The sequence below is a fragment of the Stegodyphus dumicola genome, chromosome 4 (genome assembly GCF_044657685.1).
Source record: "Stegodyphus dumicola isolate Sdum_Otavi_A_Nest chromosome 4, ASM4465768v1".
Taxonomy (NCBI): Eukaryota; Metazoa; Arthropoda; class Arachnida; order Araneae; family Eresidae; genus Stegodyphus; species Stegodyphus dumicola.
In genome coordinates this window covers 118,934,773-118,996,461 of record NC_140771.1, presented here as the reverse complement: position 1 = coordinate 118,996,461, position 61,689 = coordinate 118,934,773, and the positions used below count along the sequence as shown (strand labels likewise).

At 33.8% G+C, this 61,689-nt stretch overlaps 1 protein-coding gene and 1 long non-coding RNA gene across 2 annotated transcripts; one reads left to right on the top strand and one right to left on the bottom strand.

The window, feature by feature from the left end:
* The first annotated feature begins 14,856 nt into the window (after positions 1 to 14,856).
* Positions 14,857 to 22,452, top strand: LOC146997664 (general transcription factor II-I repeat domain-containing protein 2-like). The gene is made up of 2 exons (XM_085814374.1): positions 14,857 to 15,904; positions 22,427 to 22,452. Exons 1-2 carry the CDS (start codon positions 14,857 to 14,859, stop codon positions 22,450 to 22,452), a joined length of 1,074 nt encoding a protein of 357 aa, XP_085670500.1.
* A 15,653-nt stretch (positions 22,453 to 38,105) lies between these two features.
* Positions 38,106 to 60,213, bottom strand: LOC146997663 (uncharacterized). The gene is made up of 3 exons (XR_015040757.1): positions 60,079 to 60,213; positions 49,567 to 49,796; positions 38,106 to 38,703 (listed from the first exon to the last, which is right to left on the bottom strand). It is a non-coding gene; the product is annotated as an uncharacterized LOC146997663 (long non-coding RNA).
* Positions 60,214 to 61,689: the final 1,476 nt, after the last annotated feature.

The window sequence follows — 61,689 nt, the reverse complement described above, 5'->3', positions numbered from 1 at the left end:
TTTTTTTGGATTGTATAAAACACTTAAGAACTGTTAACTCTTTCAAAGTACTTCTATTATGTAGGCAATTTTGTCTGATTTATCCGGAGATAAATAAGAGACAATTGTATGCATTATAGTTTTTGTGATTTTCATTCATTCAATGATTGCTTTCAATGAATTTCATTGATTGTAAATTAAATAAAATAAATTTATCTTAGGATGAGATCTGCCCAAAAAGTATTTAAATATCAATAAAGCTCACGTTACTTCTAAATTGAATCAAAACATCGGTTACATTGTATAAAATTTCGGCCAGTTTTATTTGCTGAAATTCTTATGCTCCTCAAGAGATAAAGGGAATTCAGACAAGTTAATAAAAAAATATCTTTAAAAAAAGGTTGTTATTTTGTCTGTAATAAGGTGTATGTCAACTTACTATTAAATGTATGAGAATTAGGATTGGATTACGGAAAAGCACGCGAAGGCTATTTGCTTAAGGGAATGAATGCTTTCGTGTAAACTTTTTTAAGAGAAAATTCCTCACATTTACGTATCTGGTGGAAAACTCCACATGTAATCAACCCGTTCTTCGGGTTTGATTGGATTAATTTTGTTCGCTTACTGAATTACATCAAAGCACACAACAATTACCCATATAAGGGGAAGGATGGAGGACTTTCTAAGGGAAGCTGGCTTGCATTTACTTTACACAAAAACCATGAATCCAACTCTTTAGCCTGGATTCAAACCCGAGCGAGCTACAAGTGTTCAGCCACCTTTACCGCTCTACTGAAGGGCCCGTAAAAAATTGATAAAGAAAAAGTATTGAAATAACTGGTTTAATTTACTAATCTATATTTCTCAATCAACAGTACATAAATTACGCATATAAGGGGATTATTTGTGAATGAATAAACTGTATTGCATTTTTCTCCACTATTTCATATTACAATGGAATTATTGCATTTTAAAGTTATTTCTCATGAATTAATTTTGCTCCATTTATGATTTTTTATATTTTCAAAGGAAAATTTCACACTTTAAATAAAAAAATACACGAGAAGATACTTTATGCAAAATTTGGTGTAAACGGTTTTCTTAATTTTGCTTTGAAAATATTCCAGGGTAATTGTTTTCATTACTGGAAGAAATATGAAAAACAGATTTACTACATTGTAAGTGTCAACACCCAGTATGTCCTTATTCTTTTGAAAACATGAAAGATTACTCTTTCTAAAATAATTAGAAAATATTATATTATGCACAAATAGAATATTCGCTGAAAAATACTTTTGATGATTGCATGTATAGGTCACAGATTTTTTTTTTTCTCTGCTAATATAAACAAAAGTAAATTTTACAAAGAAAAATTCTCGTTAAAGATATACCTCCTTTGTCTGATAGTCCAATGTAATATTTGTTAAGTTAAATGATGAAACGCAACCAATGTATCTCGGATTTTCTTTTTTATATTATAATAACAAAATTAACAAAAAAAGCAGGTTTAAAGCTCTGTTATTGTTATGTAGAGCTTTATTATTACTGTAAGTTCATCTCAAAATCTAATTGTATTGAATCTCATTCTAATCATCTAATGGTAATAAATATTATTATTATTTTTTATTAAATTAGTCATTACCATTATTTTGTTAATGAAAATATGTTATTAAAAATCGCATTCCAGCCTGCAGACTTGCAAAGCTAGTTCGTATTTATTATATTTTGTAAAATTTTGTTCTCGTTTTCTAATTTCTAATATGAAAATACGCGGATATAAATGAAGAGTGAAAACAAAGTTAAAAAATTCACAAATTATTTACGAAATTGATCAGAAAGAGTGAGTGAAATATAAACATTGCATACATTTTGTTCTAAATAAATAGTGCACTGGCTATGCATCCAGTACTGCATATTTATTTATGCACTATTTATTTAGAGCTTCATTTATGAAAGCAAAATAATCATCGAAAAATTCGCAAATCTAGCAACCCGTCTACTATGGGACGTAAGCTTCTGACAAACGTGTAAATTTTACTGCATCCATGAAGGGGGACTAATGACTTTTCTCATTAGGAATTTGTCAAAGAGGGGGCAAAACTGTTTCAGATTGCACCTGCCTGAAGGCTATATTATGAGAATTTTGGTCCGGTTTTAGGTTAATAGAATTAATATAAAAACTTTTATATTCCTATTTATCACTTATTTTGTATGTTTTTATGTAGGGCGATCAAATATGAATGAACCTTCACTGACTGAGAATCAGGATGGGTATTTGTATGTGTTTGGGCAGGTGAAGTCGGTAGGTGGGGTTGCTTAGAGTAAGGGAACCATACAAGCCGGCTTGTCCTGTGCTTTATTTAGTAGTCCTTACGATGAGTGAGAGGAGTGTGTCTGTCCCTATTGAGCAACACATCATTATGAAGTTTTCTCATCTGTGAAAACATGAAACCAGCCGAAGTTTACCAAAGACTGTATGCCCACTTTGGGAAAGTTACCCTTTCATAGTCAAGAGTGAAGGTTTGGTACAACAAATTCAAACAAGGCTGTGAACGTGTTGCAAATCAAGGTTATCCCCATTGTCCTCACACTTATACGATTGATGAAAACATTGCACATGTTTATGAGGATATCGAACGGGATCTATGCTCAACAGTGCTTCAAATTTTGGAAGAACTTGGTGTTAGCTATTAAAGTGGCCAATCAGAAAGCAGTTGGGCTTTAGAAAAATCTCAGCTTGTTGGTTTCCAAAGCTGCTGAATGATGATCAGAAAGCTGCATGAGTTTGCATTACTCAGTTGCTTCAACTTCGTTTTGAAAAAGAAGGGGAAGCTCTTTGCATAAAATTGTCATTTGTGACAAGATGTAGGTGCATCATTACACTCCTCAATCAAAGCATGTAATCATGGATTGGAGAACAAAAAGTGTAAGAAAGCCCAAACTCGGTTGTCTGTAGGGAAAGTGTTGGCCATGGTTTTTTGGGACTGAAGGGAGGTCTTAATGGTGGATTTCTTACATGGCATCAGACCATTTACGCAACATACTACTGCAGTTTCTTGGATCAAGTTACACTTCAGTATTGACGCAAAAGATGAGATTGTCCCTTCCACGAAGTTTTGATCCTTCATGACAACTCCAGGCCCCACACAGAAGGTGCAGTGCAACAGAAACTGATGGAAATGCACTGGAAAAGGCTTGATCATCTACCTTACAGCCTAGACTTATCCCAGTGCGATTTTCACATGTTTGAACACGTCAAAAAGGCACTTGGATTTAAGCGATTTGAATCGAAAGATCAAATGGAAACATCCGTGTGCTACTGATTAGATACCAATCAAACTTCACTCTATGAGAACAGAATGAAAAATTTGCCAAAACATTGGGGAAAATGTATCATGAAAGGGGGAGATTATTTAGAAAAATAATTTAGAGAAATGTAGATTTTTCCTATGAAATAAATTTTGTTTAAACAAAAGACTCATTTATATTTGTTTCACCATAGAATAAGATGTAATCTGATTTTCATTAATAAGAGTAAGAATTTAACGAGCTTAATTTCTTTTAATATTGCAGTTGACAATTATTTTAATTTTATTATCAGTTAGTGGTAAAACTACTATGTATTACAAACGTATTCTATTATGCATGAGATGTTTCTTTCATCTGAAATATTTTAACAGTTGGTTTCTAAATATAACATTAAGTTATTATTTAAAAGTAATTTATTCTAGTCATTTTAACAGCATTTTATATGAGAGCTATTTTATTCTGTTAATATCATAAAATAGATTTCTAGTAGTCTAAAACTAATAAATTGTGCAATTTCTAAACTCCATTTCTTATGTGCACTATTTTCTGCATTCAAAATAATTTGTAGTTAAGGATAAAACTGTTAAAAAATTTTATCAACTTTGCACTATTAAAATTTTTTGATCATTAAATAAGTGAAAGTTCACTTACCTTCTAAATAGGGCTTCCCTGAACTGCCTGCTTTTCCTTCTCGGTATCTGTCTCTATGATGAACTTCGATTTACTGCGCAACACAGCTATAAACTTTTTAAGAAATTTTAATTCATATGAAAGATATCTACAAAATATTTACAAGTTATAATGATTACAAGCATAATTTATACGGAGACGGTCTATCGTTATACATCTGTTAGACGCATCAGCCGTTCAACTGACTACTTTTAGTCTCTTTCGCCAGAGGGCGTTCGTGGAAGTAAAGTTCTAGTAAGCAAACGCGACACTCCCACCTTGAGGTCCAGTATCAACAGAGGATGGACCTCAATTGACCTGTAGTTCAAGTCTTTTGAGTTTTCGTCATACGTCGAGTTCTGTACCTCACTAGCATATCCGACTCAGGTGTAAAGTTGAGTTCAAGAGGTATGAGGTTCTTAGTAGGTCTTATAATCTCCCCTTGTGCAGTTTTCAGTTTCACTAATCTAATGTGTCCGTCGTGGGATGGAAAAATTTCCACGATTCTAGCTAAGGGCCAGTTTATCCTTTTTTCGTTGTTGGACACAATTACAAGATCACCAACTTTCACAGAAGATGGTTCGCGGATGAATTTTGAGCTTTGTTTTAGTTGCCCTAAAAATTCTGATCGAAATCTTTTTCGTAAATCTTTTCTTAATTTGGCTCTGTAAAGGTATCTTTTATTGATGGATTTAGAATCCAAAAGATCTAATTCAGGAACTCCAGTCTCTTGAATTTCTGTTAGAAACATTGCTGGGGTGAGAGCTCTTAAATCCTTTATGTCTTCTGACAAATACGTGAGAGGACGGTTGTTCATAATGCTCTCGCAGTCACAAATGATTGTCAACAATTCTTCGTAGTTCAGAGAAGATTTTCCTAGTACCTTTCGAGGAATTCTCTTTAGTACTCCAATTAATCTTTCCCACCACCCTCCCCACCATGGCGAGGAAGGGGGAATAAATTTCCATTCAATTTTCTTAACTGTTGCCTTTTCTAAGATAGAATTCCAATCTATGGTCTTAAACAAATTATTTGATCCAACATTATTTGGTTCCATTGTCGGAGTATACAGTGATAGGTCTACCCCTTCGAGCGATGAATCGCATGAACGCGTGCAGGAAACTTTCAGTTGATAGAGATGAGACTAGCTCTAAGTGAACTGCTCTATATATTGCGCAAGTAAAAATGACGATCCATGTTTTTTTGCCTCCTTTTAAAATTAAGGGACCCGTCAGATCAACACCAATAATCTCAAAAATTAAAGCATCTCTTATTCTGTCTTCAGGTAGTGGCGCTTGAGGAATCTTATATGAATCAGAGTCGAACCTTCGACATCGTACACAGTTTTGGATAACCTTGCGTACGGTCTTCCTACTCTTTATGATCCAATATTTTTCACGCAAAGCGCACATAACGAATTGTACTCCAGCGTGACTTAGCCTTTCATGTTGAGATTTGATCAGTTTTAAGACTAATGGATTTCTGAGGGAAGTAAAACTGGGTAACGAAAGTCAGCATCATCGTCTCTCTGAAAGATACGTGTTTTCACTTTTATAAGGCCATTGGAGTCCATGATAGGTTCTAGAGCACGTATTCTTTTATCTTTCAATCCTTCGAAAGATTCTCGTTGGATGAGTCGGAAAACCACTGTTTCAGCTCCTTTTAGTTCTTCGACTGAAATTCTCCCATGAGTTCTTTCAGATGGTGGTGTTGTAGCAATTTTAATAAATCTAAAGATCCAAGATACGACCTTTATGATCTTTTCGAATTTTGAAATATTGTCAAAAAGGTTAAATTTATCTGTATTCGTGTTATTGCTGGCTGAAACCACAGTTCGTTTTCTCTCTCCATTTACTATATCGAAGTCAGGATGTTCTCCATCTGCAATAGGCCACTCTTCTGGAGGTCGATAAATCCAATCTGGTCCTTTCCACCATTCGGATTTCCTCAATTCTTTTGCAGAGCAACCGCGTGATGGCAAATCCGAAGGATTAAACTTTCCGGGAATGTGATGCCAGTGATCTGAGTTACTCAATTTTCGAATCTCATTTACTCGATTGGCTACAAAAGTGGACCAATTTTCTTTCTGTTTTATCCAAAAGAGGGTATTTTTGGAATCCGCACAGTAAAAAACTGGAACCTCTTTTAGTTTCAAGTCTTCTCTTATTGTATGAGAGAGCCTGGCTCCAATAGCGCAAGCGAGTACCTCTAGTCGAGGTATGGTGTGTGCTTTTAGCGGAGCAACTCTTGCTTTAAATTGTATCAATTGACAAGTGACTTCACTCTCACCGCTGTGTCTAAGGAAAATGCAGGTCGCATACGCGTCCTTGCTTGCGTCCGAAAATACATGCAGAGTGGTACTTTCGTCTATTTTGGGAAGCAATCTAGGAATTTTGATGTGTTTCAAATATTTTAACTGAGATGACCATGTGAAAAATTTCCTTGCTAGATCATTCGGCAGATTAGTATCCCAGTTAATTTTCTGTTTCCAGCACTCTTGCAGAATCAGTTTAGGCATGAGAGTAACTGGACTAGTAAACCCAATTGGGTCAAAGATTTTACTCAATTCGGAAAGAACAGATCTTTTGCTCAATACAGGGTTTTCTTCATATTTTACGTGACAAGACAAAGTATCGTCAAACAAGTCCCATTTCAATCCCAATACTGACACAACATCTTCATAATCTTTATCAGAAAGGTTTAGAATTGAAGTTTCATTTTTAAGTCTGTTATGTTTCCAACCTCTTAGGTCAAATTTTGCAGTAGCCATGATTTCTCTAGATCCTTTGATAAATGAGTTTAATTCTTCAATTGATTCCACGCTCGCTACGCAGTTATCCACATACATGGCTTTCTTTAGCTTTGAAGCTATTTCCTGATGATGTTTTGGTACATTTTCCAAATGGTAGTTAATTGTGGCAGCGAGTAAAAAGGGGCTGGCGTTTACGCCAAATACAACCCTTCGGTGCCGATATATAGTCAGTTTTTCAGGCTGTCCTTTCTCCCACCATAGGAACCGGAGAAAATCTCGATCCGCTGGGTTCACACCTATCTGAAGAAATGCTCTTTTTATATCCGAAATTACTCCATACTTCCCCTCTCGAAATTTTATCAAAATTTTGGGGATCAATTCAAGATAATTAGGACCCTTTTCCAGACAGTCGTTCAGAGATACCGAACTTTTCTCCTTTGCAGATGCGTCGAACACTGGTCGAATTTTGGTAGTCGAATTTTCCCGAAACACGGGTCTATGTGGCAGATAATGCCCTTTGTTCTTTTCTGCCTCCGAAATATCGATAGGTTCAATTATTCCCTCTTCTACCCAATCCTTTAAAACAGTTTCGTAGGCTTCTAAGGAATTCTTTGTCTGAAGGGTTTTCACGCAAGACTTCAGACGCTTTTCTGCAAGGATTCTATTATCTGGCAACTCAGGATGAATTTGAAGCCATGGCAGTGATACTTGATACCTTCCAGTGTCATCTCTTTCTAAAGTACGGATGAAATAATTTTCTGTAGCCTTTTCTATTTCTTGTTTTGTTTGAGAAGGAGCTGGTTCAGTTATTCCGATAGAATCAAGAGACCACAAGTCACAAATTTTTCTGTCACTAATGTGTAGTGATAAAAGAATTTCATTAAAATTCTTTCCCTTTACCTTCGTTCTCCCTAATATAGTCCAACCAAGGTGTGTATTCATCGCTACTAAACTCTCCGTTACGTGTTTTGTTTCCCCTGTAAAGAGTTTTCCGGCATAATCTGCTGCTACAAGCATGTGTATTTCGTTAGGGTGTTTTTCAAATAAACAAGAATTCTCATTAGTTACATCACTGGGAAAAATTTTGTAACCTCTTAGTTTCTTTAAGCATTCCCTATCCTCCAATTTTGGAATATGTGAGCATATGGTTTTTTGGCTCAAAACTTCCATTTCGCATGTGAATCCTGTTTCTGGATTATTCAACTTAATCAGATACTTGTTGTGATTTTCCCTTTTTTCTATTCCTCCAAAAAGCCCATGAGTCACACTTTCCTGACCTAAAGATTTTAGTTTTAATTTCTCCGCAAGAAATGTGCCGATATATGATCTGCTACTTCCGGTATCCAGAATTATTCGTATAAAATTGCTTTTACCATCTCCGTAAACATTGACAATTAAAGTTTGCAAGATTACGCTTTCATAGGATGAATTATTCGTTAAGGCCTTATTTTCAATTTGTTCTTCCTTAATTTCTCTGTTTTCGGTTTTAAAACACATTATAGTGGCATGTCGTTGTTTACATAATTCACACCTTATTCTAGAAGTGCAAATAAAACTAAGATGCCGTGGGCGTAAACAGCGATAACAGATCCCTTTCGCTTTGCATTTCTCCCTTTTTTTCTCAGTAGACCATAAAGATGCTTGTTTACACGTTATAGACTCGTGATCAGAAGAGTCGCAGAAAACACATGGTGTTTGTCCCCCCCGCAAACTTGCGTTCGTTAACTCCGAAGCTGTGTGTTTCGCAATAGGTCTGGGTTCACTCAGTTTGTTATGCTTTTGCGGCGCCGCCTTTGGCTGGACCGTCTGGAATGTACGTTCCCGCGCAACTAACTGTTCAGAAAGAAATTCCACTAGGTGATTCAAATCGTAATTTGATTTCCGAACTGTTTTATTATACTCCAAAACCAAATCTGCGGGCAATGTTTTAAGCAAAATAGGTGTTAATAAAGCTCCATATGTTTCTGAGGTCATATTTAATGATTCAAGACATCGAATATGTTTCTGTATATAATTGAATAACTTACGGAAATTTTGAATGTCATTAGAATCCTTTAGAGGTCTTATTTTCAGTAATTTATCTATATGGGCGTTGATCAGTACATCTTTATTTCCAAATCTTTCTGTGAGGAGTTTAACTGAAGTTTCGTAATTTTCTTCGGTTAAATCGAAACCGTCAATGGTGTTATAAGCAGTGCCTCCCAAAAAGGATTTCAAATAATTAAATTTGCTTATAGCGTCAAGCGTTTTATTTTGGTGTATGGCTGATGAAAAAGTGTTCCAAAATGTCAGCCATTCGCAGCTCTCGCCATAAAACTTCGGAATCGTAAGTTTAGGAAGCTTCACATTATGACTTTCGATTTTAACGTTTTCTATAATACTTTCACTTAACTGTTCAGTGCTTCGTAACACATTAAATTTTTGTTGTTCTATATTAATTTCTTTCAATTTTTTGTTAGCTTTGTATTTAAATGTAGTTATTCTTTCACGATATTCGTCAACACCGTTTAATTCCTGGTCTAGATCCTTTATGTTTATTAATTTTTCTATATCGGCATCTATTTGTTTTAACTCGTTCGATTACTGAAATTACCTTGAGTCTGAATTAGCTAATGCTAAGCTTGAGCCGTGGAGAAATTTTCTCTCAACTATTACTGTTCACAATGTCTGGAAATCTATATATAAGTATGCGGTTAAGACCAATTTTGCGAAAAGGATTGAGATTTCGGGAATTAAACTTCCGGATGGCAGTGTTACTTCGAGTTTGAGTGATACAATTGTTGCTATAATGACAAAGAATTTCCCAAGAGATAATGCGCGTGATGATAGAAATTCTCATAGAACTATGCGCACTGAGTCTGATGGACCTTATATTTCTTTTATGGACTGTCCGTTCTCTACTTCAGAAGTTAACAGTGTTATTAAAAATCTCAAGAAGAACAAATCACCTGGGCTTGACTCTCTTTCTAATGAAATGGTACAGCACTTTCATGCAGTGGATAGCACATTTCTACACATACTTTTCAACCTTTGTTTACAATTAGCAGTTTTTCCAGCACAATGGAAGAGAGCTCGGGTTGTTTTGATTCCTAAAACGTTTGATACAAGAACCCCTTATCTTGATAATATTAGATGCATTAGTCTTTTGCCTACTTTGGGAAAATGTCTTGAAACTCTCTTCATCAACAGAATAAATTGGTATTTAAGACAAAAATGCTTTTATAATGATTCTCAGTTCGGATTTACTCCTCGGAAGTCCGCTGAAGACGCCATTATTCGCCTTTGTAATATCTTGCAGTGTGCAAAGAAAATGAAGTATACTACACTTCTTATTTTCCTGGATTTCAAAGGAGCTTTTGATAATGCTTGGTGGCCATCTATCTTAAAAATTTTAAAAGATGCTGGTATACCACATAATATCTATAACCTTCTTAAAATCTTCTTGAACGAGAGGACTGCTGAGCTTCAGCTTGGGAATGAAGCTAAGGTTTATTCTCTAGTAAAAGGCTGTCCTCAAGGCTCTGTATCGGGACCTACTCTTTGGAACATAATCATAAATGATCTTTTAAGTCATCTCGACAGTTGTTTAAAAATTGCGTTTGCAGACGACTTACTATTAATTTTCCAAGGAAGGATTTTGAATAACATTCTTTTGAGAGCACAAGAAGTTCTAGATTTTGTCTCCAGTTGGGCGATTTCTCATAAACTCACTTTCAATCCTTCAAAAAGTAAAGCTATGCTTGTTACCAGTACGTTTGATGAACAAAGTATTGCTTCTTTGATGCTCGATAATTCTCCGTTGGAATTTGTAGAAAATGTTAAATATTTTGGTGTCATTCTTGACCAAAAATTAACATGGAAAAAGCACATTGAATTCCTTTCTGCTAAATGTGAAAAAATTATTAATGGCTTTCACCGAATTGCCAAAAATACTTTTGGAGTAAGCTACGATGTTAAGAAACTCATGTATAAGCAGTGTATTGTACCTTTAATTTCATACGGCTGTCGTGCTTGGGGACATGTTCTTGCCAAAAAGGTTAACAAAAGAAATTTAAGAAAGATTCAATGGAGAATTCTTCTTCGTATTATTAGTGGTTATAGAACTTTAAGCTATGAGGCTACTTTTGTTCTTGCAGGATTTCCGCCTATTGATTTTGAAATTGTATATAAGAATAATATTTTTGAGTCATTGGCAACTCATGCTTCGGAAGACTGTATTAATGGAATTGTCCCCTTCACTGATCTTCCTCATCCCGCTTCTTTAGAACCCATAAATTTCTGCGATTATAAAGAGACTGCTGAAATAAGTTTTCATATGGTTTTCTTTACAGATGGCAGCAAGATGAACAACAAGGTTGGCCTTGCATTTGTTCTTTTTGAAGGCCATTCCGAGATTTGTTTTCTTAGACACCGTATACGGAATGAATGTACAGTTTTTCAAGCAGAACTTCTGTGCATTTATCTTGCCGTCAAATGTATTCAGGATCATGGGACAACATCCTCAAAATACCTTATTTGTTCTGATTCTCTTTCTTCTCTTCAACTTTTGAACAGTATTACCAGCTGCGATAAATTAGTTATCGAAACCCTAGTAACTGTTAGTTCACTTAGAATTAGAGGTATTGATATCTGCTTTGCTTATGTGCGTGCTCATCATGGTTTCTACGGAAATGAAAGAGCTGATTTCTTAGCTAAAGATGCCTTAAATTTACCCATTGATATCAACATTAGCATTCCAAAGAGTTATTGGAAGTCCTTTCATTATAAAAAGCTTTTAGCTATGTGGAATGAGGAATACATTTCATCTTGTAATGCTGAAGTCACCAAAAAGTTCCTTCCTTCTATTTACCATAGACTGAATTCCGAGTCTTTCCTCTCGTTAAATTTTAAAGTGTCTCAGTTTTTATCTGGTCACGGTAAATTTGCAAGTTATCTGTTTCGTTTTAATCTACGATCAAACAATTTATGTGAATGTTCAAAAAGAGTTCCTCAGGATGTGGAACATTTGATTTTCTCGTGCCCTACATTTGATGGCCCTAGATTATGCTTACAGAACGATTTGAAAATGTTCGGAGTGACTTCGCGAGTGAACTTATCTGTTTTCGTGAAGTCCAGACTGCTGTTCTCTGCTTTTGTTCGCTTTATTTATGTATGTAATTTTTAATTTTAATTTTATTTATACATACATTTAATTTTTAATTTAATTTTATTTATACATGTAACCTTTAATGTTCTAGTTAACTTACTTCTGTAAGCCCCGTGTTGTACATATGGGAGTCTGTCTGTATGTTCTCAAAGGGGAAAAAAAAAAAAAAAAAAAAGCTTATTTAGGTTTTAGATGTATTTTTTTAAAAATTTTTCATCGTAACGTAATCAAAACTGTTATTTAAGATCGAGATTTCCATTTAAGTCTGGTTCTCAGCCTTTTTGCCCATGCACCCCTTTTACCGTTAGCAGACGATCTAGTTACCAAAACATGAAAAATACATATACACCTCTTTGAATTTAGATTATATTTGAATGTGTTTTATACAAGAAAAAGTGTAGAGTATATTGATAAAAGTCCAAACATGAATAAAAGTAGTTTTTATATTTATAAACTAAAACTGGGGACTTAACAGGCAAGCAAAAGGCTTTCTGCATTTCCCCTCCCTCCTGGAGCCATGAAATTCCCCTCCAAGAGGAATACTCTGGTTGAGAATATCTTATTTAAGCGGACAGCAACTGGATACATTATATCATGCATATGCAGGTTTTCTTCGGTAGATAGCATTTTAAATTTAGAAAAAATGAATTATTCTGCATGGAAATTCTTTGTTGATGTTGTAGGCAACTGAGGGCAGTTTTGTGTGGGTTTGAAGAACGGTTTTTCTCGAATTCGAGAAGTCGTACAAATATGAAGGGATTTTAAGTTTCAAAGTCAGTAAAGTTCTTCTTTCGATTCGAGATACGATTACTTACTTTGAAGTGTATTTTTTGTCTAAATTTCAGCTGCAGGTAATATTAATGTTAATCCAACATAAAAGTCCAAGAAGCTCGAAGTTAAATGGAGGCAGGGAAAAGGAAAAATTTGATATTCCCCCCTTAATATACTCGCTATTTTCGGAAAAAAGCGAAATCTCAGAAATTCCAAAATTCGCTCAAACGGTCAAGTTACTATCGTAAGTAACTTTAACCATAGACTGAACTCTATGGTTAAAGTATTCTATGGTTAAAGACTATTCTATGGTTAAAGACTGAATTCTATGGCATTACATTATTGTTAAACGTAATGTTTAAGGTTAAAGTTGTAAATTAGGAGGGAGAGGTTCTGTTGCAACAATAATGTCGTTCTCAGTTTTTGAAGACATCCTTGAGTGATATTTAAAGGTTAATATTTACTGAAAGTTAATAATAATACCGAATATTGATTAAATGAATGTAATATTGCAGTTGAAATGTGTGTTTTAAGGAAGTAATTGAATTTATTACTACAAAGGGGCTTTGTCCCTGAAGGATTATTGTTTTCGTTTTGCGATTTTGCGTTGGTTCGCTATAAATGTCCGTTTCACTTGTCAAACTATTGCCACCAAATGTTAGAGTCCTGCATTGTATTTGAAGAAATTAAATAATGAAAAATCTGCATAACTGTATGTATATTTCTCGCATTGTGATAAAACAACGGTACATAGAGGCATCGAAATTTTGAATGATGTAATACTACTGCGAATATGGGCATGTGGAAGCCCAAATTTGAAATTTGGACTTTGTTTTATTATCGATTTTATATTTTGTAAAACTTTAATGAATTTTTGATCAACAAACTCGAGGATTTCAAAGTGAGCAATGGCAATGTTGTACAGAAAAAAACATTTTTATCCCCAGCGCGTGAGATAGATCTAAAGATATGCTCAATTTAAAACTATTTTACGATATTGCTCTTGAACTGAATTTTCTGGCTTAATTGCGAAGAACGTGATATTTAATAAATAAAGGTAACAGACAAAATGTTTAAAAAAAGCCCTTTTGGACATAATTTAAAATCTGAAACATTTCATGTTTTCTTTATTTCTCTCTCTCTTTTTTTTTTTTTTATTTTTATTTTTTTATTTACCGTCAATAAATTGTCAGTTGCTCTCTTTTGACATTGGTAATAGAAGTGAAATTTTTAATGTTGGGGTGACACCCATTTTATTGTACTATATTATTGGCGGAATCGTTTTTCAAGATGTTAGGAATTTCCTTTTTGCGGAGTGATATGTAAGGGATTAATCGAAATCTTTTAAGATTCATTTAAAGCATCTTATTAATGAGATCTGAATTCAGCTGATATAATTTACAGTGGATATTTATTGCACCTTAAAAAGCTTTTTATTTATTTAAAAGGTTGATAATTAACAGGGTTTTCATTTTATTTGTACTCCTCATACTTTCAAACTGCATTTTCCCATTTTATCCTAGAACAGGGGTCTCCAAACTTTCCAGCCTTAGGGCCATACTGATTACTCCAGTAAGTTCCGAGGGCCAAAACCATATTATCATTGTTGCCGGTGGTAAAAAGTGAAATAGTCCACTGATGAATAAAAAAGTCCGAAAAAGTACGCAACGTTTAAAAAAGGCTGCAAATCGGACTAAAGTCCGCAAAACGGCAGCACTGCATATTATTAATTTTCCTGTCATTATCTGTAATTTCTAGATTAGTCGTAGAGTACGAGCCATGAGGAGTAACGTGACACGACATCTGGAGGCCACAAGCGGAAATAGGTAGTACCTTCCATCACTAACAGATGGCGCTAATAGCACGTACAGAAGTCAGTTCCTATGACACTGTTGTGGAATAAAATAGTGCATACCTCCTTAAAACGTGTTTGTGCGTGTTTAAGTTTAAGACATCTTTGTAACAGTATTTTGATTTGAATTGTTGCTTTTGTGTGTGATTTAGTAGTATGGAAAAGAAGCGAAAAATTGATAGTGAATGCAGAAAATTCAAAGATCAGTGGAACATTCAGTATTTCGTAATTGAGTCCAGTAACAAGGCGCTATGTTTGATTTGCAATGAAAGCATAGCCGTTCTCAAAGAATATAACATTAAACGTCATTATGAAACAAAACATTTTCGAAATTACTCAAAATATACAGGGAGTTTGCGGACAGAAAAATTCGAAGCTATGAAACGCGGATTGAAATCGCAGCAATCTTCATTTACAAAACTCAAAACTGAACAAGAGGCTGCAACTTGTGCCAGCTTTCGTGTGGCTCTTGAAATTGCAAAACGTGGAAAACCATTCACCGATGGAGAAATGATCAAAGAATGCATAATTGCAGTAGCCGAAGAAATATGCCCTGAAAAGGTAAATTTATTAAAAACTGTCAGTATGTCAGCAAACACTGTGGCTCGAAGGGTAGAAAACATTGCTGAAAATATATCCTCTCAACTGTTCGACAAAAATGGACATGTTGAGTGGTTTTCTTTGGCCTTGGATGAGTCAACGGATGTGTCAGATACTGCTCAGGTGTTGATTTATATTCGAGGAGTAGATAAAAGCTATGAAGTGCATGAAGAACTTCTTGATATGTATAGTATTCATGGCACAACTACTGGTACAGATATTTTTAAAGGAGTTGAAATGGCCATTAATCAAAAGAACCTTCGATGGAAAAACTTGAAATGTATTACAACTGATGGAGGCAAAAACATGAGTGGGAAAGATAAAGGAGTGGTCGCTCTTGTGTCAAAGGCTGTAGAAAATGACGGTGGTTCAAAACCATTAGTCTTACATTGTATCATTCATCAACAGTCCTTGTGCGGAAAATGTTTGGATATGTCTGAAGTTCTGAAACCAGTCATATCAACTGTTAATTTTGTTAGATCTTTTGGGTTGAATCACCGACAATTCCGACAATTTATTGAAGAGATTGGAGAAAATGACTTACCTTATCATACTGCCGTACGTTGGCTTAGTTGTGGGAAAGTCCTTCAGCGCTTTTTTGAACTTCGAGCAGTGATCGAAATTTTTTTGAATGAAAAGCATCGCCCTCTTACTGAATTACAAAACAACGCATGGCTGTGGAAGTTAGCATTCTATGCTGATTTGACAAAACATGTGAACGAACTGAATTTGAGATTGCAAGGAGAAAACCAGCATCTTCCTGATTTATACACTAATATCAAATCATTCCGGAAGAAACTGATACTGTTTCAATCACAACTACGAAGTAAATGTTTTTCACATTTTAAAACATGTGAAATATTCAGCCACACCACTGAGACTGAGTTTCCTATCGATTTTGCAATCGAAACTTTGAGTGCTTTGAAAGTAAATTTTGATACTCGTTTCTCGGACTTTGATGCCATTGCGAATCAAATTAAGATTTTTCAGAATCCTTTTGATACTGACATTTAAACCCTAGCCCCGGAACTTCAAATGGAAATGATTGATCTACAGTGCATTGATATAATTAAGAACAAATATCAAAACTCATCTTTGTTGGAATTTTATAAGAGTCTTCCACTGACACAATTTGATAATTTGCATAAATTTGCTCGTGGGCTGTTTTCTGTTTTTGGTACTACTTATTTGTGTGAGAAGACCTTCTCCAAAATGAAGTACACAAAAAATGTTTACAGATCTAAATCAACTGATGAGCATCTTAAATCTATTTTAATAATTGGTACAAGTAAAATTAGTCCACAGCTACAAACTATTGTCAGTGGAAAATCTCAATTACATAAATCTCATTAGTATTTCATATGTCATTATGCTTGTTATAAGTTATGTTTTTATTTAAAATGTATAAAATGTTAGTTGGATTCATTTCAATAATTTGTTAGTTATTATGTACTGAAGTTAAATTTTCTGCATATTATACATGTCTTTACTCATTACAATTCTGTGTTTCTTTATCCAACTTATCACAAAAAAAAATAACAATAAGCCTACAACAATGTTATGAGTAGTTAGCCCATGACCATATCAATATAGATGTCATATTAATAATTATTCAACATAAAATTAGAATACTTCAGTAAACTAAATTTAATTTGCTATAAAAAATATGTTCTCTAAAAGGAGTTTTCAAGTATGCTAGCTTTCCGCGGGCCGGACAAAATCTGTCCGCGGGCCGGATGTGGCCCTCGGGCCGTAGTTTGGAGACCCCTGTCCTAGAAGAATGTTTTAACATACTTGCCCCCTTCCAAGTCATCCAAATCTATCAAAATTTGAAAAGCTTGAAGACAACTGTTAATCTGTGTGCTTAAATTATGCTGAATGTTCCTATACCGGCTGCTTTTGTAACGGTATTCCGAAGCAAGATCCTTTTCTTTCAAAATCAGTTGCATGAGTTGTCTCCTGTTTACAATTGATGTTTTTCCGTCGCTGTGGTGTATAAAGGGATTATTACATCTAGCAACGGTCACCGCTAGACGGGAACTTTTCTGAGAAACGAGATTTCTGGTAGCATTAGTTTAAACAGGAGGATTTTTAGAAGAAATAGCTCCGCTGGAAGCGAAGTCCCGCCTTGCTACGGAAACGATGTCCCGGCTACGTGGAATATTTTGAAACTTCGCCGAAAACGTTACGTCTGCAGCTCTGTCCTGCGTAGAGATCAGCGAATTAGACGAAAGTTCTGCTTCTGAAGGATCACGCGATTCCAATCTGAGCGGTAATCGATTACTGCTTGTTGTTCAAGTCTGTTTCATAAGTGAAAATGGTAACCTAGCTATGTAGGTTTCTTGGAAATGTGCGGGTTCTGAGAAATGTCCCTTTTGACGTCCAGTCCTGCGTAGCGGAAGCATATGTGATAAGGACTTAACATCAGTGTCAAATACGTGATTTCTGTCTGGTAACCTTGGGCATCGTGTACTGAAGCATCCACTAGGAGTGATTTATGGGTCATTGAAGGAAGAAGATACTATCACAAATAAGGTATATGGATTCGTCAACATGATCATACACATTTTCTTTATTTTTCATAAAAATGAAAGTTTCCTCGTGTATATGAAAAATTAAGAGATTTTATTGGGTTATCTGAAAAGTTCGCGGATTCTGAAATAAGAATTTATATATATGTAATGATTTCAAATGCGTAGATGAAAGCAGTGGACCTCCTAACAGCTTACGATACTGTGTAGATGACCGAGAAGACCGTAGTGGCTTGAAGGTGGCAGAGTGGAAAGCATGATGACGCAATTTAGTACAGCATGTCTTGAAAAATCACAGTTTTTATTTTTTCCATGCATATCAAATAATCCTTTTTCTGACAAGATATTTCTTAATAATATTTGAATAGAATAACTCCCATTTCGAAGCACGACGTCATCTTAAGCAAGTAAGCGGCAGCAGCATGGATGAAAAGCATCTTACCAGCAGGAGAGCTAACGCGGAAAAGGGCAGAGTATCATAGAACTTCAGAGGAAGAAGGGTGGGAGTCGGAAAAGTTTCAGTTCACAGTTCTGGTTTACAATTAATTTGATTGGACAAGAGGCATCTGCATTAAAACGTTACGTAAGATAGAAAAGTCTGGAACCTGTGAGATGAATTTAGGGGTAGATCATCAAATTTAGAATGTTAATTTTGAGATCATCAATTACATTTTAAACATCTATCATGTTTTGTTATATCTTACATATAATATATATATATATGTAAAATATATTGTTCCTGCTTATAAGGATTGACCTTGATCGTAATGGATGTTTAAAAATACGGCCTCTATTCACGTTGCATAATTTTAGCATCTGTTCTGGCCATGGAGGTAGGAAGTACGAAGGAGAGGCCCTAACCGGTTTTCCGCATACACTGAGATGAATTGAGATGAATGGGTTTTGACACGATCGGGTGTAAATATTTTTTAATTACGTCGTAAATATACATACAAGCGTATATATTTTCTTCTTCTACAATATTTCAGAGTCCTAAGTATGTGAGTATTTTTAAACAACATTTCATTCTGAACGGAATTAAATGCTATACCTCAGAACGGTTTAATTTGAATGAAATATTTTTAAAAGTTTTCGTTAATTACATTAGAAAGAAAATTTAAGGTAATTCGATTTTATTCGGTTAAGGATTGCAAAATTAAGATCAAAGTTTATTGTATTATTGATATTAAAATTATGCATTATTTCTTTTCTATTTATAGAGCTTCTTTCTAAAATACTTTCTAAAATATGACATGATTTTTTAGCTTGTGAGGCATCTTGTAAATCGAAAAATCTAAGTCAATTTATAATTAATGCTCTATTCGGTCCATTTCAAATTAAGAGCTGAATATTTTTGAAAGAGAATAAAAAAGGGATTTTTTAAAAAATATTATTTAATATAAATTCTTTTAGTTATACTTAGACATTTTTTACTCTAAATTTCAACAATACATATTCTAAAACTCTTCTTTATTACTTCCTTAAGTACACATCTCATAGACTTTGCTTTATAATAACTACCTTTTAAAAGATTGCTTTCCAGTACGAACAGTTCTTGCTTAAATAATTCTATAAACGTATTTGTCAATAGGATTTCAAATTATGTTTACAATTCAGTGTTAAGGTTATTATATATTTAGATAATATGTATAATCATTATAAATCTAGATATATTTAATAATTAGATTTCTTCGCAGTAACTTTCACAGGAGTTTATGAATGAATAAATCCTTCAATTCAAATACATTTATAAGTAATTCAACAACGTAACAAGTATTTACGTATCTGCCTGCAACAAAATACGTAAAGTACTTACGTATTTTTTTTGCAGGCAGATACATGCTTTTTGCAAGGCAAATGCATAAACACCCATACATATTTTTCATTTTCGGCATGTGCAAATCTTTTAATTTCTGTGCATTCACTATGCGTTTGGAACATGAACTAGCGAATACTTTGTTAACGGTATCGAAAGACTTGTACAATTATAAAGGCACCAGTAAGGTATTTTTCATTCTTTAAGCATAACATTTTTGCTAAAATCTATATTTTTGTAGTTCAACAGCTTAGAATTTTATAAAACAAATTCATAATCAAAATCGCTGTTGTTAGTTATCGAAAAATAACCGAGATGCCACTTTTGCGTAAATATCACGAAACTATACAAATTGCTATTATTCATCACGCAATGAATGTTTCTTTTATGCGAAAAAGTCTCGTTTTTCGATTTGTATGGAACTGTCGTGTGTCGAAATACTATCAGAGCACTGTCAAGTGAGCTTCTGAATGTAAACTAAAAACACCCCATCTGGAGACTGAAGCCTCAGAGCAGTGCTTCACTCGCAATGCGCGGTCGGCCCCCTCCTTCCTTTCTTACCTCCATGAGATTACACTACATTACTAGATGAACCGATTTTCGTTTGCTAGAAACATCTTATTCAGCCTATAGTGAACAATATTCTCTTTCCATTCATTACTCTCTTATACTGTGCCCAACCACGGCGTGCTACACTTTACATCTATAACCTCTGTTCGTCCATAAACTTATCATGTTATGAATTTGTATTTCGAGCTGTAAGCAGAGTACATATTCTTCTCTTCATATTAAAAGATAAAGAAAAGACACAGACAATATTGCATTTGCAATGGTTGCTATTAGGAAAATAATTTCAATTTAGCTGATTAGTGCATCAACAAATTATTTCATTGTACAACAACAACAATTTACACTTTTTTTTTTGTCTTGGTTAGATTATTTTTTCATAAACATTTTCGAAATAGCGAAGCAAACTGTTAGAAAATTGCAATTATTACTGTCTGCTGTATTTTGATATAATCAACTCTATTTTGGTTAATTTGATTCAGGTTAACTTTTCTTGATATAACAGTAGTATATTTGCTTTTATTATATGCATTATTATAGCCAGTCCATGGTAGCGCTAGTACGCTTGTATTTATGAAAAATGTCCTTTTAGTAAAAAAGGTTGCCTACCCCTACTAATCTCATATATTAACTACACGAGGCTATTAAAATTATGCATTATTTCTTTTCTATTTATAGAGCTTCTTCCTAAAATACTTTCTCAAATATGACATGATCTTTTAGCTTCTGAGACATCTTTTAAATCGAAAAATCTAAGTCAATTTATAATTAATGCTCTGTTCGGTCCATTTCAAATTAAAAGTACCTTTTATTTTAATAGTGAAATAAGTTAAATATTGTTGCTCATTTCCATGTGCTTAAGTTTCTCTGAATAGTTTTGAAAGGGAATAAAAAAGGGATTTTTTTAAAAACTATTATATAAAACTTATTTCCGTATTAACTAAAATGAAGCTCCAAGCTTTTTGCATTAAAATAAAATTTCGCTATAAAAAATTTTCGCACTTTTCCGTGTAATCGATATCTTTGTAATCCTAATATCTCCTGACGAGTTTCGTAATATTTATGTCTTCTTTGTTTCATTTATTAGTAGATTTTCTAAAAACGTTAAATTATTTTCCATAAATCTTCATTATTACTTCCTTGTACGAAGTAAAAAGGAAGTATTGTAATCGCGAAAAGTTTCAGGCAGCATATTTTAAAGAAAATATCCATTTTGACCGCCATCGAATGCAATTTAACCACGTTTTTGCGTGATATCTGTACGTAAGGACAGAATAAAAGACTCGTTTCATCCAAAAAAATTATAAAACTGCTTTAAAGTTAATTCTGAAGAGAATTTTTCGTGGCGTCTGTACGAACGTATGTACGTACGTGCGTACGTACGTATCTCGCATAACTGAAAAACGAGTAGCCTCAGAACCTTGAAATTTTGTATATAGGACTGCTGAACGCTGCTCAAGTGGACTGCCGCCCTTAACTATAGTAAGCCTTACGGTATTTGTTTCCACTTGGCAGATGCTGTCTAATCATGACTCGCTGATCCGACAGCATTTATTATTTTAAAATCTTAGGTTTCATAATCACTCATTATTTTACATAGGTTTTTAGTATCTATAACTGCCTGGTTGTTAACTCAAGTTCTATTTTAACTACTACGCTGCTAACTATACTACACTACTTTAACATGGGCAATGTTGCTATAATTCCTTTACACTACAATACTACTTCAATGTTTTACACTAGACCACACTACATTTTACACTGAGTACTATACATTGTAACAATATCATATATAAATGCAAGACATAGAAGAATATATTAATGCAAGACATAGAATATCCTATATAAATGCAAGACATAGTAAACTTGGTTATTAATATAATACGATAATATTAGATCATTTTTCTATCGCACAATTTCGAGTACAATACAATGCCTACGAAACTTTACACTCTAGTACTATAAGCTACAAAAGTACAAACTCGGCTAGAATTGCATTTTACATTGGGTACAATAAATTGTGATTCTATTATATATATGTACAAAATTTACAAAATATATAAGCATTAGAGTCGCATAAACTCATACTACTACTTATACAGATATACTGAACAATTACTGTAAATACAGTAGCTCTATATCTTGATTACAATTCACACTGTACTAGTTAGCCATATTATTGCAAAATTAAGAAATAAAATACAATGTTAATCAAACCATACACTGTTATTCATTATTGATGCAGGTACCCAAAGATAATACTATAAATGAAATATACTAAGGTTAGGTTACAATACACTTTTCAAAACCATTCCTAGTTAGCAAATACAGTGGAACTACCAACAACATGATTTAAACATTGATATTTCAAGCATAAAACATAATCCAATTTATATTCTGTACTCTAATCTTTTTTTTTTTTTGGTAACAATAGGTTATGCCTCCATCTATGCTGAGTAAATAAATAAATATAATTCTGCCAATGATGGAATAGAAACAATTCAACAATGATACAGTTATATAACTAGTAATTTTTACAATACGTTTTAATGATTCTTTCAGTTATGAGACTTATTAATTGTAGGGTAATCTAAAAGTCACAAAGATGTGTACAATGAAAAATTAAGAATCTATGCACCAATGTGGTTAAATCACACAAGCATTGAACAGTTCAAGGTTCTGCAATGGTAATAAAGCTAATGTTATGTCATTCACAAGGAAGTCTTTACCCTAAGATGATCCTTTAATTGTGAGCGTACAAGGTACAGATGTGTGCAGTAATTGTCAATTATTCTGAACTGTTCGCTCTGTTTATACCTGCATGACTCTGTGCACAGTACTTTAATACCTCATTCAATTTGCGTTTAGCAATACTATTCTTGCAGATTGTTTCTGCCCATTGTGGCCAAAATAAATCACTTGGTCTCCTCAGGTGATAAGGTTTGGTGGATGCACAATGGAAGAGATAGTGATCTGGATCACCTACCTCTCCACATTCACAGAATTCTGTTCCGCTTAAGTGGAACCTCTTTAAATAGGTAGGGAATGGTCCATGTCCAGAAAAAAAGTGGGTCTGTGCACCGTTCGTGACTTTTGCTACAGTTCCCACTTTTGGAAAAAAAGAGTAGGTCCTTCTACCCGTGGGTGCTCAGTCCCACCTTTCCTGCCACTGGCATAATAAATTTTCAAGAGTACTTTGTAAGGATCTTAAGTTTTACTAACGTTTATTTTATTTTAAATCTTTACTATCACTTCTTATTTTCTACTTCCCGCCAGAATTAAAAGCGTTAACTTATTTATGCAAAATTTGTCTGGCGAACGCCAAGTACTTAAGTTGTGGCTTTTTACCAAGCGAGAGAGAGGAAGGAGTTAGTAGAAGCAGGCCGCTTGCCTTAGAAGTTTTACTCGGTTGCTGTTTGCCTTCCAGGCCAGAGGTTTAATCCTCGTGATAATTTTAAACGTATTGTAGTGTTAACAGTTCTCTGTACTACATACGGCTTCCTGTTAATATCCGGCCAATCTTACACGTAGGCCCTTGTTGATTATTCCAAATTTAAGTTAGAGTTTAGTTACATTTTATATTCTTACGTTCAGACCACAAGTAGTTGGTCTCTGTATTCCGAAGTACGGAAATTATTGTAAAGAGTGAAAAATAAAGGGTTTTGTATACCCTTCCTGTGTATCTTGTATACTTCCCACAGTTATTGAACATAGCTTTAGTAAGCTCCCTGTTCCGAGTCAGGTCTGTGCATGTTCCCAAAGAAAGTAAGACGGAACATTGAACCTGATAACTTCTCTTAAGATAAGAGGTTGGGAGTTTCACAGGATATTCTCTCAGGCTTTTATCATTTGCTGTCGATTTGGCAAGCTGATCTGCCTTTTCATTGCCTGTGATGCCCACATGAGCTGGGACCCAGACCAAGTGTGGACGTAAGGAGGGAGGGCAATGCAAAAGAATTTTTTTGAGCTCTTGTACATAAGAGCTCTTGCTTTTATTTCCTCTAATCGCTGCCAGGCTAGAGGCCGAGTCACTGAAGATTGTTGCTCTAAGTGAATAAACTGCAAATTTAATTGCTGCTTTTAGCGCTGCAACCTCTGTCTGAAAGACTGTATTTCTAATATCTAGTCTTCTTTTCCATGTTTTAATAATAGTCTCCCCTTGTAAAGCGCAAAATGCACTACCGGCGCCTCGCTCCGTTTTGGATCCATCCGTGTAGAGGCTGAAGCTGTTCTTTTTTGAAGATGCGTACACAAGTTGGATGCTATCGGACAAGTCTATGTCTGCGGGGTGCCCTAAAAGAACTGGTTTGTGCTTTTCATAGTCTGTGTGATAATAGTTCTGATTCCATAATGTTGAATTCTCATCTAGTCTCAGCACTCTTGCCAATAGGGATTCCCGTTCTGCTTGTAAGTCTAATGGTGGTATACCAGCAAGCACTTGAAGAGCTGTTGTAGAAGTGGTTCTGTACCCTCTGCATATCAGTAATAATTGCATTCTTTATATTGTGAGCAATAGTTTACTCATATGTGAGGAGATATTTTTCCCCCAAATTGCTGCACCATACAAGATAATCCTCTCGGATATAGTACGATACCAACTTCTCAGAATATTGGCTGGCGTTCCCCACTATATTCTTGCTGTTTTGAGCATGTTATTTGTAAGGCTGTTTATTTTCTGTTTCACCTCCTTCAGGTGTGGAATCCAAGATAATTTATTATTAAAAGTCAGTCCTAAGTACTTCAGACTGGGCACGCATTTGATCGGTATACCGTTCATTTTAATGGACGGATTTCTTTTTGGAATACCTTTCCTACCTATGTAGAGCAATTGGGTCTTCGTTGCAGAGATGATCAGTTTGTGACTCTTGGCCCAGGCTGCAAAGTCGTCGACTGCCTTTTGCGCCTTTTGTACCACGTCTTTCCTGCTAGTAATGACTTGAAGAAAATCATCTGCGAAGGCTTGTATATTCACCTTTGGATTATTATCAAACAGAGTAAAGGCTGTGTTATCCACCAAATTCCATAACGTGATTCCCAAGCAGGAACCTTGGGGGCATCCTCTTTGCAGTTGGTAATTGATAACCCCTTTATTCGTGGTAACCTGTACTCCTCTATCTTGCAGATAACTTCGCAAGAGCTTGATTATTTCAATAGGGATTTGTGCATTATCCAGGCATTTAACTACGTCTGGCCGCCATAACGAATCGAATGCCCCTTTGATATCCATTGCCACTACTATTGTGTATCTGTCATTGTTCCTGTTGGCTTCGATATTCTCCAGAAGGTTCTTAAGTGCCCCCTCCGTAGACTTCCCCTCACAGAAACCAAACTGTTAAAAATTTTATCAACTTTGTACTATTAAAACTTTGATCAGTAAATAGATAAGTGAAAGTTCACTTACCTTCTAAATAGGGCTGCCCTGAACTGCTTGCCTTTCCTTCTTGTCGGTATCCGTCTCTGTAATGAACTTTGATTCACTGCGAAACACAGCTATAAACTTTTTAAGAAATTTTAATTCGTATGAAAGATATCTACAAAATATTTACAAGTTATAATGATTACAAGCATAATTTATACGGAGACGGTCTATCGTTATACATCTGTTAGACGCGTCAGCCGTTCAACAACTGACTACTCTTAGTCTCTTTCGCCAGAGGGCGTTCGTGGAAGTAAAGTTCTAGTAAGCAAACGCGACATTCCCACCTTGAGGTCCAGTATCAGCAGAGGATGGACCTCAACTGACCTGTAGTTCAAGTCTTTTGAGATTTCGTCATACGTCGAGTTCTGTACCTCACTAGCATATCTGACTCAGGTGAAAAGTTGAGTTCAAGAGGTATGATGTTCTTAGTAGGTCTTATAATCTCCCCTTGTGCAGTTTTCAGTTTCACTAATCTAATGTGTCCGTCGTGGGATGGAAAAATTTCCAGGATTCTAGCTAAGGGCCAGTTTATCCTTTTTTCGTTGTTGGACACAATTACAAGATCACCAACTTTCACAGAAGATGGTTCGCGGATGAATTTTGAGCTTTGTTTTAATTGCCCTAAATATTCTGATCGAAATTTTTTTCGTAATTCTTTTCTCAATTTGGCTCTGTAAAGGTATCTTTTATTGATGGATTTAGAATCCAAAAGATCTAATTCAGGAACTCCAGTCTCTTGAATTTCTGTTAGAAACATTGCTGGGGTGAAAGCTCTTAAATCCTTTACGTCTTCTGACAAATACGTGAGAGGACGGTTGTTCATAATGCTCTCGCAATCACAAATGATTGTCAACAATTCTTCGTAGTTCAGAGAAGATTTTCCTAGTACTTTTCGAAGAATTCTCTTTAGTACTCCAATTAATCTTTCCCACCACCCTCCCCACCATGGCGAGGAAGGGGGAATAAATTTCCATTCAATTTTCTTAACTGTTGCATTTTCTAAGATAGAGTTCCAATCTATGGTCTTAAACAAATTTGATCCAACAAAATTGGTTCCATTGTCGGAGTATACAGTGACAGGTCTATCCCTTCGAGCGATGAATCGCCTGAACGCGTGCAGGAAACTTTCAGTTGATAGAGATGAGACTAGCTCTAAGTGAACCGCTCTATATATTGCGCAAGTAAAAATGACGATCCATGTTTTTTGGCCTCCTTTTAAAATTAAGGGACCCGTCAGATCAACACCAATAATCTCAAAAATTAAAGCATCTTTTATTCTGTCTTTAGGTAGTGGCGCTTGAGGAATCTTGTATGAATCAGAGTCGAACCTTCGACATCGTACACAGTTTGGGATAACCTTGCGTACGGTCTTCCTACTCTTTATGATCCAATATTTTTCACGCAAAGCGCACATAACGAATTGTACTCCAGCGTGACTTAGCCTTTCATGTTCAGATTTGATCAGTTTTAATATTAATGGATGTTCTGAGGGAAGTAAAACTGGGTAACGAAAGTCAGCATCATCGTCTCTCTGAAAGATACGTGTTTTCACTTTTATAAGGCCATTGGAGTCCATGATAGGTTCTAGAGCACGTATTCTTTTATCTTTCAATCCTTCGAAAGATTCTCGTTGGATGAGTCGGAAAACCACTGTTTCAGCTCCTTTTAGTTCTTCGACTGAAATTCTCCCATGAGTTCTTTCAGATGGTGGTGTTGTAGCAATTTTAATAAATCTAAAGATCCAAGATACGACCTTTATGATCTTTTCGAATTTTGAAATATTGTCAAAAAGGTTAAATTTATCTGTATTCGTGTTATTGCTGGCTGAAACCACAGTTCGTTTTCTCTCTCCATTTACTATATCGAAGTCAGGATGTTCTCCATCTGCAATAGGCCACTCTTCTGGAGGTCGATAAATCCAATCTGGTCCTTTCCACCATTCGGATTTCCTCAATTCTTTTGCAGAGCAACCGCGTGATGGCAAATCCGAAGGATTAAACTTTCCGGGAATGTGATGCCAGTGATCTGGGTTACTCAGTTTTCGAATCTCATTTACTCGATTGGCTACAAAAGTGGACCAATTTTCTTTCTGTTTTATCCAAAAGAGAGCATTTGTGGAATCCGTCCAGTAAAAAACTGGAACCTCTTTTAGTTTCAAGTCTTCTCTTATTGTATGAGAGAGCCTAGCTCCAATAGTGCAAGCGAGTATCTCTAGTCGAGGTATGGTGAGTGCTTTTAGCGGAGCAACTCTTGCTTTAGATTGTATCAATTGACAAGTGACTCCACTCTCACCGCTGTGTCTAAGAAAAATGCAGGTCGCATACGTGTCCTTGCTTGCGTCCGAAAATACATGCAGAGTGGTACTTTCGTCTATTTTGGGAAGCAATCTAGGAATTTTGATGTCTTTCAAATATTTTAACTGAGATGACCATGTGAAAAATTTCCTTGCTAGATCTTTCGGCAGATTAGTATCCCAGTTAATTTTCTGTTTTCAGCACTCTTGCAGAATCAGTTTAGGCAAGAGAGTAACTGGACTAGTAAACCCAATTGGGTCAAAGATTTTACTCAATTCGGAAAGAACAGATCTTTTGCTCAATACAGGGTTTTCTTCATATTTTACGTGACAAGACAAAGTATCGTCAAACAAGTCCCATTTCAATCCCAATACTGACACAACATCTTCATAATCTTTATCAGAAAGGTTTAGAATTGAAGTTTCATTTTTAAGTCTGTTATGTTTCCAATCTCTTAGGTCAAATTTTGCAGTAGCCATTATTTCTCTAGATCCTTTGATAAATGAGTTTAATTCTTCAATTGATTCCACGCTCGCTATGCAGTTATCCACATACATGGCTTTCTTTAGCTTTGAAGCTATTTCCTAATGATGTTTTGGTACATTTTCCAAATGGTAGTTAATCGTGGCAGCGAGTAAAAAGGGGCTGGCGTTTACGCCGAATACAACCCTTCGGTGCCGATATATAGTCAGTTTTTCAGGCTGTCCTATCTCCCACCATAGGAACCGGAGAAAATCTCGATCAGCTGGATTCACACCTATCTGAAGAAATGCTCTTTTTATATCCGAAATTACTCCATACTTCCCCTCTCGAAATTTTGTCAAAATTTTGGGGATCAATTCAAGATAATTAGGACCATTTTCCAGGCAGTCGTTCAGAGATACCGAATTTTTCTCCTTTGCAGATGCGTCGAACACTGGTCGAATTTTCCCGAAACACTGCTCTATGTGGCAAATAATGCCCTTTGATCTTTTCTGCCTCCGAAATATCGATAGGTTCAATTATTCCCTCTTCTACCCAATCCTTTAAAACAGTTTCGTAGGCTTCTGAGGAATTCTTTGTCTGAAGGGTTTTCACGCAAGACTTCAGACGCTTTTCTGCAAGGATTCTATTATCTAGCAACTCAGGATGAATTTGAAGCCATGGAAGTGACACCTGATATCTTCCAGCGTCATCTCTTTCTAAAGTACGGATAAAATAATTTTCTGTAGCCTTTTCTATTTCTTGTTTTGTTTGCGAAAGAGCTGGTTCAGTTATTCCGATAGAATCAAGAGACTACAAGTCACAAATTTTTCTGTCACTAATGTGTAGTGATAAAAGAACTTCATTAAAATTCTTTCCCTTTACCTTCGTTCTCCCTAATATAGTCCAACCAAGGTGTGTATTCATCGCTACTAAACTCTCCGTTACGTGTTTTATTTCCCCTGTAAAGAGTTTTCCGGCATAATCTGCTGCTACAAGCATGTGTATTTCGTTAGGGTGTTTTTAAAATAAACAAGAATTCTCATTAGTTACATCACTGGGAAAAATTTTGTAACCTCTTAATTTCTTTAAGCATTCCCTATCCTCCAATTTTGGAATATGTGAGCATATGGTTTTTTGGCTCAAAACCTCCATTTCGCATGTGAATCCTGTTTCTGGATTATTCAACTTAATCAGATACTTGTGATTTTCCCTTTTTTCTATCCCTCCAAAAAGCCCATGAGTCACACTTTCCTGACCTAAAGATTTTAGTTTTAATTTCTCCGCAAGAAATGTGCCGATATATGATCTGCTACTTCCGGTATCCAGAATTATTCGTATAAAATTGCTTTCACCATCTCCGTAAACTTTGACAATTAAAGTTTGCAAGATTACACTTTCATAGGATGAATTATTCGTTAAGGCCTTATTTTCAGTTTGTTCTTCCTTAATTTCTCCGTTTTGGTTTTTAAAACACATTATAGTGGCATGTCGTTGTTTACATAATTCACACCTTATTCTAGAAGTGCAATGAAAACTAAGATGCCGTGGGTGTAAACAGCGATAACATAATCCTTTCACTTTGCATTTCTCTCTTTTTTTCTCAATAGACCATAAAGATGCTTGTTTACACGTTATAGACTCGTGATCAGAAGAGTCGCAGAAAACACATGGTGTTTGTCCCCCCCGCAAACTTGCGTTCGTTAACTCCGAAGCTGTGTGTTTCGCAATAGGTCTGGGTTCACTCAGTTTGTTATGCTTTTGCGGCGCCGCCTTTGGCTGGACCGTCTGGAATGTACGTTCCCGCGCAACTAACTGTTCAGAAAGAAATTCCACTAGGTGATTCAAATCGTAATTTGATTTCCGAACTGTTTTATTATACTCCAAAACCAAATCTGCGGGCAATGTTTTAAGCAAAATAGGTGTTAATAAAGCTCCATATGTTTCTGAGGTCATATTTAATGATTCAAGACATCGAATATGTTTCTGTATATAATTGAATAACTTACGGAAATTTTGAATGTCATTAGAATCCTTTAGAGGTCTTATTTTCAGTAATTTATCTATATGGGCGTTGATCAGTACATCTTTATTTCCAAATCTTTCTGTGAGGAGTTTAACTGAAGTTTCGTAATTTTCTTCGGTTAAATCGAAACCGTCAATGGTGTTATAAGCAGTGCCTCCCAAAAAGGATTTCAAATAATTAAATTTGCTTATAGCGTCAAGCGTTTTATTTTGGTGTATGGCTGATGAAAAAGTGTTCCAAAATGTCAGCCATTCGCAGCTCTCGCCATAAAACTTCGGAATCGTAAGTTTAGGAAGCTTCACATTATGACTTTCGATTTTAAGGTTTTCTTTAATACTCTCATTTAACTGTTCAGTGCTTCGTAACACAATTAATTTCTTTCAATTTTTTGTTAGCTTTGTATTTAAATGTAGTTATTCTTTCACGATATTCGTCAAAACCGTTTAATTCCTGGTCTAGATCCTTTATGTTTATCAATTTTTCTATATCGGCATCTATTTGTTTTAACTCGTTCGATTTTTCATTTAAGAGTTCTAAGGAAATTTCTAGTTCCTCTGCATTCACTTCTGTTTTTGGTAATTCAGTTTCGATTCGGCCAATTAATTTTGTAACGGCAGCCCTTATGTGGCCGCGTTTCCTTTTCAATGTATCGATGAATTCCGTCATTGTTTAATATTCAACAATTCAACAACTATCAGCATTCACTAATTATTTATGCTTATGTATCATCTATATAACTGATATCAATTTAGACAGTTTCAATAGTTAGGTAAACAGCAGTTACTGGCAGTCCCTGTTCGGGCGCCATGTTAAAAAATTTTATCAACTTTGTACTATTAAAATTTTTTGATCAGTAAATAGATAAGTGAAAGTTCACTTACCTTCTAAATAGGGCTGCCCTGAACTGCTTGCCTTTCCTTCTTGTCGGTATCCGTCTCTGTAATGAACTTCGATTTTGTAATGAACTTTTTAAGAAATTTTAATTCGTATGAAAGATATCTACAAAATATTTACAAGTTATAATGATTACAAGCATAATTTATACGGAGACGGTCTATCGTTATACATCTGTTAGACGCGTCAGCCGTTCAACTGACTGCTCTTAGTCTCTTTCGCCAGAGGGCGTTCGTGGAAGTAAAGTTCTAGTAAGCAAACGCGACACTGACTTTTGTTGATGTAATTTTTAATCTTAAGAAAGTAGTTGAGCCGCGCTAAGATGACCTTCTCTAGTACCTTGCTAATGGAAGGGAGAAGACTAACTGGTCTGTATGCTCCCGGATCCGATGGATCTTTGCCTTGCTTGTGGAACAATGCTACTTCTGCCCACTTCATGGCCCTAGGAAAGTGTCCTATTTTCCAACAAGCCCTACATAACGAATGAAAAAGATGAGGGAACTCATGATGAATATATTTGATCATAATATTATCGATGCCATTCGGTCCCGGAGCTTTCTTGTTTACGAGGCCTTTGACTATTCTAGTAATTTCCTGAATGGAAGGGAGCTGATGGTCATGCTTTTTGCTGGTCCAAAGAAAGTTTCGAAAGTTATATCTTGTTTGCCCATGCTCATCAAAGTCATCCCTTACATCATCCTTGGGAAAGATAGTGGTGAGCACTGACAGGAGGACATCTGATATGCTAGAGGCACTTGGTGCCAGTTTTGCGACCAGCTGAGTTGGGCGAAAGACTCTATCTGTTGCGATTTTTTGCACTGGGCCATAAGTCTCTTTTAGATTGGAACAATGTTTTTTCCAAGGTTCAGTTTTCTGTATGCGCTTTTTGTAGAGAGCACGTTCTTTCCTGTACTTTAACATTTTTACGGATCTTACTTCTTTTTCTTGTTCTGCCTGTGCCAGCCTCCTCAAGGCCCGTACTTTGCTTCTATGAGCTGTGAGACTGGGATTCCACCAGGACAATGGTTTGTCAACTTGAATGGCTTTCCTTTTGTAGGAAGCACTTGCTGCCTGAGTGATATTCTTTACTAGAGTATCATACGCCTCATCTAGTTGGACTGGTGTGGTACAATTATTTAAATTTTCTTGGTTAATTACGACATACGGCCTGAGCTTTTCTAGAAATTTCTTGTACTTACAAAACTTTTAGCAGCATCTGCAAATCTGTGTGGTCAAAGTTTCCCATCGTGGGCGTTATTGTCAACTTACGGGACAATAACGTGAGAGATCTAGTGGGTATTACCTGTCCGAGGAGCAGTAAGGAGGTATTAGAAAGCAAATGAACAAAAGATGTTGATGTTGATGTATTTAATTATGGCAAAGCCTCGAGGGCTATCTGCCTAAGGGAAGGGATGCCTTCGTGGAGGACTTTCTAAGGGAAACTGGCTCGTATACTTGTTACACATGAGGAAAACCACGAAAACACACATGCAGCCAGCCCGTTCGCGGGATTCGAACCTCGGACCGAACTACCAGTGTTCAGCGACTTTACCGCTCGGCCGCTTGTGGGCCCAAATGAACAAAAGAGCACTTTTGAAAAATTTAATGGCCTAAATATCTTTGGAACAAACATTTAAACATTTGATTATACAAATGTTATAGTCAAGCATGTTTACACGAATCATACCGGATCATGTCAGCCGATCTTTTACATATGTTATTATACATACATATTTACATATGCTATATTTTTTTGAGTTTCTTGTTCCGATAATACCTTTTCGCTCTACAAGTCCATTTTACTATCCCAAGGGAAAGAAATTATAAAATATTAGTATATATCTAAAACACATGACCGCAAATGCGATATCTAGCGCACCCGCAAGTAGTATACTTTTTTAATACTTACTACTGCGGGTTTGGAATCTGTGCATGGTTTTTCAAGTTTATGAATGCTTTGAAAAATCACTGATCATTTGCATATTCTTGTGCTGCGTGAGGAGTTATAATCAATAATTTGGTGAAACGTAAGGTGCAGTAAATAGTTTCCCGATCTTTTTTTTTTTTTTTTTTCTGTCTACGTCCTTTTCGAACTGTACTTGATTGAACCTAAAATACCTAAATATATAAAATATTTTAAATATTTGAAGCATTTTCAGTTAGTCAGCGCAGATGGCGTTCAAAAGACTCTAATATATCACTGCTATACAAGGGTAGGTGGAACTGAGCCGCCGAAAAAGGGGATGGTGAACGAAAAAAGGTTTCAGAAATTATTTGTTAGACGACTGACTACATCTTGATTCAAACTAGAAGATAAACATACTAATGGGGGGGGGAATATTTTTGCTTCTGAAGAAGAAGGATCTGATCGCCCTCGAAATCGATTGAATTTTATTCAATGCCTAAAATTTCTCTTGGTTTTTCCTAACAGGACGAGTAACCTGTCACACTTCTAATATATCCAGACCGCTAATTAAGTGCGCATTTTTTAAAATTATATTCTTGGAGTATGCAAAAGCGTATTGCATGCAATACTTTTACATTTATCTACAATTATTTGATGTGATTTGTGAGACTGATGTATTTCATTTGTTTTGATATGAGATCTCAGCCTTAGGTTTTATTCCATGGCATTTTTATTTTCATAGTACTTTCATCATTTTCAATGGAAGTATTGAGCGTATTTTATCTTGAAATGATATTATGAACCATTTCTGTGAATAACTGCTTTTATGTTTCAGAAGTGCTAGCAGAACGTGTAAATATTTTTGAATATTTCGGAACCGAGCATGCCAGTTGCAGTGGTTTCCCTGCTATACAATTTAAAGCATAAATTCTATTTTTCAATCTAATCTTTACCAAGTTCTTTTGAAATTTTAAGCATGCTCTTAACGCTAAAGTAATAAATTTGTAGTAAAGTATTTTTTAACTTTTTAGTAAATTCTAAAACAAGTTTAATGTTTATGCTTTTATTATGTGCTGTTTGTTATAAGTAATATGAGCATTATTCAAATTTGGTAAAGAAAAATTAAATAGTGAATATTTTATTGGATAACTTTTATGCTTCGTGGCGCACTTCACTCAGATTGTTGTGTCTGAAAATTTTATACATAGCATTACAGATTTCTTTTAACTGACACAAAAAAATTGAATTCTTTCAATTTTACTTTCCACTGTTATCGTTTTCAACGCTAAATTTGATATATTAGTCAAAGTACGTATCCAGCATCAGTGGAGGAGACATGAAATCATATGTTTCTTCCACACTATTCATGGGGGAGTGGGTATAGAATTTACACTGGTTTTCCCCTGTATCATTAGATACTAAACTTACTATAGGACCATCATACGGAACACAAGCGGAACTATCATATAACTGATATTATATTATCACTAGCCGTAACCCGCCCACTCTGCTGTCACACTATCTATTTGAATGTGAGCCTAGACATTCTTATAAACCCAACATATGTAATTTCGAATTGATAATTAATGTAAATTTTTAAAATTTAAAGTCCGGAAATATAGTGCCCGTCAGTGAATCTGTCATACACAGATTTCCCTACCAACCATGAGGTACTGTGTATTAGGAATGCGTCCCCATTATTTAACGTGGCGGGATCTCCAGTAGGCCTACACCCCGAAAAATTGCCAACATAAAACTAAAGTTTATATATATTTAATTGTTATCATATGTTTCATGAAAATAAATGTTATTTATTATCTTTGTGATGAAATTTTTTAATCAGTTACAATTATTTTTCCTTGATTTTTAATGTATGGCAATTTTTATCAATAAAAACAACATTTTTATTTTTCATCATAATAATTTGTTTCTCTTAATAATAATATTTATTTTCATGAAACTTATGATAACAGTTAAATACAAATGTTATTATTAAACTTAAATGTTGTTACATGTTGTTTGTATTCATTGGCAAGTTATTTACCAATTTAATAATTTTAAAGGAAAATGCATTCATTGGCAACATCGTATTTCATATCTAGTTTTGGCAACAATAAAAGAAAAATCCGCGCTTGGATTTGAAAACCAAATGTATGAGAAACTTCTATTATATAACAAAAATCGGTGCTACTTTGGTAGACGGTTGCACGGATTTTGGGGAGTTTTTGGCAATTTTTCTTTTGGCGAGTAATACGACTTATGGTAAACCCATTGCTGGATAAGTTATTTATGGTAACCGATACTTTATTGACATTTTATTTAAAAAATAATGCGTGTTATTATGCATAAATTCCGTGTTTTAAATATTATTTATGGCTTCTAAATATTAAAAATCAATTTAATTTTGCATTTTTATTTGAAATAAAAATTTTTTTCTTTATCATATTTTATGAAATTTTATGCTGTGGATGATGTAATCAGTGACGTCACCTTACTTTAAAAGTAATTGGTTTTAATATCTATAAATTTAATCTAATGTTTTAAACATTATTTATGGCTGTTAAATATTAAAATACAATTTAATTTTGCATTTCTTTTTTAAAATGATTTTATTATGTATGATTATTTAAATAATTTTAATTCTAGGCGTGATGTAATCAGCTCTCTGATTGGTTATAGAATATTTGTGCATTAATGAGCTGTAATCAGCTCCCTGATAGGTTGCTGAAAATTTGTGCATTACCGCGCCATTTTAAAATTTAATTCATATCTTCGAATTCCTTCAAAATTATCTCCTTCAAAGATGAATGTTGTTTTTGATAAGTACCAAGAATTTTTGGTTTCGGAATCAAAAAATTGTCCTTTGAGACCTGATTTTCGCCAGCCTGGCTTTCCTAATCAAAGATTTATTTATAAATTCTTACAAGGGTCAGAGGAAATTTATTTTAAATTTTTGGAGGAAACGTCGCTAATTGTTTCTTCAATGAAGTGCGAAAATGTAGATCACAGATGAAGACCGTTAGAAGAGCCGATTCTGAGACGGCCGTATATGATATTGTGGTCATGTTGGAAGAAATAACCGCTGTAACGGTAAGAAAATTATTAGACATTCCTTTTTTACCGACAATAAACTAATTGCTGTCATTTTAGCTCTAGTGTACGAAGCGTTCTTATTTACTTATTTTAAAGTATTTAATTTAAGTAATATTTTAATTATTTTAAACGTTGGTATGATGGTTTTTAATTCGATATTCAATTTACGTAATATTTTAATCCAATTAAACGTTGGCGCAATTTTTTTATAGTGGTATTTTTATTCTATTTCTATGCTATATGAAAGTAATAATTTAAACTTTCTTTAGTATTTTATACTCGTAGTAAATGTATTTATTCTATATAATATATGTATATATTATATTCTATATAACGTATTTTAAAGTATTTAAATTTAATAATATTCTAATTCTTTTAAATGTTGGATGATGTTTTTTATTTCGATATTCAATTTCAGTAATATTTAAATCTAATTAAACGTTGGCACAATGTTTTTATTCTCTTCTTTGCTATATGAAAGTAATAATAACCTTAATTTAATATTTTATACTCATAGTAAATGTATTTATTTACACTTGCCTGCCATCTTAAAAAACGACGTTTTCAACAAAAAAATTAATCCATTATTTCTAACGATATTTATTTTTTTTTTAAGTTTCGAATACTTTACTATGCGTAAAAACAGCGTTTTTCAAAATGGCTGACGTTTGTAGAAATCGCGCCAACAATTGCGCCAACGTAAATCGCCAAAAATCCGTGCAACCGTCTACCAAAGTAGCCCCCCAAAATCCATTTTGGACAGAATTTAATTAAAATCCGTTCTTAGTGCGCGTCTACATTGTGGAATGAGTAACTATGCAAAATTTCAAGTCAATCGGGTGTATAGTTTCGGAGATTTCGTGATGAGTCAGTGATATTTCGTTTATATATATAGATACGGATCTTTATTATAATTGCCTCCAACAATGTAAATAATTGAAAATTTAAGAGTAATCGTGAGCGCATTTGATTTTGAACTTATTATAGCTGTTCATTTATAGTCTGGCTTCAGAATAAAGTAGCGTGAAAAAACGTTACCTGCTCAGAATTTTGAAATTTTCTTTTTTGCTGTACTTGAAAAGGTATAATTTTTTTGTGAAAATATTTCGTATCTCTGTTAAACATACTACTTATACAGTTCAGTGACATTTTAGTCATAAGTAAATTTTTTCAGGAAATGTTAAAACGAAGACCACAAGTTCGCGAGTAGAAAAAACAGCGTTTGAGAGGAATGCCAACTCAATGATATTCGGAAGCACACTTGTAAAAAATTTAACCAGTGAAATGCTGATATGGAGTAGCTTATTTTTTGTATTTATGCATATTTTTGTACTCTTAGAAGGAATTTAATTAGTAAACAATAACAATAAAGTGTTAATTGTTCAAAATTAGAGTTGTTTATTTTGGGGAACCGGCAGGTTTTTATTTTAAAAACCGTTATTATTAATTAAATAAGGTATCGGGAGATAGTCGTTTCATTATGGAATCCTGTGAAGTTTAAATCTTCAAAATAAACTTGAAGAATGATTACTACCAATCTCTGTATTCATCTTTCCTTGGTGAGCAATAATGTGCTTCATTTTAATTCTAACTTAATAATACATTTGCATTCCGCCGCCAATCGAGACTTATCGGTTGACACTAAGAGATCCGCAGCTTGCAGTCGTCGGTATGCATAGACTGCATTTTACTTTAAATGTCTATATAAATTTACTGCACAACCCCATACCAATGATATACGTATTGGTTTCAAGTGAACATCACACTGTAGGTCTCGGGCAATTAACAACTTTAACAGACATCGCTCTCCATTAGTTAATTTTAATTATACAAAATATATTAATTATACAAATATACTTAAATTTTTTTTTGCAGTTTAAAAACTGCAATGCAAAAGATATTAGCACTTCAGCAAAATTTTGAGTATTTGACTTAAATAGTTGTTTTTATGTCTGCTTGCTGGCAAATTCAGTTTTCAATCTAGCGTTTAAGAAAAGTGTAACAAATTTGAAACCACTCTTTTTTTTCGAAAAGAAATTTATTTCAGCATAAATTTTATGACATTCTATGAGATATATTTCTTTTAATTTAATTGTAAGACTAATTTCTTAAATCATATATTTTCACTCTTTTTCTCTTACTGCGCAATATAAAAACTTTTCGAACATTCGTTTGCTTATATTATGCGAATTGATCAACATTGTTAATGGAAAGAAAGTTCTGAGAATATACTTCTTCGAGTTAAAATAAAATTATTAAAAAAAAATAATGTTCTAATATATTTGTTCTTCTTTCTTGAAAGAGCTGCATAATTTATTTTTTGTATTTTCACTTGGCGCCTTTCATCTTACAGTTCAAACAATTGTTTTTATACAAATTATTATGCAGTTTCTTATCTCTGTAAAAGTCTTAAAATAAATAATTCTGCTGTATTACGCATATGGAGTTCCGATGTTTGCTGAAGCATGCAACGGAATTTATATGCAGAAAACAAAACTGCATGCAACGAAAATTAGATGTTCTTGTACTGCAAATGCTTTTCCTGAAAATCATCCAGGTTCACCACTCTTCATGATGAGAATATCCTCCATAATGACTGTGATGGTGGTGCTTCACTCTGCAAGTATATATTAAAAAAAGTTAAAATTCTGGAAAGATTTTGTATTTAATTAAATTGTTAATGTTTAATAAAAGTCTATTGTGATTTTTAAATTTTAGATCAAATTCAAAAGCACTTTTTGCTTTTCAGGTATTATCTAAGATTAAAAAAGGTACAGATAAGATAATTTAGGATAATTGGCGAATGAAGTAGTAAATTAAACAATAAAATCTTTAGGTATTCTGTTCCATATTATGTAGTTGAAATAATATTACACATGCTTGGTATTTTTACTTCCTTGTGCAAAGTAAATGAAATATTGTAATCACGAAAAATTCCGGGTATCATATTTCAGCGAAAATATCCATTTTGACCGCTATCGAATGCAATTTAGCGATGTTTTTGCGTGACATCTGTACGTAAGGACAATAAAGAACTCCTTTTCCCCAAAAAAATTATAAAACTGATTTAAAATGGATTCAGAAGGGATTTTTTTCGTGGCGTTTCTACATACATATATATATAAACTCAAAAGTCATTAGTCAAAGCTTCCTAAAAAGATTTGAAAATCAAAGTTTAAAAACTAAGAGACGATCTGCGCGCAATTTTTTTTTAAAAAAGAGAAAAAGTTGTAGTTTTATGCTAGTTTACAATTCTTACCGCATGAAGGTTTTAACTATATTCAACCTCGAAGAAGACCCACCAGCGACCGAGCGATAAAGTCGCTTAACACTGGTAGTTTGGTCCGAGGTTCGAATCCCGCGAACGGGCTGGCTGCATGGGCGTTTTCGAGGTTTTCCCCATGTGTAACGTGTATACGAGCCAGTTTCCCTTATAAAGTCCTCCACGAAGGCATCTCTCCCCTTAGGCAGATAGCCCTAGTGTGCTTTGCCATAATTAAATACACACACACACATAACCTCGAAGAAAGTCTTGCCCAAAGGTAGTACATGAAAATTTTTAAATGGAAAGCAATACATATAAAAACAGCAAAATTAAATTTTGATCTCCTCAGTTGAACGCTTCAAACAGAACTTATCAAGGGAAAAGTGTTTTGAAGCCCTGAACCAAGTTGATCAATAAGTTCCGAATACCTCTGAAACATTTCCTCTGAAATTTCCTCTGAAACATTTGAGATGCAGGACCGTTACTTTAGAAATAAATTTTCAAGTAGTAAGAACTTTCAATGATTCTTAAATGCTCAGACCTTTTCCCGACCTGCATTCGTAACTTATAAAACATAAAATTAACAAAAATAAAACAATACTTAAGCAGAAATAAAAATTTAAAAAAAATTTAAAAATACATAAAAAGATTCAAATAGAAAACCACTAAACAAGAGACTGAGGCAGTAAACATGGAAAACTATATATATATAACTAACACGCACAATTGCGGTATATATATGTAAGATAAAATTATATGAATCAGAATAACTAAAAACATTAATTCTTCCTCTTTATTCTAAAATCGTAATAACTTCTCTGCATTGCGTCATTTCTAGATCACTCTAGGGCCCGCGCAACTCTGATGACGTAATAATTAAGAACTGAAACTGACCTTGTAAACCAAAACTTTTCTCTTCGCGTGCTTCCATCTTTCATAATTACGCACTTCAGCTTTTGCCCTCTACTCTGCTAAGATGTAATTTCGCTGGCTTGCTTTCTATCTCAACAATATCAAAAATGTAAATCTTCTGTGGAAAGGCACGACTAGAGTGCCAAGTGATTGTGGCCACAAATATCAATTGGAAATAAAAATGGAATTAAAACTGCCTCGACTGCCAAGTTCTTTAGATGTTACCAAGTTAGCATTACTAGCATACTACGCAATCAAAATCTTCTTCAATATGGGTCTAATCACATTAAATTAATACATTCGTGTGAATCCAGCTCAGGAACTAAATTATTTAATGTGCTGCGAATTCTATAGTTTTCATTTCAACATTGGGTAAAATTTCTGCAATTTGTTTTCAGAAAATCTGAAATTCTTGTTCATTAATTTTTCTAATTTTTCATAATTATGTGTAAGCAAATTAAGTAATTAATTTTTATCTATTTAAATTATTCATAGGGATGGATATTAAGATAAGTTTTTATGTTTTTGAAATTTTGTTGAGAATTTTGAATACAAATTTTATAATTATTCTAAAAATGAAGTAGGTGTAAAAAAATGAGTGAAATTATTACAGATAAGTAATATGAAATTATGGTAAATGCATGTTAAAATTTAAGGGTTATTGTGTGTTAAGTATAATATGATGAGGGTGTACTGGTTCCTTCGACAGAGGCCTGTAATTACCTCTGTACAGTTGTTCCTTTTACCCTCTTCATGCAAGATAATGTTGGAGGCTCTCATTTTATGAGTGTGTGTAATTTTTTTATATTATTATTATTATTATATATTTTTTTTTATTATGGAATGTATTAGTGCAGTTCTGAAAGGCCAGTTACCTTAATGCAAGGAACGGAGGTCTTTTCAAGTAACTGTGTAGGCAACCTGGGCCACCAGTACAGAGAACACACTGGTTAGCTCAAGAGGACAGCCCTATTGATGGATATGTTTGTTTAGAAGTATTGCGAGGCTTCCAGTTTGGTAAAATCAGGAATTGCAAATGAAAGATAATAACGGTGAAACCATAATTTCTGAAGCTTACTCCTATTATTATATGGTATTAAAATATAATTTATCAATATGAAAATTAATATCATACATATTTATGTGCATTACATTTAATTATAAGTAATGATTATGTAAAAGTTTATTTTGTGATATTCTGTAATAACAAGAACCTTCCCTGAAGAATTATGATTATGTGAATTCTCAAACAAAAAGACTTTTGGACTGAAATGCTGAAAAATTCAATAGGACTCTAAAAATTAAAAATTTATTAAAAAAAATTGATATTTATAAATTATACTTTACAGGACAAAAATTTTATGATTTATGTTTTTTACATTTGCTAGTGCTTTAACTCTTTCTCTTTCAAAAGGCTTCTCTGTCGCTACACCTTTTTCTTTTTGAAGGGGGGAATATGTAAGATAAAATTATATGAATCAGAATAACTAAAAACATTAATTCTTCCTCTTTATTCTAAAATCGTAATAACTTCTCTGCATTGCGTCATTTCTAGATCACTCTAGGGCCCGCGCAACTCTGATGACGTAATAATTAAGAACTGAAACTGACCTTGTAAACCAAAACTTTTCTCTTCGCGTGCTTCCATCTTTCATAATTACGCACTTCAGCTTTTGCCCTCTACTCTGCTAAGATGTAATTTCGCTGGCTTGCTTTCTATCTCAACAATATCAAAAATGTAAATCTTCTGTGGAATGGCACGACTAGAGTGCCAAGTGATTGTGGCCACAAATATCAATTGGAAATAAAAATGGAATTAAAACTGCCTCGACTGCCAAGTTCTTTAGATGTTACCAAGTTAGCATTACTAGCATACTACGCAATCAAAATCTTCTTCAATATGTGTCTAATCACGCATCTACAGTGTTCCGTCATTTCCTTTGCTTTTATTATTACATATATATATGTATGTCGCATAACTCAAAAAGGAGTAGTCTCAGAACGTTGACATTTTCTATATAGAACTGCTATAACACGCAGTTGTGCACCTCTCTTTTTGGTTGCAATCGGCCGCACCAAAAGTATATAAATATATACAGGGTGTTCATAATTAAACTTGAAATTTGTGAGCAGTCTGTAGCAAAAACATGCAATAGAATTGCATGAAAATTGGGTGAAATGATGGGAATTTTATTAAAAAAAAAAAAAAGTTCCAAAAACCTCCACTAGATGGTTTTGTTTAATGTAAGCTATTGGCATATGCAAATGTCGTAACCATAGTAATCCTGTCCGCGTATAGCAACCCTATCAAAATGCGACAGACGAACTCGTTTCCGAGTCAAGGAAGATAACGTTGACTCTCCAGGAAAATGCTTTACTGGTGACATTGTTTTACCAAAACGTAGACTCTGCTACCGAAGCTTTGTGGAAATTTCGGTCTTTGAAGCGGTTATGAAAATTTCCATTCACTAGTCAAGGACTAACAAACATGATTAGTAAATTTGAAGCAACGGAAACATTGGGGATTCAGCCAGGAAGGGGACGAAAGTGTGTTGCAACACAGTTAGTGGATGATGTAGCGACGCAAGTGGAGGAAGACAGATTGCAAACCATAGGCAGCACCAGTGTTCGGCCTATTTCAGCATCTGTTGACAAACCTCGTTCCGCGGTTCATAAGATTCTTCAAAAGGTCTTACTCTACTATCTCTATAAATTGTGGCTAGTGCAGCTGGTCTTACCAGCTGATCTGGATAGTCGACAAACTTTTGCGTTGCAGTTTTTTGCGCGAGTTGAGCGCCAGGATGAATAGCGATGGGACATTTTGTGGACCAACGAGATCCACTTTCAAATGGAAGGTACGGTTAACACGCACAATTGCCATATTTGGGCTGCTACAAACCCACATCAATTCCTATAAATTCGATTACACACTTCGCGTGTAACGGTTTAGTGCAACTTTACTGAAACCTTCATCGTGGGTCTGTTTTTCTTCGAAGAAGAAACCACCGTCACTGGTCAACGATACTCTTCCTTATTAGAGCAATTCGTTATTCCGGCTCTTCAGGCAAGGCGATGTGATACAGCCACAGTGTTTACACAGGATGGTGTTTCTCCACACATCGCCCGTTGTGAGAAACAAGTGTTCCGCCGCCATTTCGGTGATGACAAAATCATCATCTGGCAATTTCCTACAACTTGTCCTCCTAGATCCCCTGACTTGAAGCCTTGCGACTTTTGGCTGTGGGATACCTCAAGGCCATGATCTACCGTGATCCCATCACATCTCTATCCGACCTTGAAGAAGGCACAGAACACCATGTGCGTAACATTCCCCAGATCATGCTGCTTTCAACAGTCGAATATGCGATTTTACGCTTCCAGATGGTAGCAGACAATGGTGAACATCATATCGAGCATGTTTTGTAAACTTTTATAGATTATTTATATGTTCCTAATAAAGCTATGATAAGTCACCCAGGGATGGTTTTTGACACTCATTGTTTTTTTTTTTTTTTTTTTTTTTTCCCTCGGTAAAATTCCCATAATTTCATTCTGCCATTATCCAATTTTCATGTAATTCCGCTGCATAGTTTGTGCTACAGACTGCTCGCAAATTTCAAGTTTAATTATGGACATTGTGTATATATTGTTTCATAAGAAACTAACATAAAGTTAAATAAAATTAAATAATTCTCTTGCGCCATTGCTGCAAGGAATGAAATTTAACAAATACAAAAACATTATCTCATTCATATAAAGCTGGTTAAAATTTTAAATTATGAAAATTCATTTGTAAACAAATAAAAGATTAATTATTGCTGCAGAATGAAACGGAAGTTAAAGGGCTATTATTAATTTATTATTTGAAAGATTTTGATAGATAGATATTTTATATTTTACATATTCCCCTCACCTTTTAAGAAAAGGCTGGACGAGAGAAAAAGTTTTTTCTTTTCTTTTTTTTTTAAAAAAATTTTTTTAAAGAGAGAAAAAGTTAAAGCATTAGCGAATGAAGAGAAATAATTTGAAAAATACAAATCCTGAAATTTTGAGCAAAGTAATTATTTACATAATTGCAAAATAAAAACTTTAATATTGTTTTAGAGTACTATTAAAATTTGATGTCCAAAAGTCTTTGTGTTTGACAGTCCACATAATTAGATTTTTTCAGGGAAGGCTTTGCAGAGCTTTACGGATAATATCACAATTATAAAAATTTTGCACACACATTACGTATTTTGAATAATCACAACAAATTTCAAAATTTTCAAAACAACTAATTTTCAATATTTTAACATCATAAATTTTATAATAGTATTACTAAAATTATGCTTTTTTACTGTTATTGTTGCATTTCTAATTTTCTTGTTTTACACAGAACTAGAAAACCGCACAGCTTTCTCTAATACAAACATTTCCATCTATCAAGCAAAATCACTTAAAACTGACTCATGTACATCATGAGTGGTTAAGGGTTGCTTTGGCAGTTGTTTGTAAATGCCTCCGTTCCGTGTTAAAAGGCAACTGGCCTTTTTGAGTTGCACTACATTGCATTTATAAAAAAAAGTAACACACGTCATTTATATATATATAAAAAAATAATTATATGAAAAACTTATAAGGTGGGAGAGGAGCCTTCAAGGTTTATATCTTCTGATATGAGGAGGGTCTAAGAACAAATAACACAGGTAAAAACAAGGTCTCTGGTTTGAACCAGCACTCCCTCACCATACGCATATCTTTGTGTCTTACACGCAATTTTTTTAAAAAAAATTATTAGTATTTTTATGTTCATCATAACTATGCTCAAAATTCTAAACATCGCATATTTTGTAAATTATACTCAAAACGCAATTCTATATTCTAATTTTTCCGTACCAGTTTTTCAAAATTAACTCATTCATAAAATATAAAATAATTCAAAATTCTTTAAATTCAAACTTTTAAACAATAATCTCATTTCTAATTATTACTATAGTAATTTTAATAACCTCCCCTAAATAAAATAATTAACAATCTTTAAATTCTTTTTTTAATTATGCAAAAGAATTAGGAAAAACTAAATTTTGGTATTATAAAATTTTGATCATTTTCATAAAATAGTACTAAATTTTTAAAATCTAATTCAAACAACATTAGATACCTAAATTTCAAAGCAGTACTTAAATAAAAATCACTTACTTCATGGTAATTAAAAACGTTTAGCATACATAATTTTTAAAATAACATTAAATGAACTCTTTAAATTTAAAATCACATCGGAAATACTGAGTCGCTTTTTAAACAATATTTTTTTTCTTTTGCGAATCAACACAATTTCAAGAATATACACTAAATATAGATGCAAAATTTAAAAACCGCTGAACCGCTGAAAAGAACGTCATTTAATTAATTCGATAAAATAGCTGGAGAATAAATGTTAACACGAAGAATCGATGCCGCAGACTGAACCTTGAACCACTTGTTAATATATTCAGATGAATGATTTTCCTTTTATTTCTAGCTGTTGATCACTAGTTATAAAGCAGAGGTAAATTGGAGGTTTAATCGCTAGAAAGCCACGGCAAAACGATATATATATACATATTTCATTTCCTTTCTTGGTATTGCTAGTCAACTGAACACTTTTAAATCCGCAATTCCGTAAATCAATGTTCAGTCAAGCATGGATCATTTTGCAGAAGTTCGAGTCCGGCTGCGATATTAGGTGTAATAAAACTACTCTATTATTATGATAAGACTGCATTATTATTGAAATAAGATGACTTGGTGGGAGTTGCAACGGATTGGCGTTGGAGAGGACAGCATCATAACTTGAAGATTTTGCTGCGTAGTTAGAACGATGGATGCATAAGCAACAACAATATATATATATATATATATGCAAATTTATATATATAATATAACAAATAGGACGGCTTTGCTTTATGCGAACCAGCAAACTTTAATTAACTTTCTGCAATTCAGGATCTTTCCCCTAGACCAGTACTTTCTAGACCATTCGAGCTTATTACGTAACCGCTTCTATAAAAGAGAATTCGCGCCATTTTGCGTCAGAAGCTCCTCTCTGCTTCTGCTACTAAGATCTATGTTGCTGCGCGTCTCATCTTCCCTTTGTCAGAATAGTTATGACGTCAAAAGCCTAGATTTTATCGTATTCAATTTAAAACACTATTTGATATGTAATTTGGAGAAGTTAATCTAAAAGAAAGATTATACGGCAGATAATCTTTCTTTTAGATAATCTTGGAACGGGTTATCTGCCGTTCCAAATGGAATAAAGATGTGCAATTAAAAGCTAAATCCTTCTGTGTCATCATTGGATGCCGCCTTAACACTCAACCACAGCTATGCCCGGACTTTGCTGCCAAGCTTCGTCATTCATGTCCACGACTGCTAAAATATCACACACACACACACACATATGTATATATTCTACTTATGGCATAATTTTGTTTATATGATAAGAAACCTTCTAACAATTAAACATTATAAGCGAATTTATTTCGTTACTGAAATTACTATTTTCTGCCGCAGTCAGAGCTCTTTTCTTTTTAACATAAAATTCTACAACGCCAACAATTGAAAGGTTTCAGATTTTAAATTACGTCCAAAGGGGCGTTTTTTTAACATTTCGTCTGTTACCTTTTTTTATTAAATATCACGTTCTTCGCACTTAAACCATAAAATTCAGTTCAAGAGCAATATCGCAAAATAGTTTTAAATTGAGCATATCTTTAGAATTTCCGATACAGAGTCTCGCGCGCTTATTTACGTAGATAAAAATGTTTGGAAAATGGGGATAAAAATGATTTTTTTTTTTTTCTGTACAACGTTGCCATTGCTCGCTTTGAAAACCTTGAGTTTGTTAATAAAAAATTCGTTAAATTTTACAAAATATGAAATCGGTAATAAAACAAATTTCAAATTTGATCTTCCACATGCCCATATTCGTAGGAAGATTACGTCATTAAAAATTCGATGGCTCTATGTACCTTTTTTTATCACAATGCCAGAAACAGACATACAATACATTTATGCAGATATCTACAGCTCTTGCAAACAATTGCTTTACCGCTTAACAGAGAGAAAACTTGCATTTTATGTTTAAACGCGTGATACAACCATTAACTATTACGTAGGTATTTTATCATCTATATCACAAAGATTATTTTCAACATCTAGTACAGGTATTATTTATCTCTACAGCTAAACTAAAATGCTTTAGTTTCGATCATAAAGTTGTTTTCATATACACGGGAAATAAATTCCGGCAAGTCCTAAATTTCGGGAACTTGGTGCATAAGAGAAATTTAAATCACATAGTATGTACACCAAAGACTCTTTTCAATTTCGTGACTGAATGATGGCCTAATTCCCCACACCGAAGAGCAGCTTTGATTACATACGTCACTTTTCTATCGTAATCTGAGTATAAGTCAGGTTTTTTTGTAATTGATGTTGTATAAAAAATTATATTTTTTGCATATTTTGTTAAGATTAAATTCTTTGAACATTGTAGTAGCTATGAAGCGTACGTAGAAGTAGCCTAAAGTCCTGCCAAATGGAATAACTATTCTATAAAATGGTAATGCAGATTTAGGGCAATATTAGAAGGTCTTCCGAACGCATAGATGTTTCAAGTTCCGGGAAAGACGACGAGAGAATCAACTATAAAGAAGTCAGGAAATTGTAGTACATGCGAGGTCATGCTGCGAACCTTATTGTCGTCAAGGTTATGATTTTCCTCGAATCTTAACCATGGATTAACAAGTCATGTTGTGTTATGCCATGCGACAAAGCTTCGCCGATAAATTGCTCCTAATTTCCAAATTCTCTCCGAGACCTTTCTCTTTCCGAATTGAGTTAATCTAAATTAAGGTATGTTTTCTCTGGTCTCGTTATAAGGTTTGTTTTATCGAATTTCTCTAATTGCTATCTCTTTCAGTAGCCTTCAGTAGAATGCAAATTAGGTTAAGTTTAAATTGCAGGCGAATTCGTAGTTAGTATGAGAGCAGGAGCAACGCTCCACAAAGCTGTTTATTTCCTGGGTGGTTGACCTATGTGCCGACTAGGTTTGGAGAGTGATTTTGGAACTTCGTTAGTGCATAGAGTTAAAAGCCATGGTAACTAGAGCCGGGTTAATTAGGCCTTTTTTTTTTTTTTTTTTGGAAAGCTACTTGTTGTGATGTGAGGCCCGGTGTCGCAGTGGCTAGCGCATCGCGCAGCAGCACCGCATGTCCGGGGTTCGATTCCCGGGCTGGACAAGGTTCGATAAAATGAGTACCAAGTTCACTTGGGGACTAAACACTGGGGGTCCTGCGACAAGCTGACCACTTGTTCAGGGCATATGCTTACGCACCCCGGGACCACGGTCAAGAAAGCAGATTTCGGACGCTGCAGGCCTTGGCCCATTAGGGCTGTTAACGCCACTGAGTTTAGTTTTTACTTGTTGTGTTGTATATATCTGAGTGTTTGTTTTTGTAAGACTTCGCAAGTAGTTATTATTACGAATTGTCAATAAGATATAATAATAAGATAAAATTATTACTAATGTATCGATAAGATATAGTTTTGACAAACCTTTTATTTACGCTTTATCTGTTGTCAATGTTTTTTGAATTCTAGATTTCTAGTTGAATAAAAAGACGATGTAGGACACACAACACAGGTTAAACATAAATAACTATATAGATAACTAGGTTTAGCTTTGAAATGCATCATGTAGTTTTTATATGTTTTCTGAGTTGCCTCTACTGATTAATATTTCTTGGTGTTTTAAAAGAGAAAATTCAACGCTTTTCCATAAAGGTCATCTTAAAAAGGTTATAAGGTATTCCTCCCACCTTCTTAGCGTGTTTTCGTGGTGTAGCGGTCTGCACGCTCGGCGCATATTCGAGAGGTCCGCGGTTCGATTCCCGGCGAGGGCGTTGCTCATTTTTCATCACTCCTGCTATAAAAATATCCTAATGACTCTACAAGGTATATTGTAAATATTTAGAGAAAATCACTAAATTCAACTTGAAAATAAAATTTCAGTTTGGATTTTATTAGCTTTACTGTCACACTATATAAACGACTCTAGCAGCTAAAAACACTTAAAAACAGTATCTAGCAGCTAAAAACAGTAAATATACTTATTTTATTTTCAAATATGAGTATTAACACAGATTCACATTATAATTTTTAAATGTATATACACACAGTTTACTTCCTTTTTGCAAAACATTTGCTTATTTACAAAAGGAAGACAACTTATTGGACAGAAGTAATTACTTAGAGGTTTTCGTTAAAATTACTTACGGAACAGGTACATAAACTGGATGGACATGATGATGATGATGGTGTGAATGGTGATTTCCTTCTAACAGTTTAGCCAACAGACCGACTCCTAGAAGCACACCTAAACCACCTCCTCCATATCCTCCGTGGTGACCGCCGGTGGCTAGTGCTAGCAGAGTACACAATACGAGGTTTACAAGTAAGAGGCGGCTCGCTAACATGATTGTTGAGCAACACGCACAGTGGGATACCTTAGAGAAGGAAACCAATGCGTTGTATTATAGCGTACGGTAAGAAATTATTAAATAATTAAGCATGCAAATTGTTATTACATTGGGAGGTCCATTTAATTTGGTTGAAATAATTAATATACCTCATAATCTTTTTTGGCCTTTGAAATTGTGTTATACATTGAGTCTGGATTTAAATAACAAGCCAGATTATGATTATTAGAAATGTTAAGGCGGAGATGTTATTCGAGGGGTGTTAGCACTTCCAGTATCCACTATATATCAACGTAATCACCTAACGTCTTAATGCATTTCTTTAAACGACAGATCCATTGCATCTAACATTTGATAATTATTTTTCAATTTTCCGGCTCCTGGGCTAGGTAGCATTTTCTTTGTCTCCACTGATCTTTTGAGGTAAATGAATCTCGATTTTCAAGATCAGAATCTGCGCAAGATCATCTTGGTCATGATTTTTACGAATCAGGAAGATATCCTTTAAAGAAATGTATTAATTATGGCAGTCCCAGATACAGACTTTTAGAAGCCCTAAGCACTTAAAAGATTTTGGTACCCCTACAGGCTTATGCCAATTTTTTCGTTATTGCATCTCTCTCGGTTTTAGTTTAGCTGTACCATGCGTTCTACGGAAAAACCGCTAAAGGAAATTTTTTCGTGCTCGTTTTTCCGAATATCTGAAGATCTTTTTGTGGTGCTCCTTTCCGTTGGTGTTCTAAGCACGTGCTTATATTGCTTATAGTTAATCCAGTCCTGGATTATGGCTGTGATTATATTACAAAGTGGTGAGTAACTGAACTTCTAAAGGAAAACAGCCAACCATCAAAATATTTACGTGACTAAAAAGGTCTTTGGATTTCCTCACTTATTATTCTTTATAATGCATACGATCATCAGTGGCGTAGCGAGCATAACTGGCGCCCGGGGCAAAATACCTTTTCGGCGCCCTCCCCAAAACACTTACATTAATATAATAATAGAATATAATGTATAAAATATATTCGTAATAAGAAAATAATCCAAATAATAATAAAATGCTGAATCTGCCATAAAAATACTCTAAAACATGTTAAGAATAGTCACTACCTAACTACACTAGCCCTGGATTCGGAAATGTATCTGTGTCGAATGAAAATTCAAACATACGATGATCTGAAATTAGTTAAAAAGGTATTATTTATTTTACATATTTATATAATTGTTTTTAAAAGAGTACAATTTTTAAACAAATAAAAATTTAATATATATTACAGATAAATAGATATATTTATTAATAATAATATATTATAATACATTAATAAATTAATTACTATGTATACATTTTTCTTGCCTCAGATGAAGGAAATTTATCAATTACTTCATCAAAGGCGATCCTTTCAAATTTTTCTCTTTCCGCATTTAAAAATGCTAGATGGCTTAGGGGATCTTGTCCCACCGTTGATTGTAAATACTCAAAATTTATTTTAATTTGCTGAACGAATGTACATAGCTAGCATTTGATAATGAAATCGTAAGGAGTATTTGAAGTGTGACTCTTAGGTTTGGAAGAACATTTTCTCTATAGATCTGTAATGGAGTTTTAGATTCAATTTCTTTTCTACTACGGAGTAATATCTTGCAGTCACAGTCACTGCTCAAAACAATTAGGGGATATTGTGAGTTCGGTATGAAATAATTATACAATCGATAAAAAGTTTTAACAAAAAGAAATAGAAGAGATTATAAAGGAAAATTATAACCTTTGCAAAATAAGCAAATTTAGTCTGTTACGTCGAAAACTATGCGTATTAGATAAGGAGTAAGGAGCGACCTGCAGCATTCCTTTGTAGTAAGAGATTAAAAACAATTGACACGCGTTGAATACTTTGTAGCAGTGAATATATGAAGGCTCAGCAAGATGACTTAATTGAATCGGTAGTCAGGAAGGCCATCAGTCGTTTACAAGAGAGTCAAACGAAATCCATTGTAGCGGAAGTGTTAGGAGTTTCCAAAAATGTCATTTCCAGAATATGGAATCCTTTTTGGAAACTGAATATGTTTGAGAAATTTCGGGACAAAGTCGTGTTATCGTTTTAAAATAAAAAGCGGGAGCTATATGCGCATTTCGTTAAAAAAAAAAAAAAAAAAAAAAAAAAAAACTAAATATATAGTATTTCTATTTTAGAGAAAGAAAGTCATCAGAAAGAACGTTTTGTATGCAGCGATATTTGGTTGAAGTACTGCAAACATTTTATTACATATCTTATCAGACAAACCAAGAAAAGAAATAATTAACTATTTTGCAATAATTATTAATTTTAAATATATTTTTCCAAAATCGATCAAAATAAAAACTGAAATTTTCCGGAAAATCTTGTTTGGAGTTCATTTGGCGCCCCTTTGCGAGCGGCGCCCGGGGCATCATACACCCCTTGCCCCCCCCCCCCCCCCCCCCGTCGCTACGCCACTGACGATCGTATAGAAATAAGGGCAAGGCTTCAGTTCGAGTTAGAAAAGTTCTGTTTTACAATCATTTTGATTGTACAAGAAATATCTGCATTAAGCGTTATGTAACATGGAAAAATCTTGAATTCGGGAGAGCAGATGAATTTAGGGGGAGAACATAAAATCCAGAACCGTAAATTTTAAGGTCGCCAATTATTTTTAAAGCAGCTATCGTATTTTGTCATATCTTACAGACACACACACACACCTACACACACACATATATATATACTTTTGGTTCAGCCGATTGAAACAAAAATGGGAGATGCACAACTACATGTTATAGCAGTCCTATATATAAAAATTTCAACGTTCTGAGGATACTCGTGTTTGAGTTATGCGAGATACATACCTACAGAGGTAACTTAAAAAATTTATTCTGAATCCATTTTAAATCCTTTTTGCAACCCGTTTTTTTTGGGGAAAAAATCCTTTATTCTCTCTTTACGTATAGATGTCAAGCAAAAACATCGTTAAATTGCATCCGATAGCGATCAAAATGGATATTTTCGTTGAAATATAAAATATATATTTATACAATATACAGAAATAGATTTTGAACATACTTTAGGGTAGCAAATAACAAAGTTTGGAAGTATTATGTTAAGAATAATTTCTTTTGGTACAGGTACATAAACTGGATGGTAATAGTAGTAAGAAATGTTCCGAAGTTCATTATCAATGCAAAGAATGTATTTTTTGAAAATGGTGTATAGAACAGAATGGAATTACTTGAACTGCGGATGTAAAAATCTAAACCTTCGAAATAATAAAAAAAAGTTTTTCATAATTTTGGTTTAGTAATATATTGTTATGCCTTACTCTTTGTTGCTATTTCTAACAGTCTGCGTCTTTTTTCATTTATTCCAGGACCTCAAATTAACTGCAAGTTCTTGCCGGTAACGATTTCCCTAAACCATTTAAATTATTTTACATTTTTCGTTCTTAGCGAAACAGACCGGCTGTCGGGGAGCGTGCGCGAAGCTCCGAAATAAAGTTTAATTTTTATTGTGCACTATGTCTTGTTAATTTTTATATTAATGCAGTAAGAACATAATCTGTGATATGGAATGCGAGGATTGGTGGTAAAACATATAGGTAACAATATGATAGGAATCACCATAATATTTTCTTTGTAACTATTTCTGTGCTTTGTTTATAAAAGATTCTAGAGTTAGCCAACGTTTGTGTTTATAAAAGAACGGTTACAAAATTATGATTCTTTCAAAGAAATATTTTTTTCTTTTACTTCCTTATGCGAAGTAAAGTAAGTATTGTAATCGCGAAAATTTTCGGGTATCATATTTCAACGAAAATATCCATTTTGATCGCTATCGAATGCAATTTAACGATGTTTTTGCTTGACATCTATACGTAAGGACAGAATAAAGGATTCCCCCCCCGAAAAAAAAACGGCTTGCAAAAAGGATTTAAAACGGATTCAGAATACATTTTTTAGTGACATGTGTATGTATGTATTTCGCATAACTCAGAAACGAGTAACCTCAGAACGTTGAAATTTTGTATATAGGACTGCTATAACATGTAGTTGTGCATCTCCCTTTTTGGTTGCAATCGGCTGAACCTAAAGTATATATATATATATATATATATACAGTGGCGGCCAAAATTGTGGACACTTTTGGAAATTTTTATGTTTTTGAACTTTGTATGCTTATAGAAAACGTTACGTTTCACAAAATGCAAACTTGTATATATAATTTTAAAGAGAATTTATTGCTGAATTCAATACAAAACACAAAATGCAATTATTTGCAATACAAAAAAAAGTTAAACGATAATTGTTATCGATATACATTAGATAGTGATGATTGCAGTGAGTTATCAGTACTTAGTAGGAGGGTACCCTTTATTTTTGATTACAGCTTCACATCGACGTTTCATTGAGCTGAAAAGAGTTTTAAGCTCTTCTTTCGTTATTACATGATGTCAGAAAACAATTATAGCCTCAATTAGTTCCCTTTTATTTGATGGGCGCCTCATTCGGACAAGAGTTTTCAAACGGTGCCACAAATTTTCGATGGGATTGAGGTCAGGACTGTTTCCTGGCCATGACAACAATTTAATGCTCTTTGTACGAAACCGCTCTTTCGATATTTTGGCCGTGTGGCAAGGAGCAGAATTCTGCTGAAAAATAAACGAAGCATTGTTGGGAAAGAGATCTCTGATGAAACATAGAAGTTTTGGTTCTAGAATAGTGTCAATGTATTTTCTGGCATTCAGTGTCCCATCGATGACACGAAGGCGACCAATACCATCTGCTGACATGCATGACCAAATCATAACACTAACTGGGTTTTTCACAGTTGCTTGAATGCAGTCAGGATGTAGCTCTTCTCCTATTCTACGTCTTACATATTTTCGCCCATCACTACCGAACAAGGATAGCTTAGTTTCATCACTCCATATAACTTGTGACCACTGATCATCTGTCCAATTAATGTGTTCCTTTGCCCACTGTAGTCTATTTTTTCGTTGCTGAAAATTAAGATAAGGCTTTTTTCGTGGAATTCTACCTCTCAGTCCCATATCTGTTAATCTTCTCCTGATTGTTCTTGAACTGACAGAAACACCAGCATCATTCAGATCAGTTCTGATGGCCGCTGATGACATTTTTCTATCTTGGAGACATAGTCTTTTTATCTTCTGTCATCAATAATTCTTTTTCGGCCTTTTTCTTCTTTGTTTTTTTATTGAATTTGTCTCCTGATATCGTAAACAAAACTTTCGTACTCCAGATGTAGTCACTGAACCACCCACCTGTCTTGCAATTTCAACATAGGAAAGACCACTTTAAGACCACTTTCTCGTAACACAATAATATTACTTCTCTTTCTAGGTGTCCAATCTACTCTTTTTTTTGATGTCATTGCTTCTTGACTAAATATTAAAAATTTTTACATAAATTCCTACTTGTAATTGCAGTATATAAGAAATAGGTCCTCCTTCTACAGAACAAAGCAAAATAATGAATTGTTTCAAGTGTAAACATGATGTCAGCTTCTACTGGCAGTTACTAACATTTGATTGGTTCTCAGAACTAAAACAGTGATTGGCCAGGAAAGCTAGACATTACAAACCACTTCATAACTGTGTTTTTTATTTATATTGAAGTACATATAACTTTTTTGTGTTGCAAATAATTGAATTTTGTGTTTTGTATTGAATTCAGTAATAAATTCTCTTAAAAATAATATATACAAGTTTGCATTTTGCGAAACGTAACATTTTCTATAAGCATACAAAGTTCAAAAACATAAAAATTTCCAAAAGTGTCAACAATTTTGGCCACCACTGTATATATATATGTCATAATAAAAGTACAAGGAAATGACGGAGCACTGTAGATGCGTAGTTATCCTATATTGAAGAGGAAGTAATCTGATTGGTTCGTAAGCTAATGTGTTGACTTCGTAAATAAAACTTGGCAGTAGAAGCGATTTTAATTCCATTTTTATTTCCAATTGATATTTGTGGCCACAATCACTTGGCAGGCACTAGTCGTGCCTTTCCACACAAGATTTACATTTTTATATATTGTTAAGATAGAAAGCAAGCCAGCGAAATTACATCTTAGCAGAGTAGAGGGCAAAAGCTGAAGTGCGTAGTTATGAAAGATGGAAGTACGCAAAGAGAAAAGTTTTGGTTTACAATTCGGTGATTGGTCGTCACGAGGCATCTGGTATTAACGGTTACATAAGATCGCATGATTAATTTGAATGACGCAATGCAGATAAGTTATTACGATTTTAGAATAGAGAAGAAGAATTAATGTTTATAGTTATATTATAATTCTGATTCATACATTTTTATCTTACATATTTATATATAGATATTTTATGTTCTCCCCCTAAATTCATCTGTTCTGCCAAATTTAAGATCTGTCCATGTTACGTAACGTTTAATTACAGATATTTCTTGTCCAATCAAAATGATTGTAAAACAGAACTTTTCTAACTCGAACTTCTTCCTTTGAATTGCGGCACCACTTTCGCTTAAGCTTTCCTTCTGGCAAGACGCTTTGTTGCTAGCCTTACTCATCTAAAATAACGTCATACTGTAAAAGCCCTGGAAATTATTGCATTCAGTTATGATTGAAAATATTTTATGTGCAAAAGGCTGATTTGATATGCAAAAAAATAAAGATTATGATACTTCAAGCTCAGTTGTGTTAAATGCATCATCATAGCTTTTGCCTTCAGCCACTGTTCTCTTCTCAGCTTGACAAATGTCGAAATCTGCTAAAAAGTACCGGATTCATTTTTCTACGCCTTAAAACATGACACACACACACACATATGTATATGTATTGTATGTATACAGACTCTGTTACTCGGCTCCGTGAGCTCAGTTTTTTTTAAAATTCTTATATGCTGATAAATTGTCCATTTTTTTTTTTGCTTTAAAAATGATTGAATTATGTTGTTCTTATCTTCCGGTTACAGTTTTTATGCCTTTAGTTAATCTGCATGCAATGGTTGTAGAATTATCAACAATTTAAAAGTTGTTTAAGTGCGGCTAAGCCTAATTTTTTTACCAAAGCAACCATATTTGCTTACATTTGAAACTTAGCAGAATAGTGAATTAAGTCAATTTCTTCACCTTTACTGTCTTTTTGTGGAGTGGGACCAAAAGTAAACTTTGAGTTTTGTGCACCGAAAAATTTGCCTTTTCGTCCGCTGGCCGAATTCTAATTTTAATTTTAAAAATTGTGTTTCTTATTTACTTTAAATGTATTTGGTGTTTTATATTTTTCTATATTGTTTAATTTTTAATAAAGAATTTTAGAGGTTTTATGTATTTTTGCTTTCTCGTGAAGTGAAACTGAATTAATTGAATGAGCAATACATCTCTAATGAAATTTGAAGAAATAAGTTTGAATGAAATGCAGAAAAGAATGCGTATAATTCAATATTCCGTACAAGGAAGATGTAGTGTAGACATCAAATTTTTTTAAGCATTTTACTTATTAACTGTGGCAGATGTTTAAAAATTAAACTTTCCATTTATGCTTTCGGTTTACCTGTTGCATTTTGAGCCATTATAAATTCTTAATCTACGTTAGTTCGTACGTTTTATTATTGCCATCATTTGGAATCATTTAATTTACAGTAGTACCTCTGTTAACCGGACCTTTATCAACCGAGTTCTCTGTTAACTGAGCCAGCGATCAGTTAAAAAAAAATCATTGGAAGAATGCAATAACATTAAAAAGGCTACAGCGGAAATCCGTAACATTCGCGAATTCTATCATCAGTGAATTTTTCTTTCGAGTGATCAGTCTTTCTGACGTGTATTATGGTTAACAACGAAATTGAGTATTTTAAAGATGGAAGCAACACTTTCAACTAACAGCGAATTTGTAAACATGCTTCAAAGCGTAGAATGATGATGTTTTGCAATAGATGAACGTGGAAGACAGCGAATCAAGTTTCCAAGTTTTGCATGACGGGGGGGGGGGTAACATTAAAAATTCGTACCGTAGATCCGGAGAACAATAAAATCTGCAGTGATACTGAGGATGGCGATGAAACGCAAACGGACAACATAAAAAAATGAGCCATGCTGTGATCTGGATTTTATTTTAATTATGGCAAAGCACACTAGGGTTATCTGCTTAAAGGGAGGGATGTCTTAGCTTTCAAATTTGATCTGTGTCTTTTGATTAACAAACTAAACTACTGTTTTAACGCAATAAACGCAATTCTTACGAATATTATTTTTTTACATTTTAATATGTTTGATTTAAATAAAATTGCATTTAATTCATTAATATTTAATTCAATTAATTTATTCGACTAATATTTAATTAAAAACATTAAATATTTTCATAGAATTGCATTACGTATTATTTCACTTAATATACTACATGGGAATGTAGTATATATTAATATACTACATTCCCATGTAGTATATTAATGTATATACTAAATGTATATTCATCTAATTTCTCATAACATGTTTTGTTATTTCATATGGGCCATTCTAATGATAATCTTTACTGATAAACCATACTGAACATTAAAGGAGCCATCTTGGGAGACCTTTCGAATCTGAATCTTTTCAGATTAAAAAAAGAAATAATTATTGCATCGAGGCAAAATATTTACGTATAATTTAGAGTTTGATACATTTTTACTTCCTTGTGTATGAATTAAAAGCATAGTAATTGCGAAAAATTTCCGCTATCAGGTTTCAACGAAAATATCCATTTTGATTCGAATCTCTTTTAACTATTTTTTTTGTGTGATGTCTGTATGTACGGCGAGAATAGAGGACTTTTCAGTGCAAAAGGACTGTAAAATGGATTCAAAACTTATTTTTTCTTAATATCTGTATGTACGTACGTTTGTACCTTGAAACATTATTTAGCCATATAACTTGTATATGAGACTGCTATTATATCTAGTTGGGCACCTCTCTTTTTCATTGCATTCGGCAATATCAAAAGTATATATGTATTACCCGGCTTAAAATTCCTTATCCGACCTTTATTTTTGCATTGGTTGGTCGTATTCCTACACTTCCATTAACAGAAGTGTTTTAAATGACGAAAATATGAATATTTTGCCTATGCCAAGTAAAAAAAAACTTTGGTCATATAGAGAAATCTAACTTTTAATGTGGTCTCCCAGTTAAAAACAAAAATAAGAAGTACAAAAAATAATACTCCCGACGACAAAAACTGACAGAGGTATTTAATTTCGAAATTTTTAATTTTCGATGCCATTTTCAACTTGCCTTGAAGGATCGGTTAAGTTAGAATAATTCGATGAAAGTAATTTAAATGAAGAGCAGCAAAAAATGCGCATAATTTAATAGGCCGTGCAAGGAAGTCATGTGGTATTCACATCAGATTTCTATTTCTTAAACTTTGCCGACAGTTGCGCGGTTATGCATTATATGCACACTTTTAATCATGCGTGCGAAAAGACTAGAAATTATGTATGAGAAGTCTACATTACAATTAAATTTTTTTTTGCAATAAAATTTGATTTAAAATTTTAATTAAATAGAATCTTAGCAGCAAATTTTATATTTAATTATCAATCCCATGTATTCAATTTTCCATGCACAGATGCAAAAAAGAAACCAGAGAGACAGTACATAACGTTTAATTTAATAAATGAGAAATGTTTCGTAATTATTTGGAATTTCCGATTTAGAGAGTTTTTCTTGATAATTAAACCGACAGGGCTTTTGACTGAAACTGAATTCTTTTTAAAGCAGAGTCTGGAGTTCTGGAGTTCAAGCCATGGTGTTATTTATCTGAAATTGAGCACTGGATAGAACAAATTTCACACTTTCAGAGATTTTGATTGTAAATATTGTCTATCATCAATCTATAAAAGGTAAGTTTATTTATTTAATTTTACATTGCAGTTATATAGAAATTAAATAACTCTCTGTGATAGCTTTAGTTATTAGTTTTCACTACTTCAATTTTTATTTACAAAATGTTTTCAGGAAATAACTGAATGTTTACTCAGGCACAAGCTATGAAATCGGCATGAAACAAAAGTTCTCTCTAATTCTGCTGTTAAAGCAGGTTTCTCTCAGAAACAGTTCGCAAACTAAAAAATTTTGTAAAATGTTTTATCATCTAGCTTCATAACATGTTTGAACAATTGAATTTGTTAAAACTATGATGTAAAGCTGTATTTTCGAACACGTTCGTCATTCAGTTTTGAACAAAATTAAAATGATGTATTTATATCAAAACTTTCATAAATTGCATAAGAATCCATTTCAGTCGGCAATAGTAATAAATTAGACTTACTTGATATTCCACTGACTGCCACCACAGCGACCAAGAATATTATGGTTAGCCCTGTAAATGATGAAGTTTATAAACCGGTGATTATTTTTCTGGTCGAATGAACAAGTGGAAAAATCTCAAAACTTCCGGAAATTTTCTTTTTTGCTAGCTTTTCTTTTCATGCAATTAGGGCTCTTATGGCCTGGAGGATCGAATGATGATTACGGGATGTAAACATTCGCCCTCGTTCTATGCACAGGTGGAGTGAGTTCTGTAAAAATTTCTAACAAATAATGCAAGCAAAATGGAAGAGATTAAGAAGCTGAATGCTTTGAAGTACTGAAAAGAAAGTGCGGAAACAGTCAATGCTGCAATTTTCTTTTTCGCATTCAATGTGTTATTGCTTCTGGCATGTATGTTGCGTACTGTCAACAATTTTAAGGAATCTGCGTTTAGAAAATGTTATCTTGAGTATAAATTATTTTTCATATTTTACACAAGTTTTAATTTCTTTCAGTTGGTACTAGAATGTAGTGGGGATGTTGGTACAGCGTAGAAGGAATTTTAAATAATTTATATCAGTTAAAAAATATTTTATTATAGTTTCTTCTTTTTTTATTATGAGATAAATTATTTTAAGTGTTTTGTATTTAATTATAATTTTTTTGCATTCAAATCGTAGCAAAGAGAAGCAATTAAAATAAAACTGCTCATAACTGTTCTGCAATTACTTAATAATATTTTAAGATTATCTACATGAATGCGCAATACAATTAAATTCGTGAGACCAATTGTATTTACAGAAGTTTACAGATTATTCTTTACAGAAGTTTCCTCTCATAACAGTAATATTTCTCTTCTAACTGTATGGTAAGGGGATGGAAAATACAGAAGCTTAGTTTAATTCTAATTGTACTTTTGTATTACAGTAATCATTTTGAAAATGACAGTTTAAACTCTAATTTAAGAAAGGCTATGAGAGGCTTTTAGAAATAAAGTTCTAAATGAAGATAATTAAAATGTTGTGGATTCTCAATAATGGTTCTAGGAAAAAAACCCACAGGAATAATGCTCACAGGAGAAAAGCCCACATAGAAATATGCCCACATAGAAAAAAGCTCACATGGAAAAATGCTCATTTAGAAATATGCTGACACGGAAAAAACTTCACACAGAAGTATGCTCACATGGAAATAAGCCCACTGATAAATAATTCACAGAGAAATATCCTTACATTAATGAATCAATAGTTAATCGATTTGAACATCGTGTATCTACTTGCATTTTCTATAGAAAAAATTATTTAAATTACCAAAACATCTATCGTATATATTTCAAAAACTTTATAACTTATGTGTAGATTCATTTGCTATATAAGATTAACAAATGGGTCCTTTTGAATTAAGAAAAGGAAAAGAAGTAAAAATGAAACAGAATTATACAGTGAAAAACTATTACAATTTTAATTGCTAAAATTTAAAAAAAAATAAATATAAGTTACACATTTTATAATATAAACATTTAGAAGAATGATGACTAATGAATAAGAATTTAGAATGATTATTTATTTAAATTACGTAAAATATTTAATTTTATCATCGATTTCATCATAGTTTCTTACATGATTCACGA

Bases quoted from the DNA above. Each gene is read 5' to 3' on its own strand.
- LOC146997664 (XM_085814374.1), top strand. From the start codon at position 14,857: ATGAAACGCGGATTGAAATCGCAGCAATCTTCATTTACAAAACTCAAA. The intron at 15,905-22,426 runs GTAAATGTTTTT...TGGTAACAATAG, and splicing joins GTTTCAATCACAACTACGAA to GTTATGCCTCCATCTATGCT.